This window comes from Leuciscus leuciscus, assembly GCF_965113295.1.
Source record: "Leuciscus leuciscus genome assembly, chromosome: 20".
In the NCBI taxonomy this organism is placed as follows: domain Eukaryota; kingdom Metazoa; phylum Chordata; class Actinopteri; order Cypriniformes; family Leuciscidae; genus Leuciscus; species Leuciscus leuciscus.
The window spans coordinates 33474801-33546889 of record NC_138744.1 but is presented as its reverse complement, the minus strand read 5'-3'; the positions used below and the strand labels follow the sequence as shown (position 1 = coordinate 33546889).

General features: G+C 36.0%; 3 protein-coding genes and 1 long non-coding RNA gene across 4 annotated transcripts in view; 2 read left to right on the top strand and 2 right to left on the bottom strand.

Annotated features, from left to right (window-relative positions):
* Window positions 1-5555, top strand: part of csf3r (colony stimulating factor 3 receptor) — a 17895-nt gene extending 12340 nt beyond the window's left edge. Inside the window, exons 15-16 of the mRNA XM_082149145.1 lie at window positions 77-158; window positions 3212-5555. Of these exons, the coding sequence (XP_082005271.1) occupies window positions 77-158; window positions 3212-3691 (562 nt within the window). The 3' untranslated portion in view covers window positions 3692-5555. The remainder of the gene's footprint in view (window positions 1-76; window positions 159-3211) is intronic.
* Window positions 5556-8791: 3236 nt separating this feature from the next.
* Window positions 8792-22757, bottom strand: cyb5r4 (cytochrome b5 reductase 4). The gene is made up of 17 exons (XM_082150341.1): window positions 22477-22757; window positions 21503-21621; window positions 21247-21400; window positions 20271-20371; window positions 18816-18900; window positions 18550-18585; window positions 18361-18433; window positions 17874-17931; window positions 17686-17779; window positions 17565-17597; window positions 16865-16987; window positions 15917-16057; window positions 15652-15801; window positions 14502-14652; window positions 12035-12121; window positions 11544-11705; window positions 8792-10346 (listed from the first exon to the last, which is right to left on the bottom strand). The coding sequence occupies exons 1-17, from the start codon at window positions 22586-22588 to the stop codon at window positions 10292-10294; spliced, it is 1734 nt and encodes a 577-aa protein (XP_082006467.1). The 5' UTR covers window positions 22589-22757; the 3' UTR covers window positions 8792-10291.
* A 7738-nt stretch (window positions 22758-30495) lies between these two features.
* Window positions 30496-33237, bottom strand: LOC309484246. The gene is made up of 3 exons (XR_014200774.1): window positions 32113-33237; window positions 31195-31228; window positions 30496-30944 (listed from the first exon to the last, which is right to left on the bottom strand). It is a non-coding gene; the product is annotated as an uncharacterized lncRNA (long non-coding RNA).
* Window positions 33238-35020: 1783 nt separating this feature from the next.
* hace1 (HECT domain and ankyrin repeat containing E3 ubiquitin protein ligase 1) lies at window positions 35021-68674 on the top strand. Its single transcript, XM_082150289.1, has 24 exons — window positions 35021-35312; window positions 36501-36555; window positions 36731-36820; window positions 40047-40151; window positions 40365-40440; window positions 41533-41664; window positions 41747-41829; window positions 45338-45434; window positions 46901-47002; window positions 47423-47529; window positions 47623-47773; window positions 51082-51389; window positions 53312-53380; window positions 54037-54124; window positions 58123-58234; window positions 58325-58422; window positions 60250-60337; window positions 61719-61868; window positions 62738-62934; window positions 63781-63912; window positions 65715-65813; window positions 66104-66174; window positions 66983-67096; window positions 67286-68674. The coding sequence occupies exons 1-24, from the start codon at window positions 35222-35224 to the stop codon at window positions 67386-67388; spliced, it is 2718 nt and encodes a 905-aa protein (XP_082006415.1). The 5' UTR covers window positions 35021-35221; the 3' UTR covers window positions 67389-68674.
* The last annotated feature ends 3415 nt before the right edge of the window (window positions 68675-72089 follow it).

Genomic DNA, 72089 nt, shown 5'->3' with positions numbered 1-72089 from the left:
TCTTTATTTGCAACTTCTAGAAATCATTTGTACAGTGTATTAGTACTATAACGTGGTTTCTGTGTGGTTGTCACAGGGTGAAGATGTGTTTGTGGCCTATAATTCCCGACCCTGCCAACAGCAGCATTAAGAGGTGGACCACCACTGACTCACTGCAGGTACTGTATGATGAACGGCTGTAGAAGCTGTAGTTTGACTAATGAACCCGTTAACTCTATGAGCACTCACATAGAAATGCACTATCCTAACTTACATGGATATAATTCATGAATGCTTTGGAATACAGACCTAAGGTCTCTTTTTAAAGAATACACTTGGCAGATTATTGCTCTTCAAAGAATTAAAGTGTAAAAAAAGTTACAAAAGTTTAAGTTTACCGTAAAGCAAATGTACTGTACTAAAGAACATATTATATTTATATATATATATATATATATATATATATATATATATATATATATTAGGGAATTAACGCGTTAATCTTTGCGATTAATTTGAGATGTTTAACGCATAAAAAATAATAATAATAATAACGCAATTGACGCAGGACCTTTTTTTTTTTTGTCTCGTTTTAATGACTTCCTGTTGTGGCTGCCATTGAAAAGGCAGAAAATATGCCGTCCCGCCCCTCCGTGTTCGGCGATCAGGTTTCATTCTCGCACAGCTTGTTTAGTAACTTCACGAGCGGGTCTTTTCCGCTCCATGTGTGCACCGCGCTCTCCGTTCCGTGTGTGTGTGTGTGTGTGTGTGTGTGTGTGTGTGTGTGTGTGTGTGTGTGTGTGTGTGTGTGTGTGTGTGTGTGTGTGTGTGTGTGTGTGTGTGTGTGTGTGTGTGTGTGTCGGCGCGCTGCGCTCTCTGCTCAATTTTCGGCTCCGTGTTTGCGCTGTGCGTTCTGCTCTGTCGTTAACAGCCCAAACTCTCCAATCATGTACCGATCACACACTGGAAAAGCAAAGTCCGCTCAAATACATTTCTCAGTAGTAGACTTCTGTTTGCTGAGCTGGTATAGCCATGGTCAACAATGGTAAAATGGCCTGCTCTAATCACATGCTCTGGTAATAATGGCTTTGTATGACTATACTTTATTTTGATAATTAGTCAAAAAATAAATCTGTTAAATCTGAGTATGTTGCATAGAACTGAATGAAGTATAATATATATTGTATATATTGATGTTTAATATTTTAATATTGGACTATTTTCTGTCCAATTTGTGTGGACATTTTTCTTTTTTTCCCCCTTTTTCTTTTTGTATGTTGTTTAATTTAATTAGTGATTCTACTTTTAAATACTGATGATTACAAGTTTCGGGGAAATGCGATTAATTGCAATTAATCACAGCAAATTGTGTGATTAATTTGTTTTTTGTTGTTGTTTTTTTATTGATTCCCAGCCCTAATATATATATACTACATATATATATATATATATATATATATATGCAGTACAGTCCAACAGTTTGGAAACATTACTATTTTTAATGTTTTTGAAAGAAGTTTCTTCTGCTCATCAAGCCTGACTTTATTTGATCAAAAATACAGGGAAAAAAAAAAGCAATATTGTGATATATTATTACAATTTAAAATAATTGGTTTTCAATGTATTATACTTTAAATTATCATTTATTTCTGTGATGCAAAGCTGAATTATCAGGATCATTACTCCAGTCTATCACATGATCCTTTAGAAATCATTCTAATATGATGATTCATTATCAAAGTTGGAAACAGTTCTGCTGCTTAATATTTTTTCATAACCTGTGAAACTTTTTTAGGATACTTTGATGAATAAAAAGTTAAAAAAGAAAAAAAAAAGAAAGAAGCAAATGTTTGAAAAATAGAAATATTTTGTAACAACAATATACACTACTGGTCAGTAATTTGGGGTCAGTCATTTTTATTTTATTTTAAATAAATCAATACTTTTATTCAGCAAGGATGTGTTAAATTGATAAAAAAAATCCATAGTAAAGTTATAAAAATATATATATTTTTTTTTGAATAAATGCAGTTCTTTTTAACCTTTTAATCATCAAATATATTTAGCAGAACTGTTTCCAACACTCATAATAAATCAGAATATTAGAATGATTTCTAAAAGATCATGTGATAGACTGGATGTCACATGTGACACTGAAGACTGGAGTAATGATGCTGAAAATTCAGCTTTGCATCACAGGAATAAATTATTTTTTAAAGTATATTGAAATTGAAAACCAATTATTTTAAATTGTAGTAATATATCACAATAATACATTTTTTTTCTGTATTTTTGATCAAATAAATGCAGGCTTGATGAGCAGAAGAAACTTCTTTCAAAAACATAAAAAATAGTAATGTTTCCAAACGTTTGGCCTGTACTATATATATATATATATATATTACTAGATTATTTTGACTCTAAATTTGTTATAAAATTAAAGGCATATATCTTGTCAAGTTGTGTTCCAATTTTGGAGTAATTGATATGGCAAAAATTGAGGTTCCTTTGAGATTTTCTTTAGGTGTTTTACCGAAAAGTATGGAAGCTTGTTTCCGCCACGGACTAAAACAATTTAAAAGATTTGTGACTTTTTTTCTGACTTTTTTTTTTTCTGACTTTTTTTTGTGTTTATATCTCATAATTCTTACTTTCTAACTCTTTTAATTAATATCTACAAATAAAAAAGATAAAAGTCACAATTACTCTTTATTCTGTGGCGGAAACAAGCTTCCATAAAAAAGCGACATCCATATTCCACAGATTTTTGTTTTTTTGTTTTTGTATGCGTTCTCCTGGCACAAATTAACACAGTTCTGTCAAAGTATCACTTCTACCACAAAATAGTGGCCAAACATGGAACATTAAGTCTCAGACCTTTCCAATGATATGTTTTTGTCAAGATTAGAAAAAGATTTGATTATAAAATAATGCAGTAAATTTAGCAAAATTTGAAACGAGAGAGCCCACTAGGGGGAGGAGCCTGCTAAAAGGTTTTAAAGTACCGATTTCATGGTAACGCAATGTCCAATTTCAAAATGGTTATCTCCGAGTGTTTAAGCTTTCCAATGATACCTAAGTTATGATGATTACAAAAATATGTTCTAGAGAAAAAAAGGCAATAAAAAGTGTGTCAAGTCTCCTATTACTGAATATGTGAAAAGAATTGTCAATTAGAAATAGTCAATCAAACTGTTCAGTAATTTAATTTCTTAACATGTTTTTGTCCAAGGGCATGCCTCCCTATAAAGAAGACAAGGACCCTGTGTCAGTGTTTCTGTCCCGCTTCAGTCTTCTTGATCTGTCTGAGAAAGAGCCGTTCAAGGGTGACTACGTCAAGGAGAGTCAGTGGTCACATGATATGGTCAGTCGTAATGGGAGTCACCGCTCTTTCCAGGCCTGCAGTTCCGACTCGGAGCAGGACAGGGACTCAGTCCCTTACGCCACTGTGGTTTTCGGTGGTTCGCATCAAAGCCACGCGACCCCTCTGCCACCCTACGTGCGCTCTGAGTCCACACAGCCCCTGTTAGGAGGGGACGAGCCCGGCAGCCCTCCACCATATGAGAACGTGTCGCTAGGCAGGCGTGTTTCTAAAGCAAAACACTTCACTGCATTTCCTCAGAATTCCACTGGAAGTGAGGAGAACGAAGAACTTTGGGAAGAATTTCCAATGCTCAGATCCTTAGAGATCAGGGATCCTGATCATAACTAAACAGAATTTGAGTCTATATAGAAAACATGCAGGGGCCCCGAAAAATAACACAGGCTCATTGGAAAAACGTGCCTCTACCTAGATTTTTGCAAAAGCGTGCAAAACAAAAACAAAAAAACAGACCAACCACTGCCATTTCCAGCTTAAATTAACACTAACACTTTTATTCTTTTATTATAGACTTATTTTCATGCAGTTCCTTGCAAAATATTGTGTTATGACCTCAAAACACTTTTAGTGCAAGATTTGTAAACTAAAACATTTTGACGTTTGCATCACATGACCAGCTCATCCGTGTGTCTTCTCTGATGTAAAGTCTCTCACCTGATACAGCAGTGCTCTCGTGATGTGAAGCGCTCGAGTACGAGTCCCGTGAAACACCAATCATGATAAAAGAGCTCAAAGACTTATAGAAGCAGCTAAAATGGCACTGTTGCTTCACCAAATGTGGTTTTCTCTCACGTTTGCTTTTGTTAACACTATCAGGTATGTTTAGGGTTTAGTATAGGTGGTTCATTATTAACAAACATGACAGAGCATTAACCTTTTAGAGCCACTGACCAGACAATTCTATTCAGAACTGCTGCGATACTACAACAACCAACGCAATAAAACGTTGCCAGATTCACGTTCATCGTTTTGGGAAAAAAAGACGAATGTGCTTTTAGAGCCACTCATTGGACATTTCACTTTGAAAGTGTTGAAAAATGTGCAAGACGTAATGTAATTTCATTGTGTAAAAATGTTTTCACAGGCAGGTTTTCCCAATGAGCCTTAGTTGCCAAAGAGTCTGCGTTCACGCAGAGGCTGTATGTGGTCATAACATGATTGTTTTCCCTCGCATATTTGTTTTATGAATGACAGTGTGATCATCAAAAATAACAATCTGGACCACTGCCACTCAGTTCATTATCTGAACTGTCTTTAATATTGCCAGGGACTGTATATCCATAAAACAGACCGCTGGTATTACAACAAATGGGAGAAAGTGGAACTTTTAATATGGCAGATTTAATAAAGTAAGTCCCACCTTCCAAATAGAAGAGCCATTATATGTGAAACGTGTCGCATACAGTAGATGCATTTAATCAAGTTTCATGTTTTACTGGTAGCCAGATAAAACTAGAGAAGAATTTACCTAAACAAGAATGCAAAGTTCTTAGCATTGAGAAACTGCAGCAAATTTCAGTAGCATAAAAAAAATAAAATAAAAAAAAATAATGCTATTCATGATATCCAGTTTAAAAGAAGCACATTTCTGTTTTGTTGTCAATGAAGAGATGATGGGTCTTATTGATGGCAATGTGGGAGTAAATAAGACAAAAAAAATAATAATAATAATGCTGGCCAGCATGTGTTAATTTCTGTGGCTGTATTTTTGTATTGCATATATATATATATATATATATATATATATATATATATATATATATATATATATATATATATATATATATATATATATATGATTTCAATTAGAGTATGTACTATTAGAAAAGGAGCACAAATATGTCTGATTTGTATCTGTATGTTTTTATTTTTGTAAAAGAAAAAAAAAAGAAAAAAGAAAAGAAAGTGATTTTTTTTTATTTACTTCATAATTACTGATTGTTTCATTATGTTTGATACGTGTTTTGCTATATACATTTACCTCTTTGTCTGTATGGTGCTTTAAATGGAGTATTTTTATATGCATTTTGAAAATTTTTAAAGAGTACAAATTGTGATTACATCTGGCAATGTATAGCAACACCTCCTCTGGAAGGATAAAATAAAAGATTTACATGATTTGGCAATTCATAATTTTATGTGTGACGGTGAATGGTTTTCAGCATGTAATGTTTAATAAAAAACTTTTCTAGAAGCTCAGCAGAAACTCTTTTTACATACTGATGAAAATATACTGCCACCTACTGAACCGGAGTGTGTAGCTTCACGGCTTCAATCTCTTTTGCTAAATCTTAACAATGAGTTGTGTCTTGCAGATGTTTTAAGGCACTGGCAATAAGTTCTTTAGTATATACCGATTCCTGAATGATTCAGTGTGTTGAACAAAGTGGCTGCGTGACTGATTCAATTACACATTCATAAAGACAGTCGAATGAATCAGCAGTTTGAAAAGGTTGAATGAATGATTCAATGACTAGTCTGATGATGTACTAGTCTGAAGGAGTATGACTACATATGACTAGTAGAAGGAGTGTTACTATGTAAACTGCAGACATAGTCTAAAATCTTAAAGTGCCCCACTACTAAAGCACTGACAGTCTTGTATGAAACACTCAAAGACACAAACAGTGAGACGTCCCAAGAGGCCTATCCCTCCGGTTGACCGATGATCATCTGGACTGTTTTATATCAGCACTTTTGAAAGACAGACCGGATAGTCAAATTCGAAGACTGGAACTGATGTTTCAAGTTACTGTTTTTATTTAAAATATATAAAACAAAAAATCTATTGTTAATGTGTTTTACATTCACATGAACAAACAGCATTTACCCTTACGTTTTTCAAACATTATACAACATTCGTTTCGAGACATCCTAACATTGAGTTCATTAATGAGTCCGATGCAGATTCTGTAACCACTGTGGGATTCATTTCCCAAAAGCATCATAAGCTTACATAAGACTGTAGAAACCATTGGCGCCAATAGTCTACTGGTCTACTGGCTTTTACGACTGCTGAATTCAGTAAGTTCATTTCGTGTAGTATTCCTCAGACTGATAAGAGTTTGTAAGTCATCTTGAATGATTCATTAAAAGAACCAGGTCCTTACATTTTTGTATTTCATTTTCTTGCCATTGTTTTGCCGTACACTTTTTTTCATGGCCTTACATCAAATTCAGACTTTAAACAGATGGCAGTTTAATTTTGCATTTCAGTTAAAGTTCTGGGCTATGCAGTTTCGGGAATTTCTTCGCTGTATTCTCGCTTTTTGCTCGCAGGTTTCTCTATAGAGCTCCCCCTACAGCTTCGCAATAGATATTTGACAACACTGTCGAAAAACTCGTTGGCGATTCTCAGACACCAGAGGCTAGTAGATCAACGACATCAAAGCAGATGGGACATTCTTTAAAACGTCTTCTTCATTCGGGTTCGAACAGCGTGAGGGAGCGCAATAATAACAGAATTTTTGCAGATTTTTTTGCCGTAAAGCAATTCGTTACATCGCGAGACCTGATATCACGCGATACTTTGCGGCCGCCAGCTCAAAGTTGCAAAGGTGTTTTTTCCGCTCACAGGCGATAGGGGGGTGAGAGATGACCACCATTCAACCCGAAAAAAGTAATATAACCATTCCAATGACCCCAAAGCTGTTCAGTTAAGGTAAAAAACCTGCATTGTTCACCTATAAATAGAAAACTGTGAGGTTGTATTAGTACATGTTGTTGATTTTGTGCATTTACTAATTAAATATTTGGATTTTTTTGTTTTATTCTACCAATAGAGAAACTAGACCTACTCAGAGTCAGGGAGTAATAATCTGTGTACCAAATATGTTCCTGAATAAAATTGAATAAAGATGAACAAATGTATTAAGGTATTATCCAGCTAACCGGGAACATTCTCAGACCTCCAGCTAACGTTCTGGCAACGTTCTTCCAGTAACATTAATATAATGTTTATTTGAAAGTTATCTGGTCTTTAAAACCCATTTATGCCCACCAGCAACTACTGTAACTTGCCACGGTGTATAGTTGTCATTTTCCTTTTGTAAGTATTTTTCTAGATGTTATCCATGTTTTATGTCTCAATGACATGCAAGCAAACAACCAAATAAAGGATTTCAAGAAAGAAAAAAAAAGGTATTCACTTCCTTCCTGTCCCATGAGGCTGTCAACTTCCTACCTCTACTTCCAGGAAGCATGGCGAAGGCAAACCCTCCCAAAGAAAGGTAATGAATGAATGAATGAATGAATGAATAGCTTTATTGGTCACTAGTCACAAGTACCAGCGAAATTCCGCCATCAACCTGTCCATACAAACATACATACAATATGACAAGGGGGTAGACAAGACAGGAAGACAGAGCATTTTAGGAAAGAATACAGCATAACATGAGGAGAGGTGAGGAGAAAAAAAGGGCCACCCCCAGACTACGCTCCTGTAAGGAGTCCAGTTTGGGAACAGTAAAAAACACCTCAGCAACATTGGCACATAATCATCACTTTAGTAATTTTCATGTTACTAATTGTTGACATATATATATATATATATATATATATATATATATATACATAATCATGAAGGTCTCTAGAATCATCCAAACAAAACAAATCTTACAAGAGATCTATAGTTTTTTTTTTTTTTTTTTTTGCATACTTTGTCAAAAGTCCAAGCGGCAACAAATGCCTTGTAAGTACATACAGTATATCATGGTAAAATTGGGTATACTGTTTTAATGGGTTAATAAATCAAGGTTCAATAGATTATAAGCTAGATGCAGCTTTTTTGGGTACACATCAAATGTTCTCCGACTTTTATACATAATCAATTTATGAATAAAGATTGATCTGTTGAAAGCAGTTATTTTGAGATAGATGCCAAATGTTCTTTTACATTGAGGGGGTGCTATAACTATAGTTGCCGCACATTCAAATATGATTTTCAAGAAAAAAGAACACTATTAACACGACTATATTCATGAAAGCATTCAGAAAAATGTGGCCACAAATGGGTTAATAATAATGCTCTCAAAACATTAGCACAAAAACATTATTTATACACCGTTCACTACAACATTCAAAACTAACATTCCCATGTTTAAAGAATGATCAAATGGAATGTTCCCTTAATGTTTTGTATGGGTGTTTCGAAGATAATGTTTTCATAACTTAATAGGAACGTATGGAAAACATTGTTAGAATATATTTTGTTAGCTGGTAATTACCTTAAAAATATGAATGTTATAAAACTCCAACTATAGTGTTTAGTTTTACTTGATGATTTGACTGAATAAATTGCCCTGTAATGTATGGTCCTTCCCGCAGGTGAGAAGACTAGTTTCAGAGTGCAGACAGACAGACAGACAGACAGACAGAGGTATAAATACTCTAAAAGAGCGTTTCATTTCATCAAAGAGTCTCAAGACACAATTAACATTTTTGAACCAAAAACCATTTAATTTACTGTATTCACTGTCTTCCTGACAGTTTAATGCCACATATCCCATTCTCCCGTTTACATGTGAGAACCGATAAAGAGGAAATCCTGTGAAAGCTTCCTGCTGGAAGCCATCAGTGGTTTGTATAAAGATATGACTGTGGAGTCAAATTATTATCAGTTTTATACAGTCATTCATATTTCAGAGTTTTTTTCAAAAAATAAATAATTGGACTGCAATGCATTCAAACACATTTCATCCTAAGTAACATACAATAAACCCATTGCATGATCAGATACTTCCAGAACAACATGGTCTGCTTGTATAACAGAAAGTGCTTTGCTATAATAGTTTTAGTAGCGGATTTCATGACATCAGAGCTGTGATATGAGTTTACAGCGCAGATAAACGGGGTACCAGCAGATTTCAGCACTAGAGGCACAAAACATATTCAAGGAGTTTGCATTTGTGAAGGGAAATTGGACTCCATTTAACATATTAGAACAATATCTGCACATATTCTGAGATAAAAGAAACGGGTAACGCTTTACTTAAAGCCTATATATATATATATATATATATATACAAATATATTATAATTATATATTATATAAAATATGCATTATAATAACAGTATGTTTAATGCATTATAACAGTATGTTTAATGCATTAATTATGCCTTAAAATGCATTGTATGGTCTCATGAATAATTGTAACCTGTTATACATTAAAATACTCATCTATTCATTGTTATACCTTAAAAAAAAGTGTTAAACGCATGACAAACAACCAATTTCAGATCTATCTGAAAATATTATAATGCATTTTAACTTTGGTTACAATTATTAATAACATAATATCATGCATTATAATGTACATTATGAATGCCTTTATAATGCATCACACATAAAGGCATTAAGTAAATTGTTACCAAGAATCCTTATTCATTTGGCAGTCAGATTAGCATTTCCAAACAGCAATAACTATACTTTATCACTGTAAAATTACTGATGTACTGCATCCTGATTTACTGACATTTCAATTTTCTATATGTAGACACAGCAACAAAACTAGTTAAAAGTAAGTTATGCTTTAGTTGCATTACACATCGACCATGTGAATGGCCAAAAGCATTATGACAACACGAGACTGATCCTCAATTTCAGCGTATGAAGAAAACTAGCAGAATGATTCTGCTTAAGGCTGCTGTCTTACACTGTCTTACACTGTCTGGTGTTTGAATGGTTTGGTGACAGAAGTGGGTGGGAAAATCTTCTAATAGAAATGTTAGAAAGCAAGTGCTTCTGTCTGTGTTATACGAGAATCTATAAGTGCACGCATTTGAATGTACATTGGATTTCCACAAATGAAAAGACAATGTGGTAGAATGGTTGTCGCAGCTTCATTATTAACTGCAAAGTACATTGTATATGCATAGAAATAGTCAGCAAGTATGTGTATCAGAAATCCATGTCACACTCCAATGTCTCAATCAGCCCTGAAAAATGTGAATTTCCTCTTCACTGAAGTCCAGCTGTCTGACCAATCTGGATACAATGAGAGAAACAAGCAATTCATTAACCAAACAGTAAATAAACCTTTATGAAGCATACATTAACACTTATGTGTCCTTAGGGACATTTTTGTCTTTTTCATTTTTGGTGATGCAAACAGCATAATGTTTGCCAAACGTGTGTATTTTTATTGGAATTTTTATATTTCACCCATTTCTTTTCATAAATCTATGTTACACTAGGTATCCAAAATTGTCCCCATTTAAACCCATTAAAAAATTTGCTAAATCCTGTCAAATTTTGATCGTAGTGCCATTTAAGCTTAAAATCATGCTTTTTTTTTTTCATAGGCAAGGCTTCGAAATGTTTGCTATTTTCTATTAGATGGTGCCATTTCTCAGGTTTGGCCAATGGAGCAAATACTTGCCAATAAATGAAGCGCCTATAAATGTGTGTTTTGTTTGAGAAATCGTGTGTGAGAGATAGACTGGTCCGGGACTGTAAAAATCCCCCCAAAGAATTCTGCTTAGCATGTAGTATATGTAAAATAATATAGTTTTAGTGGCATTATGTAAACAAAGTGGTATTTAAAGGGTTAAAATACTAAAAATTAATAGTATGTTTTGGAAGTTATGATCATGACTATCAAAAAGTGAACACAAATATGAATATATATAATATTTTATGACCTTTTTGTCCTCTAGGAACTCTGTGTAACTTTTTTAAAATAATGCACGAGTTAAATGAAACGAGGCACTCACTTAAACAGCTTCTAATATATCAAATGTGTGTGTGTGTGTGTGTGTGTGCGTGTGTGTGTGTGTGTGTGTGTGTGTGTGTACTTGTACAACTATCTTTGTGTGGACCAGTTTGAGTTTTAGACCATTGGAGTGAGGACAAAGGGAGTAAAGTGGGGACATTTTGGCCCGGTCCTCACTTTCTGAGAGCCCTTTAAAGGCCTGTTTGAGGGTCAAGACTTGGTTTTAGGGATAAAGTTATAATTAGGTTTAGGTAGGTTTAGGGTGAGGGTGAGGGTGATGCACTTAGTTGTGATGGGTAAGGTTAGGGTAAGCGGCTAGAGATTGCATTGTGTCAATGAATGTCCTCATAAAGATAGATGTACAAGAATGTGTGTGTGTGAGAGAGAGAGAGAGAGAGAGAGAGAGAGAGAGAGAGAGAGAGAGAGAGAGAGAGTGTGTGTGTGTGTGTGTAAACCATTAAATGACTCACTGCACTGCTAGCTCTGTGAATCCAGTCGGGCCGCACACACACACTAAACACTTGGAGTTTTCTGGTCTCTCGAGGAGGTTCTGCAGCACACAAGCATCTATCCGCCCTCTTCTGCCTTCCCATGAGTCTGCAGGCTCGGACAGAACACACTCCACCTCAAACCTAACAAACACACATGACTAACAGTGAGCTGAATAACGACACTACTGTCTTCTGCTTTACAGCGCAAACCACAGGCCTTTCAAAACTGAGGAATTTTGCAACATTCAATTTTACTGTAAAGCTGCTTTGAAACAATCTGTAATGTATAAAGCGCTATATAAATAACAGTGACTTGACAAAGGAAATGAACTGTTTTAGAGCATAAGGTTCGGTCACAGCGATTCTTCAGAAGGAAAAATACAGATTCCCACTGAGATAACTACTTCACCGCCAAGGCTGAATGTGACCAAGCCAACAAAGTAGAGAAAATTCACTGTGATAAATCATACCTTTCCTCTTTCGCACAGAGTTCATCCAGCTGAGAGCGCCAAAGAATGTCCCTCTCCTGACGGTTGAAGAACATCAGCCTGGTTTTTCTGAAAAGACATACCAACATAAAAAAACCTGCCTGCTTGAATGCACACACACACACACGTTGAGTTTAGTATTAATGCTTAAATTAAGGAAAGCATTTAAACTTTAGGATCAGTTAAAATTGTGTGTTAAACCAGTGCTATATGACTATATAACGCATGCTATTCCATGTTGTAGACCAGGGAACGACAACTGGCGGCCTGCGGGCCAAAACTGGCCCGCCAGCAATATTTTCTGGCCCGGCGGATTATTTTGGAAGTCCTAAATGCTGCACAAAACTCTTCCACTACTTGAGAAAAGCCGTAGTCGCGCGGCGATTTCACCGCCGCATACTGTGTGAAACGCACATAGGGAATCATGCGGCGCGGGATTACATTTTAAAGTATAACTGTGCGTTCACACCGGACGCAAATAGCGCGTCAAATTCGCGCTTGCCGCGTCTAGTTATACGCTTAACCACTTTGTGTCCATTCGCGCGTCAAAAGACGGTAGCGGTCAGAACTCTGGTGTACTTTGGACGGAGCGGGCGGTCTGAGACCGTCTGACTGACAATAGCCCATCCCGAAACCCTTTTGACAGCGTATCCGCACTTAATTCTGACCAGCTGTACACCTCCGAGGAGCTGTTTGGTACTGAAACCATTGTCATTCAACAACATTATTTTTTTGCAAGGATGAAATAGTTCGGCAGAAAATAGCCTACTTCATTTGACAGTACGGCAATATGATTTTCGTTTATGTTGCTTAGAAATCTGAGTGATAGGCTTTGTGATAGGAAAATGATTTCCTTGACATATGCCTAAGGTGTTAAATTCAAAATAAAAAATCAAAATTAAAATTTGTCTAATCCAGTCATTATTTTTTTTCTATTTTTCATCTGAGCACAATCAGAAAACCTGTCCTTATTCGTTTTTTCATTTTAGTTCAGGAAATAAATAGGCTAATGGAAACACAAGTCGTTTTTCATCTTTTTATTTTTGGTTTTAATTTGAAAAAACGATTGAACGAATGATCCACGGATGGTGACGGACCCATCATATTCTGCGATTATAGGCCTATAAGAGTATTTAATTTGTATCCATAGGCCTACTCTGTGTAGCTGGCCCGCCATCTACTGGCTAAAAAAAAAATATTGGCCCGCGGCCAAAGTTACTTGCCGACCCCTGTAGACAATAAATTCATTTTCTTGCCGCTAAAAACAGACAGTTTGGAGGGAAAATACTAAATCTAAATGGAATCAATGGATAAAATGCTTAATATTAAAGACGAACGAGTTCATACGGATTTCTTTTGCGATGTCTTTATGTACATTTTGAACTGTCAGAGTTTTGGGTGAACAGACAGAAATCTCTCAGATTTTATTAAAAATATCTTCATTTCTGTTACAAAAAATAATGAGAATTGTGTGTTTAGGAACATGACATGAGGGTGAGAGAAGGATGACAGAATAACCCTTTAATAAGGCTGTCACTAATGATTATTTTGGTAATCGAGTAATCGGCGATTATTTTGACGATTAATCGAGTGATTAAGACCTAAGCCTTTTAAATGACTTAAAATGCACATATAATAACAATGAGGCAGTAATGTTTGGTTCAAATAAAGTATCAAAAGCAAGTAATCATATGGTTTTATAGAACAACACTGTCAAAATCAAAACGTTTGTTTAATACTGGCCAAATGACATTTAATTCAAATGTCCACTTACTCTTTAATATTTGCTACAGCCACTGTAGTTTCTTGAACAAGAACATGTGCACATCAAAACATGCAATCTCAGAGCGAAGGGTTCAACTTTTTTTTTTAAAATAAATTATTTACATTACAAATCTGATGAGAAGCGTATGCAGAGATGGAGTTTGAGACACTCCGCGCATGTCAAAGATAACAGGTCACGTGGAGCAGCATTTACTGTGAACAGAGCCGCTCTGAGATGATGTAACCTACATGCATTTAAATAATTTAAAGGGGTCATCGGATGCCCATTTTCCACAAGTTGGGATGATTCTTTAGGGTCTTCATGTAAAGTTTGTAACATTTCTTGGTTAAAATGTATCAATGGTTGAGTAAAACAACACCCTTTTACCTCCTCAAAAACAGCTCTGTTCACAGCGACCCGTTTCGGTGTATGTCTCTTTAAATGATAATGAGATGCATGTCTCTTTAAATGATATTAAGCAACTGCTTCTTTGAAAAATTGAGAACTCAAATTTATTTGAGGAATCGTGACAGCCACACCCTTTAATGTGACAAACTACGCCTATGGATGCCCTGCTAGGACACCTGTGTGAACTTAAGGATAATTGACTTTTTTCATTTAAATGGTGACTTATGTGACAAATGCTGTATCTTTCTTGAGTTTTTCAGATTTGTATGGGCAGACCTGATAGATGTGAGGTCCTGTAGGGCCAGTCGTATGAGGCGAGCCATCGGTGTGAATCCTGTGCCGGCTGCTAACATGTAGAGATGAGTGATGTCCCGCAGGACACGCATCGTGAAGGAGCCCTCAGGGCCGCCCACTGACAGAGCGGCTCCTGGAACAGACCAAACACAGCACATGAGCTACAGAGCTTTGCTTCTGATGTAATGCAATTCCAGCTTTCACGGCTATTTTCAAACAAGGAAACGGGTTAAAATGTAATAAGAAATGTACTGTGAAAAATTTTTTTTCAAAAGTGTGGGCCGAATAAAACAATTTCTTCAAGAAATTTCAACCATCACAGTTCAATAAATACATGTTTTAGATCAATTATAGGGAGCTTTGATACCTGATGCAAATTATCTGGCACATACAGTTATTACAAGTGATGTTTCTTCCAAAAGGTAATAGACAAAATAGATCAAATTCAACTGACATATTAAAGCTGTGACAAGTGAATTTATATGATATTATAATATACATACAATAAAATTGTATGTTATATCACAAAAAAAAAAAAAAAAAAAAAAATCACCAAAAGTGAAACTGTCAGTATTCATGGGTTTCATCCGGTCCCTTTCCACAGGTGTATAAAATATAGCACCTAGATTATGAATGCAGACTGCATTGTGCTTGATTAATACACCTGTGGAAAGGGACCGGATGAAATCCATGAATACGAATGTACTATTTATTTGCACTTTTGTTTTTGTGCAATTCAATTCTAATTTCAATTGAGGTACCAAACAGAAAATATAATTGAAATATAAGAGACTTAAAGTGAAAAAGAAAAAGAAAAAAAAACACCTGTTTGGTGAGAGGAGTCGGTGGGAAAATCGATGCATAATTTGCATACATTTTTTATCATTTATTTATCCATTTGTTCATTTATTTTGAGATTTTATAGGTCTCACAGGCATATTTATTGACGAGGGTGGAATATCCCAGAAGACTTGTTGAAAGTATTTGAATTCAGTAAATCCACTTCCAGTTATTCCAGTTCATTAACTGAAAGGATGAATTTCTCCCAGCCCTGATGCAAAAGCACATATTATGTGCATTATTAATGTTCTTTCCTTCCAGGTTAAAAAAAATAGATATGAGAAATACTAACCAATAGGAAGGTTGGCGAGGTGTGAGGTCAACACTCCATCAGGATAGATCTTTATCATGAGATGTATGTCTGAGCCCATTTCAGCACTGGACTGTGCAGGAGGTATTAGTGTCTGATCCACTGGTGTGTAGGGTTTCACAACATCTGTACCTGTTCACCAAACACACAAAACCAGCCTGCTAAACACCCCACAAACAGGTCACCTTCCATCCGCTTATTCTAGAGTGGAAGAGCATTTGATGTGTGACATAAAGTGAATGATTACCCTGGACAGACGTTTTGAGGTAGACGTGTCTCCCCACAGGAACATGCATACGTGACCCTGGAGGAAGTTGTAAACGCAAGACCTGCGTGTCATGTGTGACTTCTGTTTTTGAAACCAACACACATTCCCTGTAGAAGAGCCCTGTGATGAAACACATATTCATTTTTATGTTTTACCAAGTTATTTCTTTGATTTTTAAAATGTATTTATTCATTTATTTGAGAGAGAGAGAGAGAGAGAGAGAGAGAGAGAGAGAGAGAGAGAGAGATCTAGCAGCATATTACAACAATTAAGAAATGTCACATAAAACAGGAAAGTAAATGCAATGAGGAGGAAATTGGGTAAACAGGCAAATGTACTATCTAAATTTTTATAAAATTATTGGTATCAGACAAAATATCTGTTTAAATAGTATTTTACTCCGTCTTAGAACTGTTTAAAAAATTGTGATTTTAGAGTTTAACAGTTTACTAAAAAGGGGCAGAAGAAAAACACTTTCTTTGGAAACTCAGTCCTCGTTTTAGGTACTGATGGTTTTAGGTACTGATGCACATAATAAACGCTCATATTTTAAGTAGTCAGGAATATTTGATTGAATATGAACACCTTAAATGGTAAAAAATCATTATTTCTTTGTATTTAGATCTCATTTAAAATCCTGAAGTTTTGTTATATTCCAAAAGCTATGTGTGAACATTCCAAGAACATTTTTAATGTAGAAGCACAGCAGTAATACATCAACATAAGAATTTTCATTAACACTGTGTCATAAATTAATAATATAAAAGACAAATAATAAGGGGCCCAACACCGAGCCTTGTGGCACCCCTTTAGTCCAAGCTACGTTACAAAACAATGATATTTCTCAAATGTGTTCCTATACCTTTATCTTTACAAACTTAATTTAGATCGTTGTCTGACAATTGAGTTCACAGGTGTGTTACTCACCTCGATCTTTACACTGAGTAAATGTGTCATGGAGTTCCAGTGGTTGCCCCACTTTCGTCCACTTGTCTTTAACAGATTTGCGCAGACACACCTGTACTTTTCCTACAGAGTGGGCCGTCTGGACTATAAGCAGAGAAAAATAAAGAAACACTTATGACATTTACATTTATTCATTTAGCTGACGCTTTTATCCAAAGCGACTTACAATTGCTAATTATGTCAGAGGTCGCACGCCTCTGGAGCAACTAGGGGTTAAGTGTCTTGCTCAGGGACACATTGGTGTCTCACAGTGGATTCGAACCCGGGTCTCTCACACCAAAGGCATGTGTCTTATCCATTGCGCCACTACCACCCCTATGAGAACATGTTTTTTTCTTTTTTCCTTTACTTATCTTCGGGGCTATTTCTGTATGTTACTAACAAAAAAAGTAACAAAAGGCACCATGACATTACCATGTTTATAGGATATGTCTCATAGTAACACCATGGTATTCTTTGAAGTACCCTGGAGTACCATGTAAATATTCATCACCGTGGTACTGTACATTTCAAAGGACCACAGTGATATTAGCTGATTCCCTCAATGTATCATGGTACCGCCATAGTTTTTTTTTTTTTTTTTTTTTTTTACAGATCATTTTCAATATTCTAGATTCAACACAAAAAAGCATGTCTAATTTAACATACTACCGGTACTCACCATCAACACGTCCTTGAACTTCACTGGACAGGCCTGAAAAAGAAACAGTGTTATCAACTTGATAACTGTGTTAGCAAATACACAACAAAGTTCATGTCTGTGTGGCTGGTGAAAGACTCACGCCAGTAGAGAAGGTACGACATCTTCCCCAAGAGCATCTCCACCCGAAGAGTCTCACCCTGTAGATCCACAACCGTACAGCCGGAGCTGGGAATCTGGAGAGGGGAAAACAATAGTGTCTGACTTTCCTAACCTTTCTTCTTTTACATCTGAGAGAAGGCAACCACATAACCACTGCACATTACCAACCTTTCGCTTGGTGTAAACAACAATATTGACAGTGGCATCTGTCTGGAACCAATCATACCTAAAAATGAAATAAAAATGCTATTTAATTAGAATAAAATACTAATATTTTTAGAGTGCTGTAAGACTGACAGCACAATAAACTCTCACTTTGAAGCCCAACAAAGTGCATCAATCCAACATAAAAGTAATCCATACGACTCCATGGGGTTAATAAAGGCCTTCTGAAGCAAAGCAATGCGGTTGTGTAAGAAAAATATCCATATTTATAACTTTATCAACTAAAATAACTAGGGTGAACAATCCTTTTAAGTCTGTGTATGTCCGTGGACACCTTTAGGAAGGTGAATTTTTGTCCACATTTTGTTTAGATATGATATGAATACTTGGGAATGTCGTTGTTGTACCGCCAGAAGGAATCATGCCATACCTTAGATTTCTGTGAAACACTGCCACTGTATAATAGTGACATAATGAAAGTCAAACATACCGAGGGCGATGATCTTTGGCAGGGAGAGGAGCAGATAAAGGCTCCAGTCTAAAGGGTGGAGGAGCAGACAAACCTGGTGTGAAGAGTAGCAAACACACAATTACTCCTCATGAGTCAAATAAGTCATGAAGTATTGGCATACATACTCAGCATTTATAACTAGAAATCCACATGGCTTTGCTGTCATACCGTTCACATGAGTGCTCTCAGTCTTCTCCGTCTGAGCTGTAATAACCAAAGAACCATGTAACGAGGAATTAAAACATAAAAAAAGCTTATTTTGGGTTTGAATTTAGAACATTTCAGGTTAAATCAAACAACAGCATCAGTTAATTAGAAAATACAATTATTTCAGCCCAGAAACTACTGATTATTTGATTCCCAGGTCATTAGACAATATGTTTGTATGAAAATAATGATGTGTTTCCATCTACTGCTGAAAGTGCTGACAGAACCTTGAGGAGCAGGACTGAGCTTCACTGCCATCCGTCCCACCAGACACTCCTTCAGCATGGACTCGTAATTCACCCACCGGTGCACCTTCGGTGGACACAAATACAGTAACACAGCCCTTATAAATCATCTACAAACAATTAGCTTTCATTTGATTCTTAGTTTATAAATTGCAGTCTTTACATTGTTGATACATTAATAGACTATATAAAAATAGTGAAGTCTTCATTCAGTGTCACTGTAATTATTATTGTTTAATTAGCTCATATATAAAAAGTTAGATAATGTGTTTTACCCTTTGTTAACAACTTGTTAACCGTACCTAACAGATGTAAACCAATAGAAAAGGATGTGTTAATGATTATTAGGAGTAAATAGTCCTCACTTTAGATTAGGTCATGGGAAATCATAAAACTAACCTTTATTGGACATTAATGGTTCCTAAAATGTGCATTAATTCACTTTTATACATAAACATTTATTTACATTTCATTACTATTTATTTAGCTTTTTTAAGTTTTCATTAACCATTAACAACTCTGGTTTAAAATAAGACTGGCCTTATTGTTTATATGTAGAAATGCATATGCAACTAACTTTTTTGTATGTTTGGATACATGGCAAAAAAATATTTACAAATTATTTATACCATTATACTCCTTAACCCTGTTATCAAAGCTAAACATGACGATTTTTTATATAAAAAAAGTAATAGGCAGGAAAATTTACAGTGACAATAATTTTTTTGTTACAATATACTGTAAAAATAGATATTTAAATGTTAGAATGTAATTGAATCAACTGAAACCAATGTCATTGATCACAAATTCCATAGAATGCACCGATTAATTCCATGAATTCAATGATCATAGATTATTTAAGGATTTGTAAACATTTGTACATCAGTAAAGCTGTTCATAGATAAATTATTAATGTTTTAGATGCTGTCAAAACTGTATGTTTTTGTGTCTATGCAAACTTATTTGCAACTTTAAAGGACATTAATGGTGCTTAAAATGTTAACAAATACATTAAGCATAAATTCACTTTATACATAAACATTTCTTTACAATTGTTATTTATTACTATAAATTTAATAACTTTAAAATGTTTTCATGAACTACTAGCAACTCTGGTTTGGCCTCACTGTTTATACGTAGATATTTGTATGAAACATTTACAGATACAAAAACAGACTAGCTCTTTTTACATATGAGCTAATTAAACACTGATCATTTGAAAATAAAATGACAATAAATAAAGAACTAAATATTTGTATATAGCCAATTAATGTATCAACAATGCAGATACTTTAATGTATAAACTATCAACTAACTATAAACAGTTTACAAATGATTTGCAAGTACTTTATCACTGTAAGCATTCAAGATTAAAACAGACTATTTTCTGAAACCAGCATGCAAGTTTTCAAATGCTCGGCTCCTGCAGGACTTTACCTGGTCAAACAGGTCAGTGCTATCAATCCCAGCAGCCCTCATTAACTCTGCCTCCCCACCAGGGTGGAAATCCATGTACGCACTCACGTTATAGACCATTCCTACAGCAGACACACAAACACAGGGAGCATGTGTGCATGAGAAAGATACAGCCTGGAGGGGAGGAAGACAGGAACAAACACTGGTGGGATTGATGGAGATGTGATCTCTTGTTATTATTGGATTGATGAAGCATTAGAAAATGAGACCATTCTAAAAATAAAGAAATACTGAGACAGACAGTGCCAACAAGATGAAAAATGCAACACTTGTATTCAAATCAGCATTAAACAATAGTTGCTCTAGTTTGTCTTCTCTATAGTGCCGTATTTCAGAGTGAAAAGCTTCTGGAACGAGAACAAATGTGGGCGGGGCTTGAGTTTGTCCACGGGGAATTGATTGGATGGATGTAGTTTGCTATTGGTGGATCTAATGTGAGTGACAGGTTGCCCCGCCCTCATCATCAGAGAAGAGATCATCACATGAATAAAAAAATAAAATAATAATATGGATAAATAATTTATAATAAACACTGCAATGTTCCATTAAAAGTAAGAATTTTCTTACAGAAAGTACGTTTCTGTATGAAAGTAAAACTTGCATGTGTGATCATGTATATTGTATACACACAGACTCACACACACACACACACGCACACACGCACACACACACACACACACACACACACACACAGTGTCTGCTCACCAAGATTCCATTTAAAAAATAAAAACAGTAATATTTTGAAATTGTATTAAAATATTAAATCAATATTTTCTATGTTATTAAACTAATTTATTACTGTGATCAATACTTCAGTCTTCAGTGTCACATGATCCTTCAGAAATCGTTCTAATATGCTGAGTTGCTGCTCAAGAAACATTTATGATTATTGTCACTGTTGAATACAGTTGTGCTGCTTATATTTTTGAGGTTGTACCTCTAATGCAGGTCCAGCAGTCGTTCCTGGTGTTGTGTTTCTTCAGCTCGTCTTCGGTCACCTCGATCAGTCTTCCTCTCAGTCCGGTCAGGTCGCGGCCACTCTTGGTCAGTCGGATCCAGTCCAGCAGGCTGTGCCCGGGCTTCAGTGCCACCTGGATTCATCACACACACAGCATATTTACAGCTGCATTCAGACACAGACCCCTTAAATCAGTATCAGTATCAATGACAATAGCGTAGTATCTAACGTTAACCTTATTCCTGTTCTGTCCGGCTGGCGAGACTCTCTGCTGGGATCCGGCTGATGGGAAACTCTGCGACGGCACGTTCAACATCTCTGATGCTCTAAAACAACCCCAGTTCCTGACAAAACCTGCCCGAACACGCTGAATATCACTAATCAGGAGCTAAACATAGATAAATAAAAACTGGCAAAAGTACACTGAGTGCCACTGATCGTGGGAGTTTATTTGTGAGGAGGAGGAGGAAGTGTTATGAGAGTGTTATAATTAGATGCGACTTCCTCATTTTGGCAGGTGGCTTTATTATTATAATTTTTTTGACCTATCAAACATGACAACATGGTCCAATTCAGCTGCTCTAAAAACACACCGATATAAGAGAAAAGTAATAAGCAGTAGCGATGACACTGCTGTCATAACAGCACCTACAGCAGCACTTTCCTAGCGCTTGAGAAACTGTCGCGGAAATATGACGTCATTGTTGTGCTCGGGCGATCATAAAGATTTCACAATAAAAGTCGAATCTAGGACAAATCTAATATATAAAAGCCCTGTCAAAATTAAAAGATGGGATTTTGCTGGATTTAGTTGATAAGTATATTTTATTTATTTTTATTTATTTAATTTTAAAGCTCCAAACTTACAAACAGAAGCAGTTATGCATGTATCAGTGACTTTGTCTGTGTAATATTTGAATTAGCATACGTCTTAATTCTTACATCTACCAGATGTCTATCAGACATTTATATTTTTATATTACCCTTAATATTTTTCCAACTAAACTAAACTCGAAACATTCAGAAACAAAATCTGTTACGATGTATGAATAATGTATGTTAATGAAGTTAATATAAGTTTGATCATTATTTCAGCGGATCTTTAGCCTAATGCAAACAGGTGACAGTGTTTGAAACTAAGAGCTACTGCTACTGTCTCCACATACTGACTCTTTCTTAAACTTGGTTATTGTGTATTTAAAAACTCACCAGACAAAACACTGGAGATGACAGAAAAGACTGTTGAGATGTTCCCTCTGTTTTCAAGTCTATAATCTTCATCCTCCTCTTCCTCAAATTCCTCTTCATCTTCCTTTACCATTCCAGTGATATAACTTTTACGATCAGTGTTTTTATTTTATTTTTTACATTAGCCTACACCTAATTATCAGTCAGATCAAACAAATGCATGGCTTTATATTTTGACAGGAGGTACATGTGGATCTTGCATGACTTTATTATTGGCTAATCTGTTTAATCCCACCAATAGGAAGTAGGAACTAGTAGAGATTATACTGAATGACACAGGACTTTCAAAGAAGGAGTTAAGACTTCAAAATAAAAGTCTTTGTCCTAAAGAAAGTATCAAAGTTTTAAAATTTGCTCTAATCCCATTGTGAAACCTCAAACATCCTCTTATGTCCTTCCAATTTTAATCAAACACTCATATTTTGTATGAATAGGATGCAGAAGAAAAACAAACTATGAATCCTTGTACATTTTTACATTGGGCAAAATGTAATTGGGCAATTAGGCTACTTTTAACAATTTCTTTGATCAATTGATGCACAACTAAAACGTCCCGAAGACTGCAAGATGAGTTTGACTGCATATGCATCTTTACATGAAGGGATTTCTTGGGTTCAGTTATCAGTTCATTCACTGAGAGAGAGAAGAATAACCCTTTCTATTGGACACTTCATTTCTCTGATTCTGACACAATATACTGTAGATGGCCTCAAAAAAGTCAAATACAAATACAAATTTGAAAGAAGATGTCTATTCAAATGGAATCTATGCAATGTGATGCATTCTCAGTAACTGATAAATTTTTTTAATTAATCATCATGAAAAATATCATTATTTCCTAATGCAGTATAAAGTGCATTGATCTGTCCTGCTTTTCCCCAAAACACTGCAAGCCTTAGTAAAGTGGAGATGATGGTTTCTAGTTTCTATGTTTTGCTGTAGGAAACGCCACCCTGGTTATTATTATCTTTTACTTTTTGCAGTCACAGAAATATTTGGTATTCAACCAGCACAGAATGAGTCATGTGAAAGATGTTTCTCCAGCATGAATGCAGCTTGAAGGAGACGCTTTTGATAGTTTTCTCCCAGACCTGAAGATAAAGGCTAAAACTGGTCATGTTGCATTGCATTGTCTTGTCTTGTCTTGTTTATTTATTTAGCACTGTTAAAACCAACCAAAGTTGAATAGTAGTGCTTTACATAAAAATTCTAAAATAAGGACACACATTGACCAATAAAACTATAAAAATGCAACATTTAACTGTTACGTGCTAAACATTAAATGATGTTGTAATGTTCTGGAGGGGTTATGTGGGATTAAAAGGTTTGCCAGATACGGTGGAGCCTGGTTATTTCAAGATTTGTACACCAACAATAAAAGTCAATGAACAGGAAGCAGATTAGTTGATTAGTGTTTTTTTACCCTTCTTAAAGCGATAGTTCACCCAAAAAAGAAAATTAGTCCATGATTTACTCACCCTGAAGCCATCCTAGTTTCAGACGAATACATTCGGAGTTATATTAAAAAATATCCTTGATAATGAGAGTGAATGGATGTCTGTCTTTGGAAGTCCATTAAAGCGCATCTATTCATGATATCGTAATGACGCACGCGGTTTCCCAGCCCTGTTGGTTTGAACCGCAAGATTGCCATCATTACGTTGTGCGTCAAGTTCAAGGGTTACTTTTTTGGCATAAATCGATGCGTACGGCTATCTGCCGTAAGCTAGTTATTTTATTTTTCTTACATTTTTCTCACTTTAGAAGGCATTTATTAACCCCCCAGAGCCGTTTCGAGCACTTTTATCATGGATGGATGCGCTTTGATGGACTTCCAAAGACAGACAGCCATTCTCTCCCATTATCAAGCTTGGAAGAGCCAGGAAATGTTTTAATATAACTCTGATTGTATCCGTCTGGAAGAAGAATGTCATATACAGCTAGGATGACTTCAGGGTGAGTAAAACATGGGCTAATTTTTATTTTTGGGTGAACTATGTCTTTAAGCCTCACCGTGGCATTTTGCACCAATTGTAATTGAGACAAAGATGTGGCGGTGACTCCGTTACAGTTAATCAGTTAATACAGGAATCTAGCTGTGCTAGAATAAGGTGTGGATTACTCTTTCAAAGTCTGCATTTGATAAAAAAATGGTTTGGTTTTGCACCCCTGCTAAAGACCTTAAATTTTGAAAAGTAAATTTAAGATTTTAAAGTTGTTATGAGAGTGAAGTTGTGCTGGTCTTTTCTTCTCTATTGTGTCGTATATCCAAGTGAAACGCTTCTGGAACAAGAACAAATGAAGGGTGGGGCTTGATTGTGTCTGTGGAAAATTGATTGGATGTGGTTTGCTATTGGCTGATCTCATGTGAGTGACAGGTTGCCCCGCCCTCGTCAGAAGAGAAGAGATTGGAGAGATGTCGCTGCAAGAGGGATGTGAAGTTATTCTGATTCAAGATTACCAGGAACATGAATATTTAAAAAATTGCATTAACAAATTATTTATAATAAATACTGCAAAATTACATAAAAAAAAGAGAATATAATTTTTTGTATTTAATGGTGACTTTCTAGTCAATAAATGGGAATAACCTACACTGTTAGACTTTTCAAGGGTTTTTTACAGTAACTTACTGGCAACACTGTTGCCAGTAAGTTACTGTAATTAAGAGTTACAGTACCAAACCGTATTTCAGTTTTACAGTGCATCACTGTAAAAACGAAGCTAATCAGTACACTACTGTAATTATTTTTATTTGTACTAAATATAAATTAGATTTTATAATTTTGATATATGATTAATTTTATTTGTATCCTACATAAGTACTACTGACATACAAACCAATTAGACAAAGTTATCACAAAATACAATTTTTTTATTTAAAACATTTCATATATATCACAAAATAAACATGCCAATGCTGGAAATGATGTGTGAAATTTTTACACATTAATGGGTGAGTTCAGGGATAACATTTTTTGTGTTAATTTTAACTCATTCATTGTGTTAATGATTTGAACAAAGTAAATATGTCAGAAAGATTAGCACAAAGATGAAACGTGTTAAATTAACACATTATGTGCTGTCCTTCACTGCGCACATTTTTAAAAAACATACATAAAACCATAAACAAAACATTAATACATGACACATAACCCCACCTTCAAAATAATTTCACTTATTTACAAAAATGTGTTGATTCATGTACACTGGTGGCCAAAAGAAGTATTTAAGTGTCTTAATGTTTTTGAAAGAAGTCTCTTTGATGCTCAAGAAACATTTCTTATTATTATCAATGTCTGACTGTCTACTCCTCCATCTTTTCTACAGCATAGGAGTAAAAGTCATCATCAAAATAATCTTTAAAAAGCCAACACAATGTTTTTGTCCACCTTTGCGAATAAATGAACTTCTCCAAAGATTGGTTCCTGTTCAGAACTTGATTGACAACATCAGAATGTTCCCTGGTCTGCATGCGTGTCCACAAACACTAATGTACTCAGTCCTTCAGAGGAGATCCCGGTTCCAACACTATATGAGAGAGAGAGAGAGAGAGAGAGAGAGAGAGAGAGAGAGAGAGAGAGAATATTAGTGTCACATTATTTTTAACCTCCTTTTTTGTTAATTTTTATTATTATTTTCACAAAAACTTAAGAATATATATTTGTAAACAGCTTTTGTCAATAAATAGCATACAAAAGAACTAAATTAAATGATGCCAGATTACATTTTAATACTTACAAATCCTAAATTCTGTCCAAAAATGCTGAGATCCATAGAAAGAAAGACTGAAATCGATGATTTTAGCCCATTTCAGCTCGTCTGCAGTGAAGGAGTTCCTGTTTGAGACAAATACACAGTAAGAAACATGCAAGAAATCACTGTGTGATGATTGTTCTCCTTCCTACAGTAGTTAACCCACCTGTGCACTGATATTAGGACCTTCCTGGTCAGGTGGGACTGCAATGGTATAGTCTTCTGCCTAATAAAATATCAAAATAATGCAAAAATATAAACTTAAGTTGTTTAGAATGCTAGATTTGGTATGAATGAATTAGTGAGAGTTTTACTGCAGTGCTTACCTGGATACATTTAATCTGGCGAGACAGAACAAAGACAATGGCCCATCTTCTGATTGGTTAATTTGCTGTGTAATAAATATAAAGTTAGACATGATGCAAAGGTCACTTATTTGATATAAAGTTAGCCAATTTTATAGAGATTTTATAAGATATTGTAAGCTACCTAGTCTGCACCTGTGGCTCCAAAGCAATTTTCACATATTGCTAATCATTTCAGCAAACTTATCTCAAAATATATCACAAATGGCCTAACGTTACCTCTGGAATCTTGCTTAAAAAAAACTATAGCCTAATATGTTATAGTTTGCAAACTAATGCTAAAACTATAAAGGTTCTCATCAGTAGGCCAACATTATCTACAACCAAAACAGAATTTCACATTAGTTTATTCACATTTATTGTTAATGTAAACGTGTTACTCGTTGGCATATTTTAACTCGACATTTCAATAATCTAACAAAGTGTGTAAAATGAAACGTTAGCTCAGTTTACCGTGGTAAAGTTCGTTACCGCCATGTTAACGACGTTAGGCTAACGTTAACATACTTTAAACTGGGCACAATCCTGTCAACACACACAGAATGTTTTTATTTTATTTTATTTTTATTTTTTTACCTTGGTTGCTGATCTCTCTCTCGGTGAAGTGCATTCCGTCTCTTCCCCGGGCCAGACAGGAACGGCGCGATCCAACAAAAGACAGACCCCACTGATATTACACTGGATGCTCTGGCGCGACACGAGTCACGACAAATCCCAGACAGTGTAGTGATGCGCCGCGGCCGTTATATTTCTGACGTACGGTACTCCGAGTCCAAGCGCTCGCGCAATTTCTGACAAGGGACAAACAGGTTTGCATTTTGTATTAAAGGTCCGGTTGCTTCAATGTGACCAATATAGACAGCCTCTGGCTATCATAGCGTTGTAGACACGCTGTGTAAGGCAAAAATTAGGAAATAAAAAGCACGATGGAATGGTGGCAGCCAGAGAGGCCGTTACGTCAAATACAGTAGTATACAGCAAATGTAAAAAATACAGTAAGTCTCTGTATGTGGTGTTAGACGTAACAGAAAATTCCCATGATGCAATGGGAATCACAGTTATTTACTGTAAAGAGAAATAGCAGTATAATACTGGGGGATTTAAAGTAAATAACTGTAGAAATTACAGAAAAGTCTAACAGTGTAACCATGTGTGGATTTATTTCTTTAGTAATGAGATATATCACAAATCAAACAAATTTCAGCAAGTAACCTCAAGAACAAGCACCTCTTATTAACACTACTATGATGTACAAATTTGATGTTTGTACAAGTATCAACATTAAATTATCATTCTAAGACGCTTGTACTTTAATGGCAACGAATCACATTACTTTTCTGATGGAGCAATTATATCCCAGCAAATTTAGCTTGAGATGACACAATGTAATTTATTAACACTTCATATTATGACCGACAAATTGAAACTGGGAAAAAAAAGATGTGTTGAGCACATACACAGTACATACATATACCCAATCATTTTTATACATGTTATTGAACTGTTTTTGTTGTTAATATTATTTTTAAAATGTGTAATTGAGAGGTGTTGAGAGCAGTAAGTGATGCTCTGCTGCCCTCTCGCGTTTTCATACAGACAGCCTGGATTGTTGTTTATGATTAGCTTGAATGTAATTAGCTGATATGAAAACATGACTGAAACCAAACCGTCGATACTGTTTTCCATTGAGTTATGCAAGAAAATAAGTAAGAACACTTTTGATTTCCTGCTTTTTTCCCCAGCTCTGTTTAACTACTAAAGTGATCAAATGACTCTGGAGGTAAAAGTTGTTTGTTCATTATTAGAGACATAACTTGTGTTTGTTTTAACTCAAGGGGTGGAGCTTTAAAGACAGCACACTTTGTTTTTCTACTTGTTTATTTATTTATTTAATAGTTTTTGTTTTTGTGAACTATTCCTATACCGAACACATTTAATAAATGACGTCTATTCTGGAATACATGCTATACAATACATTTTTCTTTTTTTTTCCTGCTTTGTACCATAGAGGTTTGTACAACAGCAGAGCGTGTAACATTCTAATGACATCATCACGCGGAGCTGCACTTATAGAGCTGGTAAGTCCCGCCCCTTCCGCTAACCCCACTGGACCTCTAGGTTGAAAAATCGTCAATGCAAGTGAATGTGAGAAAATAATTATTTTCTGGTCCCGTTTGAATTTTGCCATGAATGTGAACATATGTTGTCTGTGAATTTTTAATATAATTTTTCGTGTGAAGAATGCTACAATTTAGCGGGTAGAAGTTTGATACGGTTAGACTTTGTGTGAGAGCACTTTGTGGACTACAACCTAGTTTTTACATCAGACGGGAATCTGAAGAAAGAACAGCCCATTTGGTTTGAATGGTGACATTTGGGTACAAAACACACAGGCATCTCGATCTGTCTCCATAGATTATTGCAGCATTAGCACCGTGATTTGACAAGTGGAGGTAAAATGTGTTATGGGGTGACGTCACATAGGCGACATGTAGTCTTTCTCGTTATGTCTTTTCCACAACTGCTAGCCAAAGAATCATACAATATACAGTCAAACTCGTAACATGAAAAATTATATAAAAAATTCACAGACAACATATGTTCACATTCATGGCACAATTCAAACGGGACCAGAAAAGAATTATTTTCTCAAATTCACTTGCATTGACGATTTTTCAACCTAGAGGTCCAGTGGGGTTTTACGGATGGGCGGGACTTACTATTACAGTTACAGCTGAACATTCTAATGCTGTTATTACATCACTGGAACATGTGTCCGACAAACAAAACATGATGTTTTATCTTGAAGGACAATCTCTTGAAACACACAAAATAATTAACGTAGGCCTATATGGAAATTAAAATCGCAAAAACATTTTTTAAATCTCTAACACTGATATTTTCTGTTGCTTTTGATAGATAGATATATAGATAGATAGAGAGAGAGATTTATGCATACCTGAACATACTGCTACACTGTAAAAAAAAAAACTGTTAAAAAACGGTATTATTCCGGCAGCTGGGGCGCCAGAAAATTACCGTAAAATAACGGCAAAAAACAATCTCGTTAAAATACAGTAATTTTCCATAATTAAATAACAGATTATATCTTTAATATTACATAAAATCTTATGTAATTATTGGGATTTTTAACGTTTAAAAAAAGTCATATACACCTTTAAAACAATTAAATACTGTAAATTTAAGGTTTTATACAATTATTTTATATAATAATGCTGTCTATCTACAGTAATTTTCTTTTAATATAGTTTTTCTGTGTAAAATAACAATGAAATTATGTATAAAAAATGCACACAAGTACATAAATTCAAATACAAATGTTTGTAAATTTACAGTTTTTATTTTTATTTGTACCGATCCAATTTCACAACATCTCTAATTAAGTTCTTAATAATAGCAAATGTACAGTCAATTTCTTTTAAATTAACTAAATGTATGAGTACAGAATACCTGCATATTTACAGTATTAGTAATTGAACAAACACTAAACATCAAGATAAGTGATTGATAGGAAATAGATGCTTAGTATATAATTTAGAACATGTAAATATATCCACAATAAAAAGCAATTACCGTATACCTTTACAGTATAACTTATTTTAACATTTACAATTACATTTTATCCAAAGTGACTAACCAATTAAGATAATAATTAAAGATAATAAAAAGCAACAAGTGCAGTGACAAGTCCCAGTTAGTCGCACAGTACACATAGCAAGGTTTTTATTTTTTTTACAAAGATATAGTATTATTGGGTGAAGTGTTTATGAAAAAGATGGATCTTTAGCAGTTTCTTGAAAATGTGTTGAGTTGCGCCGGTCATTCCAACCCCAGGAAACAGTCCAGGTAAATGTCAGTGAAAGTGGTTTTGTGTCTCTTTGGGATGATGGCACCACAAGGCGCCGTTCACTTGCAGAACACATGCTTCTGGAGGACACATAGATCTGAAGCAGTGAGTTTAGGCATAGGGCTACCTTTAAAGACAACTCTTGCTGCAGCATCTGGATCAGTTGCAGAGGTTTGACTGATACTGGAAGAGCTGCCAGGAGAGCATTACAATAGCCCAGTCTGGATAGAACAAGAGAGTTGTGTAGCTCCGATAGGAAGGGCCTGATCCTCCTAATGATAAGGCAAATCAGCAGGATCACAGCAAGTATGTTTTGGCTGAAAGTTGAACCATAAGCAGTTCTGTCTTGGCAAGGCTGATTGAAGGTGAAGGTCATTCATCCAGCAAGAATTTTCCATCAGGTAGGCTGAGATGCGAGCAGCAACCGTCAGATCATCTGGCTGGATTAAAAGGTAGAGATATGTGTCATTAAGATATTAGTGATAGGAAAAGTCATGTTTCCAAATGACAGAGCCTAGTTAAAAAAAAAGAAAGAAAGATGGGTGGAATCTAACACAATCGTAATCTTGCTGTAGCAAATCCAAACCTTGTGCATACTTTTAGTGCAATCATATGGAATCAGAAGACTGTTATGAACATATGGAATCAGAACCATTATGATTTTTATGTTTTAATGAATTCTTCCCATACCTTGTTTGCCATGATCATCTGCTTTCCACGTGACCTGAAATCACACACACACACAAGTTATTTTAAAACTCAGTATTAGATTTACACATGTCAGAATATGTTCCATTGGGACAATGCAAAAACTCAACTGACTATGATCTTGAAGCTGAGCTGGAAAGGCCAGCAGTAATATTTTGAGCTGCCATGTGATTTTAGCTAAGTTACATTTATAGAAAGTAACATTAAATGAATATGATTTACTGTGACCTAGACCTAGATACACCTAGGGGTTCATCATGTTGTATTCATATTCTAGTCTTCCTGTTCTAGGCTTTCCTGTATCATCAACAAGTACGTTAAGTTACAGACAGTATTTCGATTTCTTAACGGTCTTAATAAAGTTAGTCATGTTAACTATTACGAAATAAACAAAAGAAACACAGTAGGCCTATTTTTAGTAAAACTGTGGCTATTACAATGGTAAAAAAAAAATCAGCTAAAAACGTGTTTACTACAATTTTACTATAATAAAATAAAGTTAAAAAAAATTTACAAAAAAAAAAAAAAAAAAATGTGAAAAATAAAGTTTTCAGCTTCCAGACATGGTTTCAAAATGTCCCGCCATTTAAGAGATTGGTTTAATGTTACTGACTATCATAACGAAGATTTTATACACAATTATGGACTTTAATATGAATAACAAGTCTACTAAAGATTGTTTTAGGTCTATAAGTTAACAAGTAAGTTAGAGTGGGTTCAACTGATCTTTCTTAACACAGATCGATAATTGAAAAGACCCATGCTGCATTTGTGTTTTGCCCTCGACGCCAGTTATGACTGAACATAATTTAAGAATGCTAACGTTAGCATGGAAACAGTCTAACCACTTAACACAAATGTAATATAAAATATAATTTACATGTAGTATTAGACTCTTACCTCAGCCGTTGATCGGTCGGGATGAGGTCTGCTGTGACGAACCAGGCTCACTGAAAAAGGGCGCGTTATTTCCGGACTGACTGACACCAGACTACAACTAATATGTGTTCAGCAGCGCTCCTGCTCACGGCTGCTTCTGTCGAATACGATTATAGCTCTGAATTCAAATCTCCCGCTTGCCCTTGACACAGATCGACGACAGAGACAGATTTGTAGCTAACCGTTGTGGGCTGGGCGGGACTAAGCAACGAAACGTAATGGCGGATAATTTGAATCTGCGCGCGGCCGCGCGCGCGGGCACACACACACACATTCAAACGCACACAAAGCCACGCAATGTGCAGCAACGCAGATTTGGAAAAACGATTCATAAAAGACATAAAATATAGGCCTAAATGAAATTTACGGGCAAATACAAATGATGATCAAAATGAACATCTATTTGCAAGACAAAATTAAAAGATTATAAATAATTAAATAGGCCTGCCTAATGTGTGGACAAATCTTAAAACTCACTTTAACCCCCACATGCTTAATAATCTTTAAGGAAAACATGTTAAGTGACTGCTGATTTCTGCAGTTATACCTTATTTTCTTTGTTTTCTAATTCCACAGAAATAATCTGTAAAATATTACTTAATTTTTTATGTAAAATTACACATAACCCTATAAAATTACAGATAATTTCCTTTAAAAAACGTTAAATTAATGTAAAACCACAATAAAAGCAATTACCTGTAAATTTAATAGTGGATCTTTAAATTACAACAAATATCTGTAAAATAACAGGTATTCACTGTATAATGACAAAACGGCAAAATTCTGTAAAAAATACAGACAGTTTCCTGTAAATTTACAGTTTTTTTTTACAGTGTACTTTTATAACAGTGTTGTCATTGGATTTTCTGACATTCAAGGTTATCAACATTGAATTTAAGAGTAAAGGTCAGTAACCCGCATTTTTATGACAATAAAATCTGATTGTGTTTCATTTGAATCATAAAATCACAGTATTTCCGAAACTGCTCTTTTCTGCTTGACTCTCTTCATCTAAACCTCAATGGAGGCTGAAGAGAAGTTTGGACTGGAAATGAACGTCTCTCTGCTATCACACATGCTGTGACGTGTGTCGTGCTGTTATATTATCATTCTTTTCTTCTCCGGGTCAATAGGGCATGGAGGAGCTCGACATGCTCGTTTCCTCAGAGAATAACACTCAACTGCTAGTTAAATCCATCAGGAACGACTCTACCATCTCCATCTCTCCATCACCAATCCATCTCTCTCACAGACGTTTAACTTCACATGCAGTCAGCAATGTGTGTGTTTGTTTACTGTGTTATCTTTCAAATTAAAATGGCTTTAGTATAAAACAAGAATATAAAACGGTACAGTGAGAGAAAAAAGATCAAATGAAGTGATGTCTTTTCAAAATGATGGCTTATTGCTCAGATTATTAGGCTATATTAGTCATGCAAGTCTGAATATTCAGCTAATTACCAGCATTTCTTTTTAAATCTCACCTTTCCAGCAGGTTGCAATGGTTCTGCTCTGTATAGTTCTGTTGTATTGTCATTGTGTTCTGGTTTGCCTGTGTTCCCTGTTATTGTTATTAATAGTTCAGTTATCTGTCTGTAACATGTTCTCCAGAGTTACCGTATCTTCATTGTTCGGTTTATTAAAAGAAGCACTGCGATAGATCCCTCTCCTCTTCATTTGGTGACTCATGAAGTCATTTGTCAGATTTCTGTAAGATATTGATATCAAGGGCTTGTCAGTTCCTCAGTGGAAAATATTTCTCAGTTGTTTTAGTACTGATGCCCATCCACAGAAATCTGGGTCAGAAAATGTGTTATTTTAGTCTCATGTAGTACGTGACTTCTATTTTAGTTTAAAAAAAATGTTTTGTTGTTGTTGTTGCTGAATGTTTGATTACTAAAACATTGAGAAAGTGAACGACAACATTATACTATTAATATATTTTGCTGGCAAAATACTACATGCACAAATGCAAATATTCTTTATGATGTTAATGACTTTAATGATCTCTAAAAAAAACAATACTTTTATATTTAACATTTGTGACGTCATATATTATGCAGTGGTGTCCAAAAGTGCTGTCTGGAGGGGATATTTGATTTTAATCGCCCTACACGTTCGATTAAACAATCAAATATGAGGAAAAGGTTTTTTTAAAAAAAATATTTTAAATATGAGGGAATAACAAAACACACTAATCTTGGTTAAGGTATTTATCAGAAAAAAATATTTGGCAAAAAAAAAGGCAAACTAGGTTTAAAAAAAAAGAAGTTTTTTTTTATTTTATTTTTTTTTACTATATGCAATGTTTTTATAAAAAATTATAAAAAAATACATAGAAAAACAAGAAACTGACAGGATAAAGCACACCATGACTACAACATAAACAGTTATTAATATTTGGTTGGTTCTCTGTAATTTTGCATGTGATCATAATTTCTTTGTATATGACAGCCTGGCCAAAAATGATACGTCACACAATTTGTCATGTTTCATGGCGTGAGAGAGTGGAGTAAATGCAGATTGTTCTTAAGGTGGCATCTACCCCCATTCTTATATTTTTAAACTTCTTTTCAGATTAATAATAATCAAATCTTCTGGGAAAACTGGAAATTGCTAACATCACAACACTGTAATGTGATGCATAAAAAATGATTAAATACCTTAAAGTTTTCATAACATTTAAGTCAGAGATAAATATCTTAAAATCGGAATCTTTTTTTTTTTTTACCTGGTTAAATAAAGAAAGAATAAATGAATGAATCGCTTAAAGACTGATTAATGGAATGGCGTCACGTCGTTGACCCCATACGTCTACATGCGTGCCTGTCCCGAGCAAGACTACACTTCCCATAATGCATTGCAATGATAACAGGAAGAAAGACACCATGAGGAAATATTGTCCCAAAATGAATCATAGAGCGATGGAGGGATATTGTGCTGTGGAATGAGTCGTGAACACAGCGCATCCGCCGACAGCCGATGGACGAGATCGAGGCGTTGGCTTTTCAGAGAGAAAGAGAGAGAGAATAAGAGTTCGATGAGCTGATTTCTGTGTTGTTCGTCTCATATGATGGAACGGGCGATGGAGCATTTTAATGTACAGCTGAATCGACTGACGCGTTCTCTGCGTCGCGCGAGGACCGTGGAACTCCCCGAGGGTGAGACGTCACACATTACATTCTATTCACAAACATTCGAATTTATGAAGACTTCTGACGTTGTCAAGGCGACCATGGATATGTTGTAATCATCTCTGCTTCCGGGAAGGGCTCCTCTACGGCCATACACATTCATTCGGGTTTATCCAAATATGGTCAATTACTACCAAACACCTAAAGGTGCATTTGGGTGATTCTCAGGTCAGGATATATTTTACCCCAAAATTAAACGATAAAGAAGAAAAAACAACAACGAAATAATAAAATATACAGTGACAGGATTAGGAGAAGAACCATTCTAGTTATTCACAATTTAATGTAGGCTATATATTGTCTTATGACAGTCACACAGTAGCCTATGTTATTCAAGAGTTGCTCTACAGGGACACTTAGTTGAGCGATAACAACATAGTTGTCAATTCCTTTGAGTTAGCATTATTTCAATGCCAGGCCTGGTCTGGCCAACCACATGTTATTTTCTTAATGAGGTTAACCTCAAATCTGAATATATCTGAAATCATAAAAATATTGTAAATCTTAACAACGTACCTAACAAATTTGATGATCAATTAATATACTCCTTGACAATTGGTTATTGTAGATAAAATATTAAAGAGAGAGTGAGAGAGGACACTTACAGTAATGTGTTCAAAATGTCCACTACAGTAGAAAATAACATTATATGATGTTCCTAAATTAAAATTAAAATCAAACTAACACACAAAAAATTTAACTTATATAAGAATATAGATAATTCTGACCAACTCACTTTAAAAACGTACACTGCAAAAACTGTACTTTAAGGGACATGAAGGCAATATCAAACAAACAGACAAAATAGGGAGCACTGCACACAATATGTTTGAGGTTATAAAATGTATTCCCTTAATTTTTGAAAAAAAGTGTTTTAAAAATATAATTATCACCAATGGACATCAATGAAATGTGCCCTTAATTGTAGACTGGCTCTCATAACTCTCTAATGCGTCTGGATATTGTACTTTTGTCTTTGTTCTTGATGGCCAATCTCAGTATATTCCCATTATTTTAATACATAAATTAATGATAGTGCAGCACTACTCTGATGTTTTTTATATTTAACATAAGATATTAGATATTCCATCTTCCAAGTGCACCATGTTGGATCGGTCTTTGTTTGACAGAAACTCTGTCTTTCTGTTCTTGTAGACAGTGAAACGGCTGTGTACACACTCATGCCCATGGTCATGGCTGACCAGCACAGGTGAGTGTCTCTCTTGTTAGTCCGATGTGTTTTTCTCCTGACTACGGTGAGAATGCAACAACCTGGAACACAATTGAACTCCTCTATCTCTTGAGCCACACTAATGCATGCTAAAACTATGACTGTTTATTGCCATTTTTTAAATTTAAAATATCCTCTTTTTTTACGCTTATAGGTCAGTTTCTGAATTGCTTTTGAACTCAAAGTTTGATGTCAACTACGCCTTTGGACGTGTTAAAAGAAGCCTTCTACACATCGCTGCCAAGTAAGTCATTTTGTTTGTTTCACATTCTCACAAAATTACAGAATTGACTTAACCACTTTTGTATTCCCTGTTCTGCCACCACTGTTTAAATATATCTTTCTGAAACTCTTCATTAAAGGGGACCTATTATGCAAATTTATGCAAACTTATGTGTCTGCAGTGTGTAACACACGATTGTGGTAAAAATCCATTCACTCTGTTTATTATTTTCCCCATAAATCTGGAGAGGGGGTTCAGCGAAAAATCGGCAGCTGGCAGCAGGAAGTAGCTGGCGCTAATAACCGGAAGTCGGAGGTGGAAGCCGCTTTTAGCCAGGCAAATAAGTTATTATATCAATAAAAAAAATTTGTTTTAACTTATTTAAATAAAATACTTCTATTAGTAATTATTTGATTAAAAAAGGTTTATCAAATATAAATCAAGTAACGAAGATCATAGACATAGCCTAATACAAAAAAACAAAACATTAAGCTACACTTGAAATTATGAATTTGTACGTGTATAAATATAATTTATGAATGAGTGTACATGTTTGTTAAATAATGAAATCTATAAAGAAAGCAATGCCTATGTAATCATATTGTATATTTATTAAATATACATACCCATTTATTAAACTTAAATAATGAGAACAGGCAAAGGCAAAATTCCTTTCAGGATAAATCTCTGTCCAAATAGTCTTAAATTATAAATATTGTAGCTAATGTATTTAAAGGTTTTTCATTAAAAAAAAATCTATTGGAGTGTTCAATCCAGTTGTTTCAACTGGTTCCGCAGTTTTAGCATGTTTGAGCAGTGTGTGTATGATTGTCAACAATCTGGCCTTATTTAAGCCTGAACTGTTGACGAAACGTGTTCATGCCAGCTAGAAACGAATGCGAGTGAGCAGCAGATACAGTTCGCTTTAATTCAAATAATTTAATTAGAATTTTGTTTAATTTCGCTGTAATTTAATCTTTTTCTTTGAAGCAACAAAGGCTAAATAATTTGTTATAGTTGTTTTTTTTGTTTTTGTTTTTTGTAATTGGTGCGGATGACACGCAGCAAAATATAATATATAGCCTATTATAAATATAATATATACATTATGAATTTTTACGTGTATAAATATAATTTATGAATGAGTATACATGTTTGTTAAATAATTAAAAATATACATAGAGAAAGAAATGCCTATGTAATCATATTGTATATTTATTAAATATATATTCTTTATACATATTAAATATACAGCATTTAAACTTAAATAATGAAAGTCCTGTATAAAAGAAGAAAAAAAAAGAACTTTGTCTCATCGATTACCTTTATTTAAAATCATATTTTGCTATTATTTAAGTTCAGTTTTACATTTGTAGTACTACTTTAATATATTCTTGTCTTTGTTTAATGAAGCAGCTGTAACCGTTGAAACAGGCTTTGTATTTGTTGTTCTGAAATCAGAATGATAGACCACAATCCTGAACTAGATGGTAAAGTTCGTAGACAAACTTTAAGTTGGCTTGAAAAAGCCTAACCAGAAAGTTTGAAAAAGTTGTAAAATGTTCTAGTATGGTTTAACATGTTTTACCATGTTTTATGGTCATCGCCGGCGCCACCATTGACCATTGGCCGCTGTCGCTTGACTTCCAGTTACATGTGATTGGTTGCTACTACGTTGGATGATACTGATTGGCTGCCACGAAATGGCAGGTCCATCCTAATATGGCAGGGCTTCCGGCTGTCAACGGCAGCTACTTCCTGCTGCCAGCTGCCGATTTTTTTCGCTGAACTCCTACTGTAAATCTGAAACAGTGTTTCAAAATGAGCCATTCAGGAATGTGTTCCAGTGTGACATCACAATGCTTAGGCCCGCCCACAACTGGCACATGATCTGCCCTATTAGCTTAACTCCGCCCCTCAGTGAGCCGTACACAGTCCGCCATGTTTATGTCCTCGCCACAGCATTTAATAGCGGCATTCAATGAAGAAATGTATTCTTATTAAAGCTACTAAAGTTATTTAGAGTCAAGAGCAGTGAATGATTTTCTCTTTTTCTTTTGTTGTTTGATTCATATTAAGAGCATAGTACGGCTGCATGAAATTGGAAAAAACAATTTCACTAGATGATTTGAATAGCTCAAATTTTTTTTAATAATTAATCATTCTAGAATGATTGGGGTGATTTTGTAGGTGGAGTGAATCTGCATAGAAAATAACAAACAAATTAAAAGCATAGATGAATACAATAGAACAAAGATGCAAATTAAATGAAGAGCTTTATGTTTTTTCAGGTAAGTGTAACAGTTTTCAGGTACAGAAATTGAATAATCAAATGTAAAAATAATACTGCATAGTCTTCACTGTTTAAATTAAATTAAAATAATTTATTTAAATAATTAGTTCAGTTTATCTTTGTTAAAGTTACAAGTCATTTTCTCTTCTCTTTTGTGTGTACATTAGGCTGCTGTCTCTTTAAGACTGGCTTTTATGGCTTTCCTGTAGCTCAAACAGTAGAGCGTTGGCGCTTGCAACCCAAGGTCATGGGTTCGATTCACAGAACTGATAAGAATGTAAATGTGTAGCTTGAAATGCAATGTAAGTCGCTTTGGATAAAAGCGTCTGCCAAATGCATAAATGTAAGACGAATGCACAGACCCAATGTAATGATACGCATCCGTTTTCTTTCTCTGTTTACAACACATAGCCGACTGCATTTACGAGGACACTCGTCGAGATGGGTATTTTTTATAATAATTGTAATCTTTTTTTTTTTTTTTTTATGCACATGGCCGTTCCAGCACAAAAAGACTAGAAAGAGAACCAATCTCGGTGTTGATGTGCTGTCTGCGCGGCTCTGTGTGTGTGCGCACAGAAAACAGAGCGAGTTCCAGTCTTCTCGGGCTTGATGCTTAAACTGACAGGACTTAAAAGCACATGAAAATGATAAACATCCACTCTCTGATGGTTAATCTTTGCAGCAGCTCATTTGCATTTAAAGATACATGCACGAAAACAACTTGTTTTTGCTTTGGCTCAAAAATGGGCATTTACAACATGCTATAATAAATGATCTGTGGGGTATTTTGAGCTGAAACTTCACAGACGCATTCTGGGGACTCTGAGACTTATATTACATCTCATAAAAAGGGGCATAATAGGTCCTCTATAAGTGGTTTCCAGTAGTGTTAGTGTTTTCTAATCACCCAGATGGAATATGTTCTTTTATTTGTTGTTGCTCTTGTTTCAGTTGTGGATCAGTAGAGTGTCTCGTCCTACTGTTAAAGCGTGGAGCAAATCCGAACTATCAGGATATCTCCGGCTGCACACCTCTGCATCTGGCTGCAAGAAACGGGTAAACGGAGGGTTAATAAACTCCTGCAGTTCTGCCGCCTGCTGGAAGCAGAGCGATTCACATGCCTTATTATTAATCCCTTCAAGATTGTTTTATATAGCCTGAACATTTGTGTGTATTGCATGCAAAAAATGGTAACTGATCAGTCATTTTTAATACATTTACGTTGAGACCCATGATATTTTTTTCACATGTTGTCTTATGTTTTCACAGACAGAAGAAGTGTATGGGCAGACTGTTAGAGTTCAATGCTGATGTTAATATCTGCAATAATGAAGGTCTGACTGCTGTGAGTATGATGATAAATCTGCACAGTTGAGACAGAAATAACAACAATGACAACAAAAAATATGATTATTACTATCCTCACTCCTTCACTTTCTGACAATTAATATATTTAATATATAATTGTAAAATATAATTCAAATATAAAAAATAAAACTACATTTTAGGGTTTATATTATAACATTTTTATAGTTTGAATATGTGCAATATTGTATATGTGTTAACTATATAAATATAGATAGATATAGATATAGATAGATATAGATATGGCAACACAACAATAAGGTTTATTAGTTAACTACATTAGGTAACATGAACTAAGAATGAACAATACTTCTACAACATGTATTAATCTTAGTTAATTTTAATTTCCACATTTACTAATACATTGTTAAAATCAAAAGTTGTATTTGTCAAGATTAGTTAATGCACTGTGAACTAACATGAACAAACAATGATCAGCTGGATTATTAACTAACACAGATTAATACACACTGTAACAAATGTATTGCTAATTGTTAGTTCAAGTTAGTAAATACATTAACTAATGTTAACAAATATATATATATATATATATATATATATATATATATATATATATATATATATACATACAAATATGTGTATGTGTTTTAGTAACCAATATTGTCATTCCGTGTCAAATCAACCACATTTCTGATATTTCCCTAGCTCAAATGTTTAAGTTTGTTTATATTTTTTTTCTGAAGAAAGACAAACAGAAATAGTGATGAAAGCCAAAATTATTATATTCAAAATGTTACTAATAGACCTACCAATATCTGTGTAAAAATTAAATAATGATGCTGCATCTTTCTTAAGTTATTTTTACTGCTTTACCCCGGCTGTACCTCTGGCTCCAAATCTCTTATGACCCTCCTCTACAACAAAACAGTAAATATACATCCATGACATTTAATATTTTGTCTGTCTTCTTAATTTATGTATTTCTTTCACCGAAAAAAAAAGAAAAAAGTAATTATCAAAATGTTTAGCTGGCGACCCTCTGGTTGAGTTGACACGGAATGACCCTATAATATTATTTACTGATATTAAGTTCTTCCTCTTGTGTGTTTAGATTCATTGGCTGGCAGTGAATGGCAGGACTGAGCTTCTTCATGACCTGGTCCAGCACGTGTCTAATGTGGACGTGGAGGACGCCATGGGCCAGACGGCCTTGCATGTGGCCTGCCAGAACGGACACAAGACTGTACGAAAACTGTCTATCTACCACAGTTGCACACTAGAACTAAGAGTCCTTTTACTAATGATACTAATGATGTTTCCCACAGACAGTGCAGTGTCTTCTGGACAGTGGAGCGGACATCAACAGGCCCAATGTGTCTGGAGCAACTCCTCTCTATTTCGCCTGCAGGTGATCATATTCACACAACTACCAGCGTTTACCGTGATTATGGTCTGTTTCACTCCGGCCTGAAAGTGGCACACACAGTCAACAGGTCGAATGTGGCCCCTTAAAGGGTCATGACACCCCCCTCTTTCAGCTCAAGTCTAGCTCACAATCTTTTTGAAAAATGCAACTTAATTGGGCGTGGTGTCTGTGAGAAGAAGGGAGGGGAGTGGGTGTGGTATGGCACTGCAGGGGAGAGGGGAGGGTGGAAACTGTCATCGCCAGTGGCCCATGCATGCATATCGACTGTCACTAAAAATCAGTGGTAAAACGTGAGGAAATGCTAGATTTTTTTATAGCTGGCAAAGTTAAAGTCTAATGAAATACACTGACACCTTATTTTTGTCCTTTCAAACGTAACTGAATGCCCTGCTACATATATAAGCCTACAGTAATCATAATTTTATTTAAAACATATAAATGCACATGTATATGTATAATTATGTCATTATAAAATATATATTTGTTTATATACACACTATAAATGCATATATTTGAAAATTATTCCGCTTAAAAAAAAAAAAGACGTTCCGTACAGCCGCGCCCCCTAAACCCACATAATAAAGATGGACAGTGACAGAAATGTGCACAAACTAAGCATACGTTCCATACAATTGAGGTATTATTGAAATATCTACATTTTAATAACGAGTGATTATTTAACAAAAGGCAAGTAAAACGGTCAGGGTTACATTTTACACACACACACACACACACACACACCTCTGAAGCGATAGAAAAGTCCTCGGGAACGCATCACTCGCAAGACGAAACCTGCATTGCTGTACAAGGCCGAAGTCCACCATTCTCCAGTTGAATGGTTGCTACACACACATTGTTTAGATGTGTCCGTGGTTGATGGCCGGAGTCTAGGCATGCCCTGGCAGCATCGCGGGTAAAGATGCACTTGAACTTTTGCACCACGAAAACAAACGCGCGTCCCATCATTACCTCTCTCATCTACTACGCGATATCATAGTTTGACATTGGAAAGATCCACGTGGTGTCATGAATAATTAAGAGGCAGTGTCTTCTCATTGGATAAAAAACTCAGTCTCATTAATAATTATGAGACACCGATGAGTCATCAAAGTACTATCGTGGACACGATGAAGATTTTAAACCCGGAAGACGAAAATAGCGTATAAAAACTCAAATTTAACCATTTTCCCCCTACTATTAAATCTAACAGATGCTAACATTGTCTTCAATGGTGTTCAATACACATACCTCTGTTAAAATCTCAGAAAATTTGGTTTAGGGTGTCATGACCCTTTAAAGGGGTGGTTGATTATGATTTCACTTTTCTAGCTTTAGTTAGTGTGTAATGTTGCTGTTTGAGCATAAACAACATCTGCAAAGTTACGACGCTCAAAGCAAAGGGAGATATTTTCTCTTACAGAAATAGCTTTTTAAGGACTACAACCAACGACTGATAGGGACTACAATGAGCTTCTTCCTGGGTTGTTGATATCACTAACCCTAAAATTTACATACCCCTGGGAATGCGATTCAAAAATGTTGAATCGAATGACATGTTGTCACTTCTTGAGTCTCTCCATCTTTGTCCGACTAAAAGGCCAAACATTTTTAAAATGTTCAGAGCCTGTCTGTGAGGTAATCAGAGCTGCTAACACACACACACACACACACACACACACACACACACACACACACACACACACACACACACACACACACACACACACACACACACACACACAAGCTCTTGAAGCTCGTCTTCTGTGCCGGGAGCAGAAGCTCATTTGCATTTAAAGGGACACACAAAAACGGCATGTTTTTGCTCAACCTCATAAAGTGTCAATTTAAAAAACAAATATATATATATATATTTGTGGGGTATTTTGAGCTAAACCTTCACATACACACTCTGGGGACATCAGAGACTTATTTTACATCTTGTGAAAAGGGCATTATAGGACCCCTTTAAGAAAATCAACTTCCTTTCAGTGACTGAATCTGGACAGTTTTCTGACCGCACAAGAAACGTAATTAGGGTAATTATGGGTTTGAACAGATATCTTTCCTGTATATAATCTTTTAACACAGGGCTTTCTTGTGTGTTTAATGAGAATAACAAGAGATTTGAGCTTTCTTTGCTGTAATGACAGACTAATAAGAATCGTCCTGATAAGGAAACGTTGCTTTGGTTGCTGAGCAACAGCACTCATCCGTCTCTTGTTTTGATTAGTGATATCAGTCCACTCAAGGCTGATGATGATGTGATCAACACTAACATGCCTCACAACACATAATTAGAAAGAGCAATTAAACGTACGGATGATCGGTTTTAAAACATGAATTCTGGGTCTGCTCTGTGCCTAATTTCATAACTCACTTGCAGCTTTTGTGAATCTCGTGCATTGTAAATGAACCATACGCATCGGAGTCGACTAATCGTTGATGATGTTGTTAATAAAAACACAACAGATGGGAATACTTTGCAACATGGCACGATTTCTAAAGTCCACACTAGAGACTTTGTAACAACTAGCTAGCTAACAAATTTACCATTTGTTTGCACCATTTGTTCTCAAGGCAGAACGTAGCTAGAAGGTTATAAGCTCTCCGTAAAGTAATGCGTAGTTGCATAATATGACATTTAGCCTCAATAATCCAATAGCAGCCTTCAAATACGTGAGCAGAAGTTGTTGAAATGCTTTGAATTTCTGCTGATTTGCCTCATATAACTATCCGTAAAAATAAGTTCCCATTAAAATATTAAAAATCCCCCTGTAGTCAATAATAGTATCCCTTAAAACTCACCTTTGATCACCAAAATTACATATTTAAATGTTTTTTCCTTCAAATTCTTCATGCCTTAAAATATCTTGAATGTAACTCGACACCCTTGCCTCATTTAGTATTTGCGGTTCTATGAATATGCAAATGAGCCCCGCCTCCACTCACTCACAGCAGCTCAGAGATCCACTCGTTGACGATCACGCGTTGATCTGATTGGTTACAAGGTATTTATTATGACTGAGTTTATTTGCCACGCATAAAGCGGCACGCTGTTTAGGACGGGTTCGGGTCCGCTAACAAAGTAATTTATTCGCATAATGTTCTCTCTCTTAAAATGTGTAAGTGTCAGCTTTATCATACAGTTTATGGCTAAAGAATTTAAAAATAAGAGCTTATTTATGCAGTTCAGTCAGTCTGCCGTTTTATTCCAACCATTACTCCTGATCAGAGGCTTCCGTAAATATTTAGTTTATATGGTTCATGTTTAAATGTTTTTAAGTTTAATGGTGCAAAAAAAAAAAAAAAAAATTTTGTTGCGCCCAAATCTGCTGTGTTCATTTCACACTCAAGATAAGAACTTCTTTGTTTACTTGAAGTGAACAAAGTGCAAAACATCATAGAAAAATGAGGAGGGATCGAAACTTGTTGGCATGGAAGGAAGATATTGATATTGTGCAGTTGTCAAGCTTTTGTCATTGTGTTTTAGTCACGGTCAGAGGGACACGGCCCAGATTCTGCTGCTCAGGGGAGCCAAGTATCTGTCCGACAAGAACGGGGTCACGCCACTGGACCTGTGTGTGCAGGTGAACACACTCCTGCTGTAGCTTCATTCACATCTTAGATTTCAATTTTAGATTTTTTGTGATTTTGTTATGTGCTTTTGTCACTTAATTAGTTTATATATATGTTTATTATTATTATTATTATTTTACATTTATTTATATTTGTTTATATATATATATTTATTAGGGGTGTAATGGTTCGCAAAATTCATGGTTCAGTTGGACACAGTAGTGTCACGGTTCGATACGTTTTCGATACAGTAAAAAGAAAGAAATGTCAGAGAAATTTCCTTGATTTTTTTATTTTATTTTTAATTTATTTTTAAATAAGTGTGAGTTTTCCTACATCTTGAAACTTTTAGTTTTATAAATGGGGGTAATCTTTGAAGGATGAACAAATAATGTTTTGGTCATCACATTAAAAATAACATTATATGATAATATTTGAGTTTTAAAGTGCTGAAAAAAGACGTGTGACGTACTTGAAAGCATTTCACTATTCCTGTTCAATACGAACACGTGTATCGTTACACCCCTAATATTTATATTAGGTGTCATTTAGTTTAATTTCATTTTCATTTTTTATTTCCAGGTAACAGTTTTAGTGTTTCATCTTAAACTTATTATTTATTGCCAAGGCAACATTTCTCATTTTGGTTTAGTTTAAGTTTTTCAACAAATGTTTATAATCAGTTTACAGTGAAATAATGTCTTAATGTTTTTAATAGTTTTTGTTAGGGTTGTGTGACGATATACTCATGTCACGATTCGATACAAATCATGAGACTGAACTCACGATACGATACTACTGCGATATTTTAAGCCAAAATAAAGAAGAGAGGTATTTATTATTATTACTTATATTATTAAAATAAGATTATTATTATTTTATTATCATGACCCACAGATATTCCCCCATTGCATTATTATACATTGTTCATAAAGTAGTTTTATTTAGGATTGTCACTGAAACTCTGCACTCACTCTCATGTTGTTTTTGCGTCACGCAAGCATGTGAATGTCTGTGTATACTGCAGTCTGCGTGTCATTGTGAATCTGTACATCATATAAAGCCGACGTGTCTCTTCTGAAGGCTTGGATTTAAATTAAACCACTCAATTGATTATTTTTATGATGCCTTTATGAAATTTTTTTGGGATCTTTTAAGTTTTAGAGGAATGGCCTTTAAATGGAGGGACAGAAATCTCTCAGGTTTCATAAAAGATAATCTTCACGTGTGTTTGGAAGTTGAACGAAAATCTTATAGGTTTGAAACTATATGAGAGTGAGTACATGATGACAGAATTTACATTTTGGCGTAAATTATATCTTATAAATACAGCAAGCTGAGTCTTGGATAAAACTAACTCTAGACCATATTACAAATCATATTGTTTACATCCTCGTGACACCTCTAGTTTTAGCTAACGATAATAACTCCGGTACTCGTATGCAGGACACTAAAGCTCGTGTGTATTTAATTGTAGGGTGGTTATGGTGAAACGTGTGAGATTCTCATCCAGCACCACAGCAGACTCTTTCAGACGCTGATACAGATGACCCAGAATGACGACATGAAAGAAAACATGGTACGCCTCTTTTTTCCTCATCTATCTTTCTTCAGACGTTAATGTACCTAAATGCCTTTTTACATGTTGAATATTACTTTGGTAACACTTTACAATAAGGTTAATTTTTTTACATTAGTTAATATATTAACCAACATGAGTAATACATTTGTTACTGTATTTGTTCATCTTTGTTAATGTTACTTAGTTAATAAAAATACAGCTGTTCATTGTTTGTTCATGTTAGTTCATAGTGTATTAACTAATGTTAAGGTATACAACTTTTAATTTTAATAATGTATTAGTAAATGTTGAAATTAATTTAAACAAATATTAATAAATGCTGTAGAAGTGCAGTTCATTATTAGTTCATGTTAACTAATGTAGTTAACTAAAGTTAAATAATGAACCTTATTGTAAAGTGTTACCATTATTTCTAAGCTACGGCAGGTTCTAGAGTATGTTTCTCAGCAAAACGACTCCAACTACCAAAGGATCCTGACCAGCTTGGCTGACGTGGCCACCACAAATGGACATAAACTGCTGAGGTGCATCTGCATTATCCACAAATTTCAAGAAATTCCTCTTCTTATTTAGACCTTCCTTTACTCAAATCAGTTTCTCACTCTGTTTCCATTCAGCTTGTCCAGTAACTTTGAGGTCCAAACAAAGAGTTTTCTCCGGATTATCCGGATCTTCTGTCATGTGTTCTGCCTGGGACCGTCCTCCCCAAACAACGGGAGTGACATGTGCTACAATGGAAACAAGACGCCCCGTAGCCAGGTGTTCAAGGTCAGTGGGCACTACATTGCAAACAAATCTTAATTCAATGCCAATGTTCAGATGCTTAAAGAAAGTAATGTTCTGTTTCACCAAAGCCTTTTTCATTTTCACTTTCGATTCGCAGTAAATGCTACTCTGTGTGTTTGAGTCGCTTATCATTTGCATTTGGGAACGCAACATGAGCCAACCATCTTCCCAAATTCATAATAATGAATAAAGACAAAATTATTAATTTAATTATAAATATTGTGTTCAATTTTATGTTGTTTAATTAAAATAAAACATGAACTGTTGTGTCAGCTACTGTATGCCTAATGATGATGATATAATGCTTTTTAATGAATGATGGTAAAAAAAACAACATATTTTAATGAATTAAATGCGTATTAAATTACAATTAAATTAAGTTCCCTTTCGAGGGAAGTCGCGCTGCGTCAACGGCGCTTTGGGAACGCCCCTGCGTTATTGCATCTGAAGCACGTATGTCAACTAGTCCAATAGAGAGCCTAAGTCCCTCCCCTTCCGGTTGACCACCATGGGACCTTAATTCGGAAAAATATTGTACAGTAGTCAATGGCGAGAGACAACAAATATTTTTGATCTCGTTTGAATTGTGCCCTGAATTACACATATGATGTTTGTCAATTTAAAAGATACATTTTAAAGTCAAGAAAGTCACAGTTTGATGTAAAACTGTTGTGGTATAAGACTGTGAAAATGCGTAATTACAAAGACTGCAAACTCAAAAGGCGCACATGTGACGTCATACCTTTTCTCTCAATGAATGAAGCTAACTTTACTGAAGCTAACTTTACTGAAGCTAACGTCTGTCATTTTTTCTATAGTCTTACGTTATAATCGTAACGTTATGCCATCATACCTGAGTGTTTTGTACCAGACTGCACACATACGAGCAACGGATGGCGACGTACATATAGTGCGAGACGAGAGATGTAGTTCATTGAGCGATTTTCACATAAAACTAAATGTTACTCTTCTGTTTTTTGACAAACTGCGACTTTCTTGACTTTCATAATTTTCTTTTAAATTGACAAACATCATATGTGAAATTCAGGGCACAGTTCAGATGGAATAAAAAGATAAGTTGTCTCTCGCCATTGACTACCATACATATTTTTTCCGACATAAGGTCCCATGAGCCGGAAGTGGAGGGGAGGGACTTAGGCTCTCTATGGCGAGAGTGAATGTCATGAGCGGATGACGTCACGACCAGGGAAGGATAAAAGCACATCCGGTGTGACCGACGTTAGCTTCTGTGCTTCTGTAAGCGCTCTGTGTTGAAACTGTCTGTTATATTTACTATTGTATTGTCTGTTCACTCAGTATTTCATGGTGAAACAAATGCAATCATTGAAATTGTGTGCTTCTCCCTGCCCGCGTTGTTTAACGGGTGGGGATACACATGATTTGTGTGTTGTGTGTTTGGGAGTGGAGCATGCTATGGGGCTGACTGTCAGCATTGTGAGAGGCTTCCGCTTCGCACGCTCCGCTCTCGCCTGTCACTTTTCGAGGAAAGTGGCCAGGCTTGCGATCCTCAGGGATCCGGACCCGCTGCTGCTGAGGCAGCACGTTGAAGGCATTCTTAAGGATCGCAAATGGATCTCTCGGTGGGGTTAGAAGACGGGCTCCGCCCTTTCTTTTCTTTTACCCGAAGGATCCAGTGCTCTCTCACCGGTGTCGAAAGCCCGCCCAGCAGCTTCTTCGGCCCGGGGTGAGAGCCCAATGCTTCAGTGCTCTAGTTATGAGGAATTAGATGTGCTGAGCACTGAAAGTGAAAATAAGGGGGAAGAGGATTCGCCACCTCTTTCCCCAGCATATGAGGAGCTGGTGGAGGTGATGACTCGTACCGTGGCTAAACTTAATATTGACTATCCTGCCGAGAAACAAGGTGCTCGTCCCAAAAGCAAATTAGGCTGTCGCTTTTTGTCACAAACTAATGTGTCACCTCCATCACGGGGCCTTCCATTTTTTCCTGATCTGCACAGTGAGCTGTCCAGATCATGGAATAAGCCATATTCATCCCGACTTTTCAGCACCCAAGTACATATTTATTCGGAAATAAGGTGGTTGAAAGAATACGGGGTAACACTTTATTTTACAGTGTCCTTGTTACATATGTTACATGTACTTACCATAGTAATACCAGTAAATTATGCATAATTGCATGCAACTAACCCTCAACCAAATCCTAATCCTACCCTAACCCTATAGTAAGTACATGTAGTTGCTTAATATTATTCAGTACTTAAATATATGATTACACTGTAACAATGAAACCTTAAAATAAAGTGTAACCGAATACGGCTATGGAACGATGCCCAGGGCTGAACAGACATTAGCCAGCTATCTGGCCCCTGGTTCAGCATCGTCCCTGAAGGCCCCAGTGCTACCCACTAAGCCACTAAAAACAACATCTATCTTAGTGGGGAAAGCATATACGGGAGCGTGCTTACACACCATGGCAGTCCTGCAAGCATATCAGGCTGTCCTGCTTGGGGATTTGGATGAGAGCGAGGGGGTAGAGTATATATGGGAAGTTTATGGCCAAGCGGAAGTGGATCTTTTTTAGACCATTTTTCTTCTGGCTATTTCGTCCCTAAAGAGAGTTGGAGACCTTCAGGCCCTTTTGGTTTCTCCCACCTGCCTTGAATTCGCACCTGGGATGGTCAAGGCATTTCTTTACCCTAAGCAGGGCTACATCCCTAAAGTGCCGACCAATTTACCAAGGCCTATCGTGTTGCAAGCTTTCTGTCCTCCTCCTTTTACTACTCAGGACCAGGAAAAGCTGAATCTTCTGTGTCCACAAAGACGTTCCGTCTCAGGTTACGACTGTAACCCTAGTTCCCTGAGAAGGGAACGAGACACTGCGTCGCCCTGCCATACTTCCTGCATTCCTGTGATTGACTTGCTTCGGCTATATCGAAGCTAACGCCGGTCAGACCGGTAATAATCCACATGAAACTGATTAACGTAAGCTGGAGCTGACTGTCATAAAATTTTTAACTGCGGGCACTGACGTCACTGCCATTACCCTATTGGCTGAGGTGCCTCATGTGATCCAAGTTACACTTTCTCCAATGGTAAGAGATACAGACCCTCGCATCTCCCTAATATAAGACGGTCTCTGGTTTTATTGTGAATAAAACACAGCTATTGACCAATCAGAATCAAGGACTAGAACTAACAGGTTTATAAATATTCAATATATCACCTGGCCCTAATGTTGAACGCTGCACAGAGGAACATGATTTATCTGGTCTTGTGTTGAAGTGACGTTCTCTTGTGTTTCTGTCTAGCCTCTGGAGCTGTTATGGCACTCTCTTGATGAATGGCTGGTGCTCATCTCCACTGAGCTGGAGAAGGAGAGTACAGACGCATCAACCTCATCCTCAGGAAATGACATCGCCTCACTTTTCCTGAAAAAGCAGGAGGTCGACCCCTCGGGATCCAGCGAAAGTGCCCCACTGTTACTGGACGCCAGCTCCGTGATGAAGACACCAGAGGGTTATGCCGACGGTCAGGACGTCATCTCGATGATAGCCAATCGCCTGAGCGCCGTGATCCAGGCCTTCTACATGTGTTGTTCCTGTCAGATGCCTCATGGGTAAGACTGACCTCAAACTCAAACCAGTCCACAGAAACCAATGTATAAAAGCTGTATATTCTGTAATGATAATCGTGCTGGGAGCAAGTGATTTTACACTTGATGCCACACGGTTCACTCACAGAAAATATCTGTTTTTGTTCTGTGATATTTCTAGTCCTCTGTGCAACAAATGTATTCTGACACCCTTGAAAGGGGTTTAAACAAAGTTAGTCTAAAATCAGTTTTATTCAAAATGAATCTTAAGCATATTATAAAGGTTTTTAGTTGTTTATCAATCTATTGTAACCTGGATTTGGCCATGAAATAAAGAAGCACAGCTTCATTTAATGTGACACAGAGTAAAGGTCATGTTGTTAGGTTAAACAACCATGTAGGAACACACATCATGGCCATATTCCAGGATGACAATGTCAAGATTCATCAGGGTCAACATTTTTAGAGAATGGTTATGATGAAGCATGAAGAATCATTTTTCACACATGAAACATCACCTCGAAACTCAGAACTTTCTTCTTCACACAGACCATTTGATCAAAATAAACCGCAGAAAATGGCTTGTTCGAAAGGGACAACATGTCAATGCGTTCGATATCCAGCAGGAAAACACACATACTGACAAAATGTATATCTTGAATACACTGTAGGCTTTGGATAAAAGAACCATCAACAACTCGCATTTACATGTGAAATTTATAAGTGGACCTAAATGCTTCAAAAGTGTAGAATAAGTAAAGTTAATGGGGAATACAGGAGATCTGAGAAATGTACCAACTCATAATGTAATAATTATTGAACTACTAATGCAATAAAATGTTCATAATGTAATCTTTTTTAATAATATCTTGAGCTCATAATGTACTTTTTTTTTTTACTTTATGAGAAATGTATTCAATTATAATCTCGGCAAAAAAAAAGTCTTTTTTTTCATAATTGTTTTTGCTTTTTTAATCAGAAAACAATATTGTTATTCAATTACAGAACATTTTTAAATCTAAATCCAGTCTGTAACTACCTACAGAATGCACAAGATTTAAATATTCATAATACCAAAAAGTATTAGTATTCCCTAACAGTATTTTTTTTTTAATCTAAATCCAGTCTTAACCTGTGAAAGGCACCAGATTCAAATATTCATGCAATTATTATTATTACTGTGCATTACTTTTATTTACATAACCAAAATAATCAGTATAACAGCTTGTGAAGAGCTTTCACCTAATTATTTGGTCAATAATGTCTTTAGTTCATTAGTTATTTAGAGAAATGAAAATCAACTCTGTAGAGAATCATATCACTTGAATTATAAATGCATCATACATTTTGGTAGAATATAAACAAGTTTATATGACAACCATGTATATGATTATATCTCAAAAATGATTTAAAAACTTACAATTTCTTTTAAAAAATGTGTTTCTGGGTTATTATGACTTATGATGGAATATGTCATAATCACAAAATTTGTACAATATTTATCAAAATGTTGAGTTCACAATGTAGCCTATTTTTTGATAAAATGTATTATATTGAAAGACAATTATATTGTAAACAACTGTGAACTGTGGTTGCATTATTTGCTACAGTGTTCATGATGCAATAAATGTCTCATACAATAACCTATTACATAATGTGAAAGATGGTTATTAAATTCTGAACTCAAGATTGTATTGCGTTTTGAGAAAGTTATTACATTATGAAAATGTTATTGCATTAATAATGAAATGCTTATTACATTATGTGCAGTTATTACGTTATGAATTGTTTAATAATATGGTTAAATCGTCACCCGACACCACCACCGCTTCTCTAATGATAATGTTATTAGATTGTTAAATCGCTCTTTAATTAATGCATAATTGATGTACTCTCATCGCCAAGTCTGAGACCCTGCATACTCTTTTTCCTTCTCTGATATCTAGCATGACCTCTCCTCGATTCATCGAGTTTGTCTGTAAACATGATGAAGTTCTCAAGTGTTTTGTGACAAGGTAAGTCAAGGACATATAATACATTTATAAATCTGTTACATTACTTCTTAAAGAATAATTTAATGAGGGGGAAAAAAGAACATTTAAAAGAATCTTCACGCATCTCTTTTTCTATACAATGCATGTTCATCAGCATCTGACAAGCTCTAAAAAAACACAAAAGCAATATCATAAAACTACTCGGTACGACTTTCAAAAGTTTGGGGTCATGATTTTTTGTTGTTGAAGTTATTAATTGTGTTCATCAAGGACACATTCAGTTGATCAGTGACATTAAAGACATTTATAATAATACAAATAAATGTTGTTCTTTTGGTCTTCTATTCATTAAAGTTCATCAGTTTCCACAAAAATCTGAAGCAGCACAACTGTTTTCAACAATGAAAATAATCATAAATGTTTCTTGAGCATTAAATCATCATATTAGAATGATTTCTGAAGGATCATGTGACACTGAAGACTGGAGTAATGATGCTGAAAATTCAGCTTTGATCACAGGAATAAATTACACTTTTACTATATATGCATGAATATGGCAGAGTTTAATTTTCAGGTGAACTATACCTTTAAACTTTAGTTTATGGCTAGCGGTGTGCATATGTGTTGCCCTATACTTTTAAAACACTTTCTTACAATTGCTCTTTCATTATTCCCAGGAATCCCAAAATTATCTTCAACCACTTCCACTTCCTGCTGGAATGTCCTGAACTCATGTCTCGCTTCATGCATATTATCAAAGGCCAGGTAAGCATGATCAATCCTGAAACAGATCGTGTGCCTGATGTGGGCACTGAACAACTTTAGGAAAAAGAAGATGATTTGAATAAAGCTCTATTTGGAAAAAATTAATCAATCTAGAATGATTGAGGTGATTTTGTAGGTGGAGTGAATCTGCATAGAAAATAACAAACAAATTACAAGCATAGATGAATACAATAGAACAAAGATACAAATGAAATAAAGTAAAATGCTTTATGTTTTTCAGGTAAGTCAGTATTCAGGTACAGAAATTGAATAATCAAATGTTAAATAACACTGCATAGTCTTCACTGTATAAATTAAATATAATTAATCTTAGTTACAGCTAAAAAAGTGATTTTCTTTTTGCTTTTGTTCAAAGTTTTTTTTGTTTCACGACAAAAGTTCTTTCCTCTGAAAATGTTATCACAATGATTCCCATTCACACGGATCCGTGGAAACGACTAAAACGCTGTATTATGCAGGCCAGACAAGTAATTGGCAATGTCACTTTGGAAAGAAAGATTCATGTTTTTGAAGTTTACACAGAGATGATAACGATATCGCTTTCAAAACCCGTTTTCAAAAACTTGCACAATGAAACCTACTTCAAAGTGTGCGTTCTCAGGCCACCAAAACGCTGTTGTCGTGTAAATGAACGGCCAGAACGCATTAAAGTTTTCTGTTTTCAGTTGAAAATGGTCTCATGTCCAAGTTAATAAATAAAGATTTTTACAACAGAAATTAATAAATCAAAACTTACTTAAAGGAGTCATGAACTGGATTGTTTTATTATTTTATAATGTTGCCTGGGGTGCCCTTATAATGTTAGTATGATTTTTACATCAAAAATTGTCATAATTTATAAATAAAAGCCATTTTTCCAAGCCTGATTTCAGCCTCAGATTTGAACGCTCTGTTTTAAGGGGCGTGTCTGCTGTGAGACTGCAGTGCAAACGCCCACTGCTGTGATTGGCTGACATGCTTGCATATGAAATAGCTAGTAGTATTACATGAACTATGTCGAAAACTTTTACAATGTTTTTACTATTACAGCTATCGAGATGAACAAATCGTGAAAAGTATCGTTTATAGCATTATATTTAAATCTATTCCAATTTCCATCACATGAAAGGTTGCAGCATGATGAGCACTGACTGAGCAGATGACAGACAGTCTGTTGATCGCGTGAATAAAGATCTTATCATTGCAACGCAATTTTTGTAAAATGTTTAGCACAGACACCTAAGCCAGTGGGAAGGGTTGTAGGAACCGCGTCATTAAAAATGAATTTAATCCACTGGTCCATGATAGCTTGGTCCGTTCTTGGGAGAGAAAAAACATTTCCATGTTGATTCTGGCAGTCAACAACAGAGCAACTCACGTGTGCACCACGTTTCTGCATCTTTCACGGTCGAGTGCGTACTTCGAATCGGAATTCATGGCGGCGCTCGACTGAATATGAGGGGAGAGGGGCAGGGCGGGCTTCCTGCAGCATAGGTCTGCGGTGTCCATATATGGTATATCCTCCACCGTCGTGACGTCAAGCCAGGGTAGAAATCAAAATCTCGTATTTGAGTGCGCGTGCACGTGGGATATTTTACAAACCCTGAGGTAAACAAACGCTTCACTTTTAAATATCGGCTTCCCGGCCAGTGTATAATCGTTAGGCAATCATAACATAAATTTTTTCTCGTGGAAAAGTGAAAATTACAGGTCATGACTCCTTTAAGCTGGACAGTGACTTTCTTCTAGATCTGCTGTACAGCCTAAACAATCGTTGTTGCATTCATTTCCAATAATCACTATAAAGCTGCTTTGAAACAATCTTGTAAAAAGTGCTATATAAATGAAGGTGACTTGACTTGACTTTGTATTAGGGCTGGGCGATATGGCCCAAAAAAATGATCACGATAATTTTTTTTATATCAGTCGATATCGATAATTATCAGGATAAATGTCAAATCTTTATTTCTTTCAAGTTTAAAGGCAGATTTTTGCTCCTAAGTGAAAGTTGTAGAAACCAGAGCGTTAATTGTGGTTTTAAACTACTCTTTATTGTCAGAACATATCATTACAAGCACTTGCCAAACAGGTGAACATTTCACAAATCTGAGGTAGAACATTCAAACATTTGTCATTTTTCCTTAACAAAATAAATATCTTTATTGGAAAATTAATTTCTTAGTTTCTGCATGTGCTAATTTTTATTTGTTAAAATGTAATATTCGGACTGTTTGAGTTTTATTAAACTTAACCATTGGTCATCCAGTATCATGCATTTAGATCATGATAACCACAGATAAAGCCAGGCATAGCCTACAGCACCTCACTATCATGGCAAAATGTAACTTTATGGTTTATATGGTATTTGTATGAAAAACAGTAGCCTAAATACATTATTAAATACTGTAATTATATTCCATTAGTCCTTTAATACATTGTCTACATTAATAATATAATACAATTCAATATGTATATCCCACATTTCATGGTGCAGTTAATATTACTAGGCTAACGTTACAGTAAATCCATGGTAAATGATGGGAATTTGTAGACGGAAAAGCCTTCTGACTGTATCGTTGCGCACAGTGTTTCTCCTGTTTGTCAGCGCTGGTTCATCTGCCTTTAAACTGGTTTAAATCACGGAGACATTGTGTTCTTCGCTGAATTCAAGCGCTTCTCACTGGATCTCGTGACCGAGACCGATCAGAGTAAACGCATCTGCTCAAATGAGATTCGTTCCGAGTTTGGCGCATAAACATTTATCGAACTCTTGATATCGTTTTATCGAGAAAAATTATATCGCAATAATTATCGTTATCGTTTTATCGCCCAGCCCTACTTTGTATTTTGTTCTTTGATTAACAATAATGACACAGACAGCAACAGGTTTATTAGGCCGCTGTCACTTTAAGACCGAATGCACGGATCCAATATAATGATACGCATCAGTTTTCTTTCTCAATTGTTTGTTCGTGTGAGCCATAAGCGACTGTGAGGATACTCACCGAGACGGGCATTTTTATCATAAGTTTGCGTCTATGTGTAGCCTGGCTAACGTCAGACCTCTTTCTCATTGAGACGTGGTCTGGGAACCACATGTTCATTTTCTCGTATTTGAGGCGTGGTTTACGAATGCCCAGAGCCGTTTATTGGGCGCTACGAATGTCTATCAAATGCGCCTGTACATAGCTCATAGCCAATCGTTTCAGTTATACCAGATGACGTATGTAGAGCGACAGAAATTCGACAAGGAAGAAGACGAAATAAACTTGCGTTCTAAACTACTTATCTGAGGCTGCATCGAAAGGTAACTTCGCGTCTGCTGCCATGTTGGATCCATAGATATAAACAAATTGCTTCGGTATGTCGCATAGACGTCGTCATCGTCTTGTTGCTCCCTCCCCGTTCTGTTATTGGTTCCCTTTTTGAGGGGAAAATCTGGTCCATGGTGTCCAGGCTGCCTAGCAGCGTGAATAAAATCGCTCTGCGCTCAAGGCAGCATGGGGAAACCCAGGCTAGTCTATGTGTCCATTCAATTACAAATAGACAAATAGAGAGAACATAATTCGGTGTTTGCGTGCTGCTCTGTGTGTTTGACTGGTTTAAAATCAATGAAATGTTTAAACTGACAGGACCTAAAACGCATGAAAAATGATAAACTTTCGGTCTATGATGGTTAAACTCTGCGATTAATCCAAGAATTATGTGCGTTTTGAACCATGGTGCCTGATCCGTACAGATTAGCTATGATCCCTGTTCTTGACATCACACATCCTGCGATCATGTGACTCTTCGTAATCGCGATACCGATGCTAAAAGGATATATCGTGCAGCCCTAGTTTGACCTGCTGTGTGCTTGCATTGCATTGTTCAAGTGTTAAGGTCTGCTTTTGCATCCTTGTGTGAAGTATGTTTCTGGCCTAAGACTTCATCTGTGACATCAAGACTTGATGATCGTCATCATGTTTAACAGGTCTTTGTTTATCTCTCTTCCTCAGCCATTTAAAGACAGGTGTGAGTGGTTTTATGAACATCTTCTGGCCGGACAGCCTGACTCAGATATGGTTCACCGGCCGGTTAATGAAAATGATATTCTTCTTGTTCACAGAGGTAGAAGAATTTTCACATTATCTGTTAAAAGGATCCTTCATATCTCTGTCTCCACTTCCTTTATTCATTTTTTTTATCTTCTTCTTTCAGACTCTATATTCCGCAGCAGCTGTGAGGTTGTGTCTAAGTCCTCCAATGAGAAACTCAAACAAGGCATTGCCGTGCGGTTCCACGGTGAAGAGGGAATGGTAAGCTTGTTCACGTCACCCAGGAATATCTTTATCTTAAATCTTTTGCCACTTTCAGACACGCAGCCCTGTCAAAAGAGAGTAGACCACAAACCAAACCAAAATTTCATTCGGATCATGCACATCAGATTGGTTGATGGTTCGGCCAAATTTTTTTTTATTCTCTCATCATTTAATATTAACCCTTTAGAACCTGAAGCTAAAATAGGTGTTTTTCACATATTAAAATTTTTTTATTGTAAAATTCTAAAACAATGTGCTATCTTCATGTGCAAGGTGTCATCTTTTTCAGAAAAAAGATTAGCTTTCAACAAATTACAGTTATTGACCATTATTGTGTGTGGTGAGTTTGTAAATATAATTTAAATAGAAAAAAAAAGAAGAAGAATAAACGAGAATACATTTACTGATTTTTATTTAGAAAAAAAACAGAAAAATCACGAACGAAAGAAACTAACACTTTTACTTGAAAAATGAACTATAATGCATATATACAAGTCTTTTTTGTATATAATTCATATATACAAGTCTTGGGTTGCACAGTTTTCATTTAGGACACTTTTTTTTCATAGACGCACACATACACATGCACACACACATGCACACACACATACACATGCTAAGATACGTGAAAGAGTAACGCTATCCGCCTCCCAAGTTTCATTAAAAATCATCCCAATCCCCTATTCTGCTGTCTACCACTTCTTTCGCCATGTATTTGTTCGTTTCTTTTATTATTTTATGCAATCCAAAACACTATAACCTGCCGCGCTTCGTATCTCTCTGTTCAAATCCTTCCTTCCTGCTCTGCCAGAAAGCTGCTGTCATTTGCTGACGGAAAGCATGAAATTACCGTAATAAGCCATTTATTGCAGAAAAGCGCATGTTGTCTACTGTCAACAATTTGAATGGTTTTGATAGTGCAAACGGTTGAAGAGTTACAGTAAAATGAATACAGCTTGCTGGTATGTGTCGGCGACGACACAGCCGGTTCTAAAGGGTTAATATATTTTAAAACTCACCCTCAAGTTGTTCCAAACCTGTATACGTTTCTTTGTTCTGCTAAACACAAAAGAAGATATGTTGAAGAATGTTGGTATCCAAACAGTTGTGTGGCACTATTGACTTCCATTATAGAGAACACTGGGGTTCATCGACTGCTTGGTTACCAACATTCTTCAAAATATCTTCTTTTGTGTTTAGCAGAACAAAGAAACGTATACAGGTTTGGAACAATTTGAGAGCGAGTAAATGATGACAGAATTTGACATTTGTTGGCTGGATTGTCCCTTTAAGGCTTTTCAATCTGGCATTATGACCCAAATATATTATTGCTAGATTTTACTCCACTAAAAACTGCCACTTATTCAAATGAACCGCACAAAGCAATCACAGCAGAGTTCGTTTTAATCCAACCAAACCTGCCAAATGTGAACACGATCAATGAAGGCAGCATTAACTTGCTTTGCATCAAGAGTCTTCTATATTTGTGCGTGTATTGGCTATTTTACAAGATTTTAGATTATTTTTGATTGTTTTGATGCAAGGATCTTATGGGAGTTTGTTTCCACCACGGAATAAAACATTTTAAAAGATAATTGTGACTTTTTATCTCACAATTGCGAGTTTACATCTCACAATTCTGACTTTATTGCGACTTTATAAGAAATGTAGACTCGCAATTGTGAGAAAAAAAGTCAGAATTGAGGTAAAAAGTCACAATTACTTTTTTTCCTTTTTTTTTCTTTCTTTTTTTTGTGGCAGAAACCAGCTTCCATAAGATCTAGGGTTGATGTCATGAACATCTTGATTCTGTCTTTTTTTCAGGGTCAGGGTGTGGTCAGAGAGTGGTTTGACATTCTGTCCAATGAGATCATCAACCCGGACTATGCGCTGTTTACACAATCTGCTGATGGTAAGTGACATCATCTCTAAAATGCAGTGCAGTTCAAATGTACGTCTCCCATGTCAAGATCCCACTAGCCAACTTCTTATTGGCCAGCTGCTCTACTGAAATATATTCTCTTCTGTCTGTAACACTCATCAACTGATATGATATGGAAATAGAGTGACAAAAAAGTGTAAAGAAAAAAATAAGGATGCAATTCATAAAGTTCCCCTTTGAATGGGTGTGATATGATTTGTTTTTTTTAATGTTTTTATGGACATGTTTAGTTTCAATGAAAAACCATTTACATTCTATCCACCTCATTTTGCAAAGTGGAAGCTATTTCATTAGCCTTGAAGAATAACAAAATGCCTTTAAATGAAAAAATAATTTGTACTACAAACCAGCGTGTAAAATAATACATTTAAGAATATATAACAAATAACAGTTTGCAATAGCAAGCAGCATGACAGACAGTTTTAGTACAGCTCAAATAACTGGAAGAAATGACACCGGAAGGTTTGACAAATTCAAGTTACAAATGTCCGCTCCCGCTCTTACGTTAAAAATAAGGTGGATAAAAATACAAGTGCAGGAAAACCCACTGGATTGAACAATCACCATGGAAGAGTCTACTTTTACTATGTTGCTCTTGAAGAGGGAAAAGTTTGGAGCTGATCTGGCCCAGCAAGCAATTCTGCGTTTAAAAGACGCCTAATAGCGTCCAAACACAGCCCGGACGTCTAGGCTAAAACAAGGCAAAATTTGGGCTGTCAGAGAAAATTTTATAGAAGTCTACTCTAAACCATATCCAAAGAATAGACTAGTTATCAATTAACAAAGAAATGAAATGAGTGAAGAAATGAAACCAAACATCTTGTAATCACTGCTGACTTTGCTTACATGATGGAATATCATACATCTCACAAGTTATTCTGGCAAAAACGACATGTAACCAAATTAAAGGTTATTTTGGCTAGAAGTGTGTTACTCATAGCCAGACTATATCGGGTCTATAGTTAACCGAGACGGTGAAATGATGGCTATTGCTTGCTGGGGATGATCTGAGCCAGACAAGACAGAGAAGGCTTCTCTCAGTGTGGGGGAAAGCTCTTTGGTCACTTTCAAAGGGCAGCTTGATGTTGTCTGAGGGTCTGAAGACCGTGAGATCTCTGCCACACGCAGGGATTGGCTCGGACTCTTGAGTCTTTAAATGAATGACTTCAAATCAGCAAAGAGATATTGGCTAGTGGGAACCCGCCTTCAGAAGAATCATCTCCTCTGGGATTTATGCGGAAATGGATAACATTCCCTTCCCTTCTCAGATACACTATGTTGTGTTTAAATATTTATATATGTGTTTTGCATGTGTGTGCATGGATTATTATATATATTTTTTCATTTACAGGTACCACGTTTCAGCCCAACAGTAATTCCTCTGTAAATCCAGACCATCTGAACTACTTCCGATTTGCTGGTCAAATCCTGGGTCTGGCTCTCTATCATCGACAGCTGGTGAACATCTACTTCACACGCTCCTTTTACAAGCACATACTGGGTAACACACTCCACTCTCAGAGTCACTTTGTATCAGCACATTTCTTTTTACATTGACTCTGTTTGTTGAACTTGTTCTCGCATGCATATGTGTACAGATGAACTTGTATAGACATTCTTGATACGCTTTAATCAAGTGAGTAAACTCAATACATGGTCATCAGGGTTTGAAATTAACACCCACCAAATGCGGGTAAAAATCGTCAGTGGCGGGTAACGCTGTCAAATCACGAGCCAATTTGGAGTGTTTCTAAACTTACTATGTTTACTCTCTTTGCTGGGGAAGTTTGTGTAAGACAAATCTGCGCAGATTTAGCGCAAATGCTGAACTTGTGAGTCTTCATGATATATAAAATACAGCGTATTGCGCAGAATCTGCTCATATCTGGCTTACACATAACAGTGCGCTTCATTAACAGACATCCTACATTTTTGGATATTCTTTTCGCTGTATTGATCTGTCCATCTAAAATACAGATGAAAGAGGAAGGGAGGAGATGCTGGATGACAGGATTTTGTTTGAATAAGAAATTAATGTATGAAATCTATTTTATTTTATTATATATACATATAAAAAAAAATCTGTGACGTAGTTAATCTGTTTACCGGTAGTTTATAATTTTTTTACGGGGGTAGTAGAAGTTCTGAATGGCCGGTAACTTAAACATTTAGTACCCTGATGGTCATTGTCATTGCGCATGATTACAAGCACAAGAATCAGAAATTGTCATATGCATCATGTACAAATAAGCCACAAACTGATCAAGCCAGTATTACGGTTTGTAGAGTGGGAAAAGTATGTGCATGTAAACAAGAGTGTCTGATACATGCATCACGAGTTAAAATGTGTTTTGTGTGTGATCTTTGCAGGCATCCCAGTGAGCTATCAGGATGTGTCGTCCATTGACCCAGAGTACGCTAAAAACCTGCAGTGGATCCTGGACAATGACATCAGTGATCTTGGCCTTGAGCTCACCTTTTCCGTGGAGACGGATGTGTTCGGAAACATGGAAGAGTTCCCGCTCAAACCAGGAGGAACTGCCATTCAGGTCACACAAGACAACAAGGTAATATATACATATTGTCATTGTTTTCAGTTAGAAGTGTCTCAGTTCTCTTTTATAGTCAAGTAAACTATATATATTTACACAGTGTATATGTGAGTCGAGAGAAATCCTGATTTGTCATTTAAAGCATTTATTTGCAGAAAAGAGCAGTTGGTTAAAATGGTAACACTTTACAATAAGGTTAATTAGTTTACATTAGTTAACTACCGTAGTTAACATGAACTAAGAATGAACAATACTTCTACAGCATAGTAGATGTTTATTCATTTCAACATTTACTAATACGTTATTAAAATCAAAGGTTGTATTTGTTAACATTAGTTAATGCACTGTAAACTAACATGAACAGCTGTGTTTTTATTAACTAACATTAACAAAGATGAATTAATACTGTAACAAATGTATTGCTCAGTGTTAGTTCATGTTAGTTAATTAACTAATAAACCTTATTGTAGTGTTACAGTTTTAGTGTTACTAAAACATATTTGTGGCATGTCTAAATCAAACCTTTGGAATCATCTGTGAGGGAACATTGGGGTAAGATGAGCCAGTTTCCAGGCTAGTTAATATTCATTCCATTTTGATGCTAGTTGTGTCTCTTTGTAACCATCATGCTTTAAATAATTTCCCTCATTAAAAACTTTCACACATGAAATCAAAGGTACTTTAGAAAAAAGATGAATTGTAATTTTCAAAAAGCAGTTTAAATCATTTACATGAGTTTTTTTTTGTTAGTGATATTCGTCCTCATTGTAGTCACCCAAGACTACTGAGTACAAAGCGCTGTCTCGATGGTGGTGATGGAGTGAGTGATGGTTTGATTTGTACTGTTTCTGTGTGTGTCAGGAGGAGTATGTGCAGCTGGTGACGGAGCTCAGGATGACCCGAGCCATTCAGCCTCAGATCAATGCTTTCCTGCAGGGCTTTCACACTTTCATCCTTCCCTCGCTCATTCAGCTCTTTGATGAATATGAGCTGGTCAGTGGATTCCTCCTCTCATCTCTGCATGAGACTCCTGCAAAGATCTCTTTATATTCTCATGTTGCAGTTTTCATTTGGAGTTTCTCTCTGCTGTTTTTCTCTCCTGTGCTCACTGAAGAAAAAAAATAATCATAGTATGTTTTGTAGTATGGATTAAAACGATAAATCTGAGCAACAGTGACATAAGCAGGTTAATTAGTTCTGTCAAACACATCCTGTATATACAAGATTAATCCACAACATAAACATATTACCACTTGCATTTGCACTGCTGTTGCTGTGAATGCACAAGTAAACTGGAATCAAGACATGGTTTAACCAGACGCAATGCGATTCCAGTGACAAGCAATTTGTCTGTCTAAACCAGATGTGGCAGCACAAAATCAATTAAAAACCACAGCCAATCAGAATAGTGTGTGGGCGGAGTCTCTCTGCAAGCGCACTGCACTCGCAAACAAATCAATCAAAAATCACAGCCAATCAGAAGAGCGTGTGGGCGGAGCCTCTCTGCAAACGCACTGCACTCGCAAACAAATCAATCAAAAACCACAGCCAATCAGAAGAGCGTGTGGGCGGAGTCTCTCTGCAAGCGCACTGCACTCGCAAACAAATCAATCAAAAATCACAGCCAATCAGAAGAGCGTGTGGGCGGAGCCTCTCTGCAAACGCACTGCACTCGCAAACAAATCAATCAAAAACCACAGCCAATCAGAAGAGCGTGTGGGCGGAGTCTCTCTGCAAGCGCACTGCACTCGCAAACAAATCAATCAAAAATCACAGCCAATCAGAAGAGCGTGTGGGCGGAGTCTCTCTGCAAGCGCACTGCATTTGGAACCACATAATTTTAACATTAAAAATTAAAAATACATAGTGAGTGACTGAAACAATCTTTGTCAAAGAATACACATGTTTGTTCACACTGAGTTTGCAGTTCAAACAGTTTTGTTTACTTTCATTTATTTTCAATTTCTAGGTAATTTATTCATTGCAGCTTTCAGTATAGCCAAAGGTCATGCAAAATGATATTCAAACTCACGTTAAATTCTTTTAACATTAAATAAAGCACAAAATCAGTACCCGAGATTATCATTGTCATACTTTATACTTTACATTTCTTAATGTCGCGTATTGCCGTCGTCGCTGGTTTGGACAAAAATTCAGATTTAAAGGTGCCTTTTATCGTGTGTCGCGGGACGTCTGGTTAGAACACGGTGTTACATGCTAGTGCACTGTTGCCGTAACAACACACTACAAAATCCTAAACAGTCTCTAAAACAGAGAAAAATAACATATAAAGTGTGAAGAATTCACAACACAGTGAGTAAACAAATACAACGAAATAATGATATGCTGTTATAGTAGCTCGGGTTTTCTCTAGGTTGGTTTTACATGTTGACTTTTATTTTGATAAATATTTAATATGTTAATATCAAAATGTCTGTAAATTAGGTTAATATTTTTGATAAAGTCAGCATGAAAGGGAAGTTGCGCTGGTATTTTCTTCCCTATAGCGCCGTATATCCGAGTGAATCGGCTTCTGGAACAAGAACAAATGTGGGCGGGGCTTGATTTTGTCTCTGGGGAATTGATTGGATGGTTGTGGTTTGCTATTGGTGGATCTCATGTGAGTGACAGGTTGCCCCGCCCTCATTGTCAGAATATTAATAATTTGAGGGATCTGTTTCTTTAAAAGTCTTAGGCCGTGTTAGAAATGCCTAAATCAGAGCCTGTGTGTGTGTTTATCTGCTGCGGATGCTTGATGGTATTGAATGTGTGTGTGTGTGTGTGTGTTTGAGTAGGAGCTGCTGTTGTCAGGCATGCCTGAAATCGATGTGATGGACTGGAAGAGGAACACAGAGTACACTAGTGGCTATGACCTGCAGGAGCCTGTGATAAAGGTATCCCATCAGCACATACACAACTATAATTCTCTTCCAAAGGGGTGGAAGATATATGTTATATATCTATATATTGAGAGCACTTGTCAGAGATAGCAACAGTAGTAAAGGGTAAATGGCTGAACAAAGTAATTGTTACACTCTTTTATTTATTTTTATTATTTTGTAATGCTGTAGCGATTAAAAACAATACACACAAATGTATCAGTTCACAAATATCTGCTGTGTTATAGTATAGCCCAGCCTGTTTCAGCCATACGGTTACAGACTTGCATGTGTGTTTGTTGCAGTGGTTTTGGGAAGTGGTTGAAAATCTCACTCAAGAAGAAAGAGTCCTTCTCCTACAGTTTGTTACAGGAAGGTACGTATCGATATTTCCTCATGCTGTGTTCAGGCACTTACAACGGGAATTGCTTGTGACACTTATAGGGTACAATAGTTCCTTCCTGAAACTAAGCTTTAAGTTTCTCTCTCTCCAAATTTTCTGCCTTAATAGAAAAAATGGCTGAGAAAAAGAGGGAAAAAATGGCGAATTCTTTGTTGTCACAATTTTAAGGATGGTTGCATGTTTTGTAAATCCATTACATGCAAAATATTTTGGTAATATATTAGTTAATATAAATAGTTTTATTTATATATATATATATATTTAAAGGGGACCTATTATACCCTTTTTTCAGAATGTTTTTGATTTTGTTTTTGGGCTCTACTAGAACAGGTTTTCATGCTTGAATGTCCAATAAACACATTATTTCCCCATATTCTCCATTGTTGCAGCTCCTCTCTTCCCAGTCTGTCAGTAACGCTCTGTTTAGTTCCTGTCTCTATGAGGCTTCTCCTTCTGAAAAGCACAATGTGCTCTGATTGGTCGGCTGGAGCAGTGTGTTGTGATTGGTCGAGTGCTTTTAGTGTGTTTGGGAAATGTCCCGCCCCTTACCATAACCGCCAGTTTCAACACACTACTAACTAACTCAACCAGGCCCCGCCCCTTTATTCTGCATATGAATTATTTAAATGAGGAAAATGATGTGTTCCTCATTTAAATAATTCAATGGAGGCATTTCAGGGAGTTCAGAAACAGTGACACTGATATAGAGAAGAACTGGAGCTTTGCAGAGCTTTTTCAGGCTCAAACAGCAACATAATACCCTTTTTTCTTTGTCTATCAGTTCAAGAGTCCCTCACGGAGGATTTGCTTTTCTGATGGGCGGCAGTGGTCTCCAGAAGTTTACTATCGCCGCTGTGCCCTACACATCAAACCTACTGCCTACCTCGAGCACATGGTGAGAGTGAGACTGGAGCACTAGAGGGCACTGTGGCTCTTCTCGTGTTTCTGAGCTGCTTTATAACATGGATGATGAAGGACAGGGACAGGAAGAAAGAATAACAAAAAAAACAAAAAAAGTGCATGTAATGAAACCAGTGTGACTGTCACAATGTAGCATCACTTACCTATCTCTCTGTTTTCACAGCATTAACATGCTGAAACTCCCAGAATACCCCAGCAAGGACGTCCTGCGTGATCGTTTGCTGGTCGCACTGCATTGTGGGAGTTACGGATACACCATGGCGTGACGCAGGCTTTTGCGTTTGTTGAGACTTCTGCTGTATGGACACACAACGCACACATGACTCAGTTCAGGGATTCGTCAACACTACAATTCAAAAGCCTTTAAATTTAGAGTCTATGACAAAGACATCAGTGGAAAATGACACGAGTTCATGAGTTCATGAGTTCATGACACTCCAGAGGCTGATGTGCATGTATGAAAAGAAGTCCAGGTCACATTTCACCATCAATTCGAAATAAGAAATTACATTTTGCATAAAGAAAATTAAGCCTTTTTAGGGCCTTTACAGTTAATTTTAGATATCCCCATTGCTGTAATAGTCATGTTTGCTGTATTACATCAAAAATCATTACTATTATACTTTTTTTTTATTATTAAAATCAGCATAAATCAGGATAAATACTTGACTTTTTTTGTTTATGTTGATGATGTTTTTCCACAAAATCTAATTTGTCATAAAAATAGGCTAAGCATTTAAATATTTCTATTTTAATTTGTTGCTGAAATGTGACCCGCATATGTTTTTGACCGGTTTCATGAGATTCACTCTTAAGGCCTGTTGGATTCATTCATGCAAAAGTCAGTTTTATTTTACGTTGATAACTGTATTCCAGGCTGTATTTTTTCAGCTGTTTGATGCTGTTTAACTCACGCCATGCTTCAGTTGCGTGTGTGTGTGTGTGTGTGTGTGTGTGTGTGTGTGTGGATGCATGTGAGATGGTTGAATATGTATAGCTGATAAAGTCAACACATTATTGAAAATTGTTTTTGTTGCGTTGATGTATTTGTCTCTTGTGGCACACTTTCACTTAGTGTTCTTGACTGTTTTTTACTCTTATGATTATTGTGCCATATATATTTTTCATGTACTCAAATGTATTTAGTTATATATGGGGTTGTCATCATAGTCCAAAAATTCTTTATTTTATATTTATGTCTAAATCGTTTCTGTGCAATTAAGTTATTCTGTAAAAGGATCAAATAATGTGTTCAGGGTGTGCCAAATATTCTCACCAACAAATCATAGTTTCCTCTTGTAAAACACGGACATGTCAAGAAATGATTTTGAAAAGGGAAGTCAGATCATTTTAGGAATGTACAATATCTTTACTATTGGTTGTGAATTAAAGTGAAAATGTAGATTTATAAATCTATTTATTCTAATTTATCATTATGATTTGGTATTCAAATTTGTTTTTGTACTTGTAATAACGGAGTATACTGCACAATCTTTTGGATATTACAGGTGGGCATCAAAAATATTAAAGTATGGATTTTATTACAAATGAAGCTAACTATTATTTGTTTGTGTTTAACCATTTTAGCAGGTTTCAACAAGCATAATTCATTCCTATGACAAGCGATGACATATTTTTGTTGGCGAACCGTGATGTCAGCATCACCTGGTTCCCTCAACGACAAACCAGTAGGATTTTTAAAAATTATCTTTTGGATTATAGCAGAAACTAAGCTCTGTCCAACAAATGTTTTTGATTCTTACACGTTTTTTTTTATTATTCTTTTTTTATATCATGGTTATCTTGAACAAACTTTTATGAAGTTTGAAGCCTATATACAGTCGGCAGAAGTAAAAAGCTAAACGTAGGCTATGAACGAACTAAACCATGGTCACATGACTTCATCATCATTGTTAACTCTTTCATTCTTCATAATTTTTTTTTAAAAAGAGCACGATAAAATGTTGAAATTACAATCTGACAACACGTGACATTCTACTCGGAGCAAGACGAGCAAAAGCTTTGTAAAAAATCAAGGCGATTTTACTGGTGTATTTTATGTTGTAGGATAATACATAAAAATATCTTGACCTTTCAGGCATTTAACCAAAAACCCTTTGAATTTAGGCTGATGGAGCCGGAAATGCTAAAATGCAAACTGTCTGGGTTTTGGCCTACAAAAATACGTCACGCCTGCAGCGCTTCATAACAGTGATGAATATTCAACGCCACTAATAATAAACAGCTTTCAGTAAAAACTACACATGACACTGGATTCTCTCAAAAACCTACATAAACACAAGCTTAGCTTTTATTTTCTCCTGCTGAAGCTCAGCATCTTGAACACGACCAAGCACCTCACAACATGCTACGCATCGATTTCTGCCTACTATAACCGTAGTGTGTATGAGGCCCTCGGCAGTCGGTGAAAGTGCTGTTTTGGAATCACCTGCTCACTACGGTAGTGCTATTGTGATTGCAAGCTGTTCTCCATGGCAACGCAGCATCCAGAGCAAGAGCGACTCGGCATGGGAGCTGGGATAGATGCCAACTAAACATATGTCACCATGACAGACGAGCAAAAACAAGACCGGAGGAGTCAGAGAAGCAGGGGAACTAGAATAAGCTTGCATTGAACAGAATATGTGACCCAGGACCACAAAACCAGTCATTTTTTTGCAACTGAGATGTATATATCATCTCAAAGCTAAATTAATAAGCTTTCCATCGATGTGTGGTTTGTTAGGAAAGGACAATATTTGGCCGACTAACTACAACTATTTGAAAATCTGGAATCTGAGGGCGCAAAAAAATCGAAACATTGAGAAAATCTCCTTTACAGTTGTCCAAATGAAGTTGCTCACAAAAATACATTTTATATATTTACGGTAGGAAATTTGCTAAATATCTTCATGGAACATGATCTTTACTTAATATCCTAATGATTTTTGGCATACAATAAAAATCTGTCATTTTGACCCATACAATGTACTGTTGGCTATTGCCTCAAATATACCCGTGCGACTTGTGACTGGTTTTGTGGTCCAGGGTCACATATAGATTTGTATTGTATATATGTGCGTGCCATTTTTTGTGTCCTCAATGGACAGACGGAACGAATGCAGATTGTACTTTTCATGCTATTGTGCGTTTCCAGGAAGTTTTGGCGGTCCACACCCTCTTGTGTGACGCGTATGACTCTTGCATCCCATTCCATTACAATCTGTTCCAGCTCAACTGAAGTTCCAGTCCATGAAATTGGAAAGAAGGGGGAGTTTTCGCTTCACACTGAGACACCTTCATCCTAACAGCTCTTTCTCTGTCAAACTCTGATTCTCATGTGATTGTACAGTAATCAACTGCTGAATCAGCCTAACACACCAGATATGACATGGAATTGCTGTTTACACACGTTTTGCGATGACTTCCAGTTTCCTGAGGCACATTGAAAACGAGATTTATTTAGCAATTCAAATTTAGCTGAAAACTAACAAGTGTTGTGTGGGGTTGGAGATTTGGTCTTCTTGAGACCATCATTATCTGTGGATCAAAACACACTCAGGATTTGACACAATTTATGATTGCTCTCGCCCTAATAAGATCTGATTAACCTGCAGGTGTTCCGGTAGATTTACATTTCTCTGATGCATCACACAAACCCTGAAGCTGCACACCCAGGAGTCTAACATACAGAGAGCAACCAAGATGACACGTATAAGGTCAAATACAGCGGCATATAAACTGCCTTGTTGGCCCACCGAATGCTTTTTTTTCTTTTCTTTTTTCTTTTTTATCAGGCTACCAGCTATTGTAACATCAACATTTTAAAGTCTCCCTGTAGTCAATAATTGTATCCCTTAAAACTAAAAAAGAAAAAAAGAAAGAAATGCATTTGAATGCAATTCTACACCCTTTTAGTACTCATTTAGTATATGCATATCAGGCCAACGAGTGGATCTCTGAGCTGCAGTGAGTGAGTGGAGGCGGGGCTCATTTGCATATCCATAGAACCGCGTATACTAAATGAGGTTGTAGAGTTACATTCAAGCTATTATAAAGCATGAAGAAATCTATTTTTCAAGGAAAACATTTTAAACATAATTTTGGTGATCAAAGATGAGTTTTAAGGGATACAATTATTGACTACAGGGGGACTTTAAATAAAAAATAAAATAAAAAAAAGTAAAAGACTAAAGAAGCAAACAAATGGCCAACTCTACCGTGTTCATTTTGGCGATCTAGTTAGTATTTAATCGAAGTCTGAAGCAATATGATAATTTTATAAACAGGGTAAAATTTCAGTGGTTTTAAATATCAGAATAAGAAGCACCTTACAATGCAACAATGCAATGTCAGTAACACAATACCTTGTTGGTTCTTGTGTGATGGATTTGACACAATTGTGTGATGATGTGTATTAAGCATGTCACAGTGTTAAGTCACGTGACATGCAAGAACCAACACTTTTGTCCACTGTTCAAAAATAACTGAAATGAAGCTCCCAATAAACGATCTGCTTTTTTTATTTATTCCTATTAGATATTTAAGCAAAGCTTTTAAAAACTTACGGCGTCCCGGACACAAATATTTCACAATTTATAAAATGCAATCCTTCTGTTGGGTTGTTTGAACTGCATGAACTGATGACTGCATCTTTTGAACATATCAAAAAAGTCCCACTGTGATGTAAACTACAGTGTTTGAATACAAAGTTACATAAGGGAAGATCAAACATCCTTACTAACTCTCTTTCTCAACACTACCCCAATGTATCTGTCTACAGACACTCTCAGCCCTGGACATTGGAATCATGTCTTAGATAACTTAATACATGTTCTCTTGCCAAGTAGAGGTTTCAAGGGCTTCTTAGTACTTGTTCCAAAAAACAAAACAAAAAAGAAGAAGAAAAAGAAAAAAACTAAGCAATTACATGTGGTTGGAAATGACATAATTTATGTCTGTCACCA

Bases quoted from the DNA above. Each gene is read 5' to 3' on its own strand.
- cyb5r4 (XM_082150341.1), bottom strand. From the start codon at position 22,588: ATGGTAAAGGAAGATGAAGAGGAATTTGAGGAAGAGGAGGATGAAGAT. The intron at 21,401-21,502 runs GTTAACGTTAGA...TGATGAATCCAG, and splicing joins CCGGACAGAACAGGAATAAG to GTGGCACTGAAGCCCGGGCA. The intron at 16,988-17,564 runs GTGAGTACCGGT...CTCTGCTTATAG, and splicing joins AGTTCAAGGACGTGTTGATG to TCCAGACGGCCCACTCTGTA.
- hace1 (XM_082150289.1), top strand. From the start codon at position 35,222: ATGATGGAACGGGCGATGGAGCATTTTAATGTACAGCTGAATCGACTG. The intron at 47,530-47,622 runs GTGCATCTGCAT...GTTTCCATTCAG, and splicing joins AATGGACATAAACTGCTGAG to CTTGTCCAGTAACTTTGAGG. The intron at 65,814-66,103 runs GTATCCCATCAG...TGTTTGTTGCAG, and splicing joins TGCAGGAGCCTGTGATAAAG to TGGTTTTGGGAAGTGGTTGA.